Source organism: Dermacentor silvarum, chromosome 2 (assembly GCF_013339745.2).
Source record: "Dermacentor silvarum isolate Dsil-2018 chromosome 2, BIME_Dsil_1.4, whole genome shotgun sequence".
NCBI lineage: Eukaryota > Metazoa > Arthropoda > Arachnida > Ixodida > Ixodidae > Dermacentor > Dermacentor silvarum.
In genome coordinates, this window is record NC_051155.1 from 168,932,299 (window position 1) to 169,001,354 (window position 69,056).

Genomic DNA, 69,056 nt, shown 5'->3' on the forward strand with positions numbered 1-69,056 from the left:
AATGAGACCGCACGCTCATCTACTCAAACGTATGACGTTGCGCGCATGCGCTATACGAGGAAATACGTTCGAGCAGATGTGGAACGGAGCCAGCTGTGGACGAAGACGACGACGCTCGAGCCATTGCTGATAATGATAGTTTTTGTTCGCAGACAACGGACATGCCCTAGCCATATACAGCTTCGCTGTAAAAAGAGATCGATTACAATTACTTCTTTAAAGAATGTAATTTATTAAAGTGACCAGTTACTGCCTCAATAACTGATCACTTGGGGAATTTCTAAAAAAAAGTTATCAATTACTTCTCCGTTACACTCCTACTAAATATTTGTAAACATTGCAAAAGCACAATTAATAGAACAAGCTGGCCGGGCTCTTTCAATAAGTGCTCTACAGACCTTCACGTGCTGTTTATCCTTCCTAACAATTGTTTTAAATATGTTCGTCGGTTATCTTTCCCCGTTTTCTTGTCAAGACATCAGCAATGACACTGAAACCTCGCTAGATGCGCATGCTGAAGGGAAAGACGCTGTTGAAACGTACGAGTACCCTGCCAACAGAGGCAACAACAACAACAACAACAACAACAACAACAACAACAACAACAACAACAACAACAACAACAACAACAACAACAACAACAACAACAACAACAACAACAACAACAAGAATGTCATTACTCACAGCCGCGACGCTCGCATCGGGGTGCTCTATTAAGCGTAGAATTTCACAGCTACCGGGTCTCGGGGAAGGCACTTCCGGTAGGGCCAATGAAAAGATGAAAAAACTGTCCGTTGATCATTTTCTGGCTTGCAGCGGTCATCGCTATGGAGCCTTAAAATCCCTAGATTTCCTGCTCTTTTTTAAGTAGCGACAACTACTCCGTCGGCCGCCATTATCTTCCTAGATTGCATGCGACCGTCAACGGCCGCTGCTATCTACGCTGCTCGCAGCCGCGTGCAAGTGATTGCGAGGGAACAGCGTTAGGAAGAACATGGCTGCCGGAATGAGCGCCGCCCAATGAGATTCGTCGGCGGTGCTTCAAAGCTTGTCGATACTTAAAGAAAGCAAAAAATATCTAGGGACTTTATGGAGCCTAGCAGCGTCAGTTCATCAGACAGCATCCGGTGGAGCGTTATGATGAGAAAATAAATACTGAGCGCCCGGTCTGCCGTTTCGCACACGCGCATGCGCGAGGCTGCTGCGTGCAAGGCCGCAGGCGTCCTATTGTAGTTCACGCCAAATCCAAGTGCTCAAAGTAGCGTCACCTGTTACAGCTTGTCTCTTCACTGCTGGTTACGTGTAAGTGGTTAATGCAAAAAAGTTACTGCATAACCATAAGCGTTGGCGAGTGAAAAAGCAATCAATAAAATAGAAAACTACCAGAAAATGTAACTTCATGATTACAATTAATGATACAAGGATGTACCTTCTTACGTACAGTGAACCACAAAAACTTACGGACCGCGGGATCGGAGAAAAAGCTGAATATCTCCACAGGCTTACAACGCAGCCTGCTATTCGTTTTCCCAGCCTCTACTGCTACAGGCTGCCCGAAAATTCAACGTTTTCTGAGATACTGTGGTCCGTAATTACAAATTTGTGGTCAAGTGTACAAATCTGAAATTGGATCTGGATGGCGTTGCAGCCAACAAAGTAGAACTTCACGCATTATAGAACGCCTTTATTAAAGTGGCCAAACTCTTCCACCGCTCACAGCTGCAGTGTTGTAAGCGCCTTGTTAAAGATGTCCTTGAAGGTCATGTTCTCGAAGTAATCGGTGACCCAGAACGCCAGCATGTCTCGCAGCCTCCACTGAAACTCTGTCTCATTCGTGTCAACTTGCTTTCTTTTCCACTTTACGGTTGAGTTGCCGAAGGCCACCTCCTTGATCTCGGTCTGGCCCGTCGTGATACTCTCGGCTCGGAAGTTGCCGTCATCTGCAGGCAAGAAACAGCACGAAGGTGTCCTAAAGCTCGAGGCCGAATAACCTTGGTGTGCACACGGAGGAGCCTATCAAAGCGTCAATTTGCTTATTCAAGGCAAATAGACTATACGAGTATTAGTGGCTTTACGTGAAGGAACAATCATCTTCGGGTAGGCACACTGAGATAAGAAGGAAGAAGGGTACTTCTTCCTTCTTATCTCTCTTTTAACAGTGGAGCTGTTTAAGCTCTTGGTTAGGCCACGTAGGGCGAACAAAAATACTGCGCTGGCGTGGCATCCCCGTGCCGATCGCGCTCGCACTTCAACGCTACGTCGGACTATAAAGTGGCCTTTAGAAGACTGCGCGCCGACCCCGAATATCGTGGCTAAGTTTGGCTAAGAACCAGCTAAGCCAAACCAAGTTAAGGAAAAGAAGGCAAAGACAAAGCTAAAAACCAGCCAAGTCAAACCAAGTTAAGCAAAGGAAAGCAAAGTTAATGCTAAGGAAGGGCCAGCAGCTTCGCTGTTGGCCCAGTCTTGGCACCACTTAGTGTGAAGCTGCCCCTAATTTTGTTTCCCTCCCCCACGTGTAGGGTGGCCAACCGGTCTATCCTACACCTCCCCTCCTTCTTCTCATTATCTTTAAGCAACTCTAAGGAGGAGGAGGAGAGAAAGAGAAGGCAGGGATGTTAACCAGAAATGCGTCTGGTTGGCTACCCTACTCTGGGGGACGGGAAAGAGGGAATAGAAAGAGGAGATAGACATAGGAGGGGGGCGGCGGGAGGAAGGACACGGTGAGCTCGCGCACGCACGCGGAGGGCCTGAGCAATTCAAGGGTGTTCACATAGGCCAGTCGCCCTCAAGAAAGACAACAGGGCCTTCACAGATTTGTGGGCTGACGAGCGATGGGGACGGTCTTCAAGGAGCCCCTGCACGGACAACGGTCGATCTTCAAGTCGTTGCAATGCATTCGATAATGTTTGTCTTTCCGACTGAAATCGATCGCAGTGAAACAATAAATGTTCTATGTTCTCTTCGCTGCCGCAGACGTCGCACGTAGCACTTTCGGTCATTCCAATCAAAGCACAGTACGCCTTCGTGAAAGCCACTCCCAACCACAGCCGGTATAGAAGCGATGCCTCACGTCGGTGAATCCCGGGTGGAAGCAAGTCTAAGGAATAGCATAAAACCAACAGATGTGAAAATTCACAAGAATATATTCAGTTATTTCGACAGACGACAAGTGGTACAGTTCAGCTAATGAAGCTCCAGAAAATTTTAAAAGAAAATATCACGTGGAAATATAACATCAAGAAGCGGCGAGGCGACCAGCAGCCAAAAATCTGGGCAAGCGCAAGCTCGGGGCGCGTGGTTAGCACCAACACTGTGGCTTGCTTGCTGACTGCTTCGTCGTCGTCTTGTCTTCTTCATTACATTATTATTAGTATTATTTTGTAAGTGCAACAATACGCAATGCTTATTAACGCGCGCGGAATCTTATTACCTTTTGTGAAAATTGTGATTACTTAGAAATTTAGGTCAACAAAGGCACATAACGCGTAATTGGATTATAAAGCAAGATGAACGTCACAAGCCACAAACTGGAAGATTAGAGAAATCCGCATGCTACCACCCATCGTTCCCATGGTGGCTGCGCGATCCTGGCGCCAGAGGTCACTCTAGCGATTTTCGTAGGAAGCTCTGTCGTACTGCGCACAATCTTAATTTCAAATTAAATTCTCTGGTTACACGTTCCAAAACCCCAATCTGATCATGATGCACGCCGTAGCTGACACTCCAGTTAATGTATAGTTTTCACGTTCGTTAATTTTGACCACCTGGGGATCTTTAACATGCGCCAAGTGCACGGTACGCGAGGGGTTTTGCATTCCGTTCCTATAGGCCGGAACTGAACCCGCGATCTCGAGCTCAGCAGCGCAGCGCCATAGCGACATGGACTATCACGACGGTGCGCCCAAGCTTGCCACGAGTCTCCCATGCAGCATCAACAGAGCTACAAGCGTGGCGGTGGTGTGTTGTAGCTATAGACGTGTTTAGCCTGGCGATCTAGAGCGGCAATTGCTCCACCTGAGCATCTCTTTCGTTGCCACAAGGATTATTCACCATATGTCGAACAGCTGTTTCGTATAAATGTGAGAAGAATGCGCGAAGTTTCCTTGCGGGCTATAGCAGATCATTCTGGAAACACAAGGTGTTGAATACACGCATTTTAGGAGGCCCTTTCTTTTGTAAGCTCTCAAATAGAACGTATCTTTCACCACGGTAGCTTAGGCACGACCGCATAAAGTGTTTGATTACTCCTGTCTCATTGCACCGAAGTGCACAGCGGGCGGTCATCCACCGTGGTAGCTTAGACATTGGCGTGACGCTGCAGAGCGCGAGGCCGTGGGTTCAGCTCCGGCCCCAGCGGAATGCAAAAGTGTTCGTGTATCTACTTTAATTAGGTCCACGTTGAAAAGCCCTCTGTTGTCAAAATTAATCCCGAGTCCATCACTATAAAACCTGCGTCATAATCAGATTGTGAGCCCGTAAAACCCCAAAACTTAATTGATTTTTTTTTTCTTACCGGGAGGTCCGACACATTAGGTTACTGCTACTTAGACTAGCGGTATAAAGCCTGCTTACACGAAACAAGCAAATCGTGGGTCAGTGCGCGCTACACTCACTGGTCTCCTTCTGCAGTATCATCCGCATGGTTCCTCCCGCCACGGTGGCCACCATGGATCCCACCTCGATGACAGCCCGCGGATTGTCTTGCTGGGCGCCTTGCTCCAGCTTCCGGTTCTTGACCTTCACGCGCCACTGGTAGCGCAGCCAGAGGTCGGTGAAGCCGATGTCGCACGTGGCGACGTTCGCGTTGCCTAGCTCGAACGCGCAGTCGCCGAACCGCCGGAGCCCTTTGCCCAGGCCCGAGATGCCGCCCCCGTAGAACTCGGGCCAGAACCACCACGACCGGTTCCACATGTAGAAGTCTCTGGTGGGCTCCACGCATTCGTTGTTGGAGATGACGTCACAGAGTACGCCGTGCTGAAGAACTCGGTCCACTTTGTCGTTGATGAAAGGTGCCACGGGAATCACGGCCGCCACTGCGCCGTATACAGTATGCGTTTACAGGGTGTTTCCGAAAAAAACTAGCGTAGCTTGCACTGGACGCGCAATTTTTAGAGACAGCGGAGCAGATCGGCATCTCGCTAGCCCTGGCTTTTGGGCTAGGCTAAGCACTACCAAGTCATCCCCAGCATTTTCCGGAATTTATTGATCATTGATCGCTTATTGATAAGCTATTGATTGGCTATAGATTGGCTATCGCAAGGAATTGACCACGTATTTGGGCTAGGCTAAGCACTACCAAGTAATCCCCAGCATTTCCCGGAATTTATTTATTATTGATCGATTATAGATTAGCTATTGATTGACTATCGATTGGCTATCGATGACTGACTAAGCTTAAGTAGTCCCAACCTTGCTTATCTAGACTTATCCAGGCTCAGCTTCGCTAGTTCACAGGGGTATGTGCCATTGCGCTTGGACCCTTCCTGCACTACCGCCAGGATCGCCCCACATTTTTTGTGGACGACTAACGGAATAACGGCCGGCTTAAACAGCTCTGCTGTTTAAAAAATGGTGCCGAATTATAAATAAATGAGGTCGGTGACGCGAGAATGCAACCAACTCAGTGTTGTTCACGGCCCTCTTGAGCAACTTGAAGTACTTTTACTCTAAGCTTATGCCAATAACTACCAAAACTTAACTCATTTTTAATAGAAACTTTATTGGAATGGAAAAAATATTACAGAGGGGTGGTCGGAGCCTCTCAGTCCAGGGCCCCACTGGCTTCTGCCGCCTGCCTGACCTGGCTAATTAACTCATTTTTAAAGATTTCAAAGTTAAAAACAATTCCTCCAATGAAGACGTTGACGACCGTATTAAGTAATATCTAAATGATTTACATCCACGTAGATAGCTGTAATGGTTTTATTTTTTTTCCTGGCTAAACAGACATCATACGATATTTAAAAAAGTATACCACTTGGCAATATGCCTGCGAGCTGACACATTTGTGCTCTCAGACATGCTTCGAACGAATTATAGAGGCTACACGCAGACAGGACGCATGAATTGACCGTAACCAACGAAGAGGATATATCCCCAATGACACATTCTAGCTACACTCCATCAACACGCCTCTTTGCAGACAATTGCATCATATGGGACGAAATTAAATCAGTGATTGAGGAAACCTAACCGAATGGTGCAACACATGGAAGGTGAAAATAATGTTGGTGAAACTAAGCAGGTGAGATTCGTTTCACTTTTAAACATTAACCCGGAAAAATGACGGCAACATTGACACAGTAGCATCCAGTGGCGCACCGACGGGGAGTGATTCGGGGGTTGTACACCCCCCCCCCCCCCCCCCCCCCCCTGAGGCCGACTTTTGTTTCACACCTTTTCTTTCCTTACGCATTTGAGTACTGCAACTAAGATGTAAGACGCGCAATCGTCTGCACACTCGCAAAAAGCGCATTTTTTGACAATTTCCCCCGAAAAAAGTGAAATTAGCGCTGTTTAGATGGTATTAGCAAACTGTCAACCCCCCCCCCCCCCCCCCTGGCAGAGATCCTGGGTGCGCTACTGGTAGCATCGATGAAATATCTAGCTGTAAGCTTATCAAACTATCATTTGGAGATCTTATAGAATTTATTACAAAAGTTATTAAAAAGTTGACATTAGAAAGCGTTTATACTTGGCCAATGGATATACTAGACTACACGCATATATTTCGTCATTTAGGTTATAATTAGAGCATGTGCCCACTATTTCGCACCCTCATCGTGCAGTTAATATTACTTTGTTGCAGTCTGTTTAGGACAAAGCAGTCAGATTTATTCAGTTTTCATATTCGCGGCAGGAAAGCGTCTCCCAGCTGACAAGATTACTTGACCTTCCAGTTCTTGCCATGCGCAGAAATATTGCGTGGTTATAATTTTTCCACTTGCTCACCCCCAACATGTCAGCATTTTATGGCAGACATATTAGACCGGCAGCCTATATCTCATCACGCGTTGACCCCGCACACACGGTAAAGCCTACTATCGTCAACACAGACAAGTATGAAGAGTTGCAACAGTCATTGTCAATAGAAGATTGGAATGCCCTACCAGCAGGCATTGCCTAAACTAACCGAAAAGGATTTCTTTCAGACCGTCTTACTAAACCATTTAGAAAATTAATATACTTTGGAAATGTGTAAGCCTTTGATATTTACCGTATTTACGACCGAATATGTATTCGATACGCCTCCGTTAAATAGCGAACTGTGCATATGCTGCACCATTTAAATATATTTGTGTTTTCTTTGCGGCTTCGTAATCAATGTTACACTTACATGATGTTCTTATTTTACATTTTTCTTTTTCTCAACCGATCTTTCATTTTGATTAGTGTTCACTAACAGTGCATATCTTCTTTTTTTTTGTTTCTCTTACTGGTAATTTTCTTCTGTATTTCCTTGTATAGTGTTGCGCGATATTTTTGTCATTCTTCAAATTGCCCCTATGTAGTGCCCGTCGGGGCTCTTAGGCTAGTTAACTAAAATAAATAGATCAAACTAAATAAAGATGCATCAGAGACAATAATCTTGGCTTGCACTTTTGCCAAGATAGCTTGTCTGCTGAAGCGATGGAGCAAATAAAGCTACGAGATATAGCGATAAACAGCGTATGTCAACTCGTGAAACTCTGTCAGCGTTTCTTTCCTTGAGAGATTGTGTGTTGAGAGACGACGGCCGCTTTCTAGAAGCGGCGGGAATCAAAGCTGATGGGAACGTAAACTGGTCAGCGCTCTAGATGAGCAAGAAACGTTAGAGTATTGGTGAAAAATAAAAGGAGGAAAAAGATGAAGCCGGGGTCATTATAGGTATGAGGTAATAAAACAATATAGAGATAGAGGTTTTATTGAAGAATATAAATATAGAGTAGAAATAGGCAAAATTCTGTAACAGCAATAGATGTAGTAGGCCCAGATTAGTTCAAGCACATTATATATAGGAGACTAGAGGCCCCCCTCCCCCCACCCTCCTCCCCTTTTCAAAGCGGATCCCATTAGAAGTCAATCAGACGTAAATGGGGACGTAGTGATCCTCTCCGAGGCCTTGGGCTTTAAGGATAGTAGAGGAAAAATGTTGTCCGCGGTGGAGAACAGTAAAAGACGGTTGAAGCATTGATGGCATGCACTAACCACTAACCGAAAAGAGATTATTTTTTGGCCGAGTACGTTTCTTCCATGTTCGGCGGTATGTTGAGAGAGGGAGGAAGAGAAAAACAGAAAATAGCAAAGACTGGGAGGTTAACCAGACGCACGTCCGGTTCGCTACCCTGCACTGGGGGAGAGAGGATATAGGGACTGAAACGGAGAGAGAGTACATAGTTTCACACGCATTTGAAGGTGCGCACTGATTCTATAAACCGTTGTCAAGACCTGTAGACTTGAGATACCACAGTAACGCTTTCGTGGCTTTCGGTGCTATCGACACGTCCAGCCATTGGGCAAAATCTGGTTCAATAAATGTACCACTCTTCTCAGGAGATGGTGATGAAAACAGCAGAAAGGAAAAAATAAGTATCTCGGCGGCATCAGCCACCAACCCATTTCAAAGGGGATGTTCATATGACATCCATGTATCCGGATAGGCCCCTATGTCGTTGGAAAATAATATGCGAAATGTAAGCGTGATGAGGTAGAGGAATGCTGTAGGAGGTTGATAAAAATGATCTGCCAGAAGACGAAAGAGTCCTGGGCAGTTGCGACTGCAGCGGCCGGGAGCTGGACCGCCGGTGCTTAGTATAAATATAGCATGGACATCATGCCATTGGTGGTCACTGAATTACCTTACGTTAGGGACCATTACGAATCAATATCAGTATGTCACTTGATACTAAGTATATGTATACTATAGGCGCGCAATGTATATCCCACCACGGGTTATTTTACCAGGCTGCAAAATAATCCATGTATACTGCAACTCTTGTAGTCAGCGTTGAGACCACGGTCTTCGCAGCACATGGTAATTCGTATGGGCTGACCTTGTAGGAACTGACCTCGTACACTCGCCCACAAGATGAGCCCTTGGCCCAGCTCCCCGGAGCACCAGTGCCGTCAGCCGTGGCAGGCATCAAAGCAAACCTGAACAGGCGCACTAGAAGAGAGGCGCCAACTCCCCGTGTCGTCTGCTACAGTGTTCGGGCCCGCCAAGCGCCTGTGTTTTGGGTGCGAGGAATCAAACTTCGCTTTCAGCAGCATATCGCCAAAGTGGCAAGCCAGTCTTGTGTTTGTGTGGCGCGAGTGAAAGGACGGCCCGTCTGAACACCTCCAAGACCGGTGGACTGTGCCGTCGACTCCGGTAAGCAATTCAGCCGGTGCGCCCGAACGAGGCATTGTATCACACAATGGGGAGCCAAGCGTCCAGGCAACACTGCACCTGAACAGATTTGGTTTGTTGCGCGGGAGCGGTAGCTGCACTGGTGCACCGTGGAGCCGCGGACATGCGCATCACGCAATATACTTAGTACACTCGCCCACGAAATATTTCTCCATAAAAGTAAATATAAACACAAGAGGGCTCGTACCTACGTAACTTGCGGCATCTTTTGGCGTTTAGTGTTTGCGTTTGTCGATTGCACAAAAATTGTATTTTCACTACTGCAGCAGCTTAAGATCTAGTAATCTCTCGTGCATTTAGGCTGCATTTCTTGCTCCTTGTCTTCTTGTGCCGCTTACAATTCCACCTTCGTCAAAGAAATACGGGAGCAAGACATATATGTATGGCTTGGAAATGTTGGTGACAAACATATGTCGCCGGCTTCTCCACAACGTTAAATTGTTAAATTAATGCATCAAGGCTCTCGGAAGCGTCGAAGTTGCCCTGGCGATATCTCTGGCTAAGTACCTCGTGTAAGGCGAGTAACGTATACTGCAATACTACGCACCGTGTGCCCTTTCTGTATTTCTATTCGGTTGAACAGTAGTAGCATGAATCACTCACCAGTTGTGGCTCCTGTGATCACAACAAACCAATAAACATTCATCGTTCTTGACGTCACAGCAGCCTAGGATGTAGTGCATCAGGAAGTGAACAAGTACAGGTTCAGAGGGATCCCAACAACAGAGGCATTCCGCAGAAATCTTATGACAAGTGTCATAAGAAACCCATGTTCATACACTTTCTTTTTAGGCGACACGTCTTGCGAAGCTTGCAAGCACTGTACTAAAGACGCGAAATCATGAGAACAACTTGGTATCTATTGCTGACACGTGTATTTGCCATCTGCAGTTGTTATCAGGCTGACGAGCAAAGCACACATCATTTTGGAAAGGAGATCGTTAGACCTTAACAGACAGATACTTATCCAGTGCTGTAAAAAAAAAGAGCCAGGCTTCCAGAGAAACGCAGCGCGTTTGGCTGCAAAAGCGACGAAGCCAAGTACGGGTACCGTCGCGCTCCGGTCAGTCGGCTCTGCCGGAGCCGGCGCTGCAGCGTTCTGGCTTCCAATGCTGGTATATATACGAGCATTGTGCGCACACACCAGCGTTCCTGCTGAGCAGGGGTGCTATTCTAGACGTTGACAGATTCCACCATATTGTCGATTTCAGCAATTTGACAGCTCCAATTGGTTGAGAAGGCTGCTGTATACGGCCTCTCCGATTGGCTCAAAAATGCGGCCATTACAGAATTTGACAATATGGCGGAAATCGACAACGTCCAGAGTAGTATCCCAGCTGTGCTCATACAAGACGGTGGTGCATACACTGGTCTGAGCCGAACGGACAGGAAACTTAATGCTAAATTTACGCAATTTTTTTTTCGGCACTGTAAAAAGCCGACAATTTTCCTTCGTTCTCACCACGTGCGCCATCGATGTGCGAAGCCGGTTACGCCGCTGAAGGCGTTTCTCATCACGCCAACGTTGCAACGTGCTTAGCATCTGCCATGGTACAGTTCCTGCTCATGCAGAAGCAGTCGCCTTTGCAGCTGCATCACACTATCACCGCCGCGCATTAGAACACCATGCGAGTCGCTCGAGCGCCACGCTTTCTGTGCTTGGCCTTCCGGCTAAATATTCAATTTTTCAAGCGAAGCTTGTATACGCTAGGCTGCTCCAGCGATGTAACGCTAAATAAAACCAGCTATGGGAATGTCGAGGCATAACAAACAATCATGGGGATGCAGCCTCTCGCGATCGCCTCCGCGTGCGCTGGGAGACTGCTGCTCAGCTCTGCCCTTGATCAACTTTGGGCTGTCCAGCGGCCCAAGGAAGCCGCCAGGATTCAACTGGTGGCCGCCACCTAGGTGGGACCATTTGCCCGTCCCACAAACTCGTAGGGTCTTTCCATAAAGTTTTTTTGACTGGACCGACCGACCGACCGACCGACCGACCGACCGACCGACCGACCGCTCTCAGAGCTGCATAGGTGGTCGGCACGCACTCGTGCCACTGCTCCCGCGTTCGTCGTCGTCGTCTGGTTCCATGCACAGCTGGCTGCGTTTCCGCCTAATCATTCCAGCCTAGAATTTCACTTCTGTCGTCGTAATGGGGAGTCCGCGTATACGAGGGTATGAGCCATTCATTGTCTTACGTAACGGACAGATTTATATTTGAAGAAATTTCATGTAAATCCATCCAGAATGAACGCGCTCGAGAAACGGCTCGTCGTCGACGTGCCGATTCTAGCGTGAGGGCTTCCGGAGCCCAGGCGAAACGTCAGCGAAGAGCCGCGGACCCCGAGTTGAGGCGAAACGTCAACGTCTTCTAGCCCTCCAGGAACCCGACAATGGTGGTGCACGCCTCGGCAACGTCGTGCCGGTGGGACGACCAGGTTTCAACGCGAGTTTCTCAACCGGAACTTCAGAGCCAGCTGCAGTGCGTGTGACCGGTTGTGGTTCGAGCCCAACGTGGTACTCGTCAGTGCAATTCGTTCGAAGGAACACCGATGACACACACGACAAGCTTCGCTTACCCCCATTTTCTCGAAAGGGGAGGGGCTACTGATTCTTTTTAACGTTTCCGCTTTTATTACCCATCTCTCACCTTATTCTTTCGTACTAGCTTAATCTCCTTGCCCCCGGAGCGAGAATTCGCTATATAAACGCTGCCAAAGAAAGCATTTGTCCCGTCGAAGAGAAATCCCGTTGTAGAAGGCGTCGGCTGAGGCGTCCTTCGTTCGCCCACTGTTGACCGATACAGCCACTGAGCCATCAACGCATATTATTTCTACGAATGAGAGTTTTATGTGCAGTTTTCGCTAATAAGTGCGTTTGTTACTGCAAACACGCGTGCTTATTCCGGTCGGGACTTCTCACTTCTTCAATTAGTGCATTTAGAATATTTGTTTTATTGCGTTAGCAATTATATGGACACTTCAACCGAATTTCTGCCGTCGGCGTCGCCGTCGTCGTCGCCGTCGCCGTCACCGTGAGGTTCCCTATAGATAAAATCTTCGCCGCGCGCCGTATGCCCGAGCGGAAGCGTGCGGGGACGCGCGCTATCCCGGAGAGCGAACGCACTCAATCTCCCACGCGCAAACAAGGAAGCAGGAAGCCAGCGCCGGAAAGAGCGGGAGGGGGGGGGGGGGGGGGGCGTACTTTTACTCCGCCAACAACCGCGCTCGTCGCTCGTCCGCACCGTCTCTTATCTCCACACGGCTCTGACCTTTATGCGCCGTGCATTCGCCGCTCAGTTTCCGTTGAAGCGATAGACCGCACGTACCTTCGCCCGCAGCGGCGTATGCTTGCTGCCAGCGTTTTGACAGTCGTTGTCTGCAGTCACTGAATGAACAATCGTTGTCTGCAGTCACTGAATGACTGCAGACAACGATTGTTCATTCAGTTAGTAATAGTCGGGTCACATTTTCCAACGCACGCTACACATGCAATGCTGCCCGGATCGGCAGTGCAGCGCTACAGGTGTGTCCCTTCGCACGCGCTGCCCACAGGAAGCGCTTCTCATCAACACCACCGTTTCACACGCGCCTTCTCGTGGTCATCGAGTCTCTCTTCATGTCGGTCTACTTACGCCGCAGCACACCTGTTTACTTAATCAGCTCATGTTTACTACAATTCATATTGCTACCAAAGCCGCTCACCTTACTTCGTATGACATTGCTGTGTTGCTATCGCATTCATTGCTTCGCCCTTAGGGCGAAACTGTGACATTTTTTTACCCTACTAATATATATATATATATATATATATATATATATATATATATATATATATATATATATATATATATACCCTTTCATTTAATTACCTAGAAATACATTGGTCATTCTTCGCGCCACGCAGTTAATAAACCTGGTTCATTTCACTCTAATATTGTTTTCTTCGATCATTGTCCCTGCTAAATATCCACCAACAAGAAGCGTGCGTAAAATGACACGATATCAATCATAAAATTTTCTTACGTAGCTTCATGTTGCTGAGATACCAGTTACATTTAGAAGACAGTGGTAAAAACAGCAGTTCACCTGGCTAAAACTACGTTTGGCACCTGCCGTCAAGAGTCATGGGCGCACCAAAGGAACTAAAACATAAGAAAAAATTGGAGGACGCTTAAGCTTCGCCTTTAAGTGTAGAACGCGAGAGCGTTATCGGGACCCCGTTCACATCGCATCGTTCGCATACAGCAAGTAGGCTTCATTCACTGCAACACTGAACGTGGGAAAGCCAGCTTACAAAGACCAAGCGTATACACAGATCCCCTTAAAGTCGGCTTCACTTTTAAACTGAAATGCATGGCTGGAACGACGTTTTTCCAGGAGCAATATAGGTGGTCTTATATTTAAATGTGAAGGCCCTAGCAGCTTTTTTTTCTTATGTTATTCAAATTCAATTTTTTATTCCATACCTCGTGATAGCAAGCTGATCCAGCTGGCTCATCGTGTTCTTCGAACAGGCCATCCGAACTCAGTAATCCCGCCACGAGCCCTCACAACTACGTTCCTGCAGTCATTCTTCGTGCGAACTGCCCGAGACTGGAAGGGCTTTCCTATACAAACTGCACTCATCTGCGATACAGCGCGCTTTAGGGGCGCGATCTTGTACGCGTTCCAAAATGGAACGGAGGCGGTCCGTTCCATCGAGCCGCACACGATTGGTCAATTTGAACCGTGAGCCGCACACGATTAGTCAATTTGAACCATGACGATCAAATTGACCAATCGTGTGCGGCTCGATGGAACGGACCGCCTCCGTTCCATTTTGGAACGCGTACAAGATCGCACCCTAGATCTACCATCGAGTGCTGACTCATTTTATTGCGATAGCAATTATATGGACACTTCAACCGGATTTCTGCCGTCGGCGTCGCCGTCGCCGTCGTCGTCGCCGTCGTCGTCGCCGTCGCCGTGAGGTTCCGTATAGATAAAATCTTCACCGCGTGCCGTATGCCCGAGCGGAAGCGTGCGGGGACGCGCGCTATCACGGAGAGCGAACGCACTCAATCTGCCACGCACAAGCAACGAAGCGGGAAGCGAGCGCCGGAGGGAGCGGGGGGGGGGGGGGGGGGGGGCACTTCTACTGTGCCAACAACCGCGCTCGTCGCTCGACCGCACGGTCTCTTATCTCTCCCACGCGCAATCAAGGAAGCGGGCAGCCAGCGCCGGAAGGAGCGGGGGGGGGGGGGGGGGGGGGCGCACTTTTCCTCTGCCAGCAACCGCGCTCGTCGCTCGCCGCACCGTCTCTTATCTCCACACGGCTCTGACCTTTATGCACGCTCAGTTTCCGTTGAAGCGATAGACCGCACGTACCTTCGCCCGCTGCTTGCTGCCAGCGTTTTGACAGTCGTTGTCTGCAGTCATTCAGTGTGATCTATTCCTGTTTGTGCGCGCTCACACCACGCTTGTTCATTCAGTTAGTAATAGTCGGGCCACATTTTCCAACGCATGCTACACATGTAATGCTGCCCGGATCGGCAGTGCAGCGCTACAGGTGTGTCCCTTAGCACGCGCGCTGCCCACGGGAAGCGCTTCTCATCAACACCACCGTTTCACACGCGCCTTCTCGTGGTCATCGAGTCTCTCTTCATGTCGGTCTACTTACGCCGCAGCACACCTGCTTACTTAATCAGCTCATGTTTACTACAATTCATATTGCTACCAAAGCCGCTCACCTTACATCGTATGACATTGCTGTGTTGCTATCGCATTCATTGCTTCGCCTTTAGGGCGAAACTGTGACATTTTTTGTGATGTCATCATCATCATTTCCGCCTTCTCCGTGTCCGCCCCTCATGTAATGTCCTGTTGGGACCTTTGAGGTATTAATAAATATTGTTTGCTATTTCCCCGACGCGCGCAGGTCTGGTATAAATGCTGGAAAAGGGGTTTGTGTGTCAGTTTCCTCGTAGAAGAATTAGGTATGCGAGAAAAATGGGGCGGCCGCCAGCGTCCGCATAGCGAACGCGTGATCGCTAGCAGAATACGAATTTGACAAGGACAGCAAAATTGAAGACGTCCCGTTGTATAATCCATGCCTCAAATTTATATATATATAAATTGTATGTATATGTATATGTGTATATATATATATATATTGTAACCAACAGTTACGACAGCCGTTTCTACAAAAACTAATTTATTCTGGGCGAACTTGTGCCCGTCAACTAAAGGTTGTAGACTCAAAACAAAAGCGTCCCTTGTTCTTCACTCCTTCGAACGTTGTTCTCTTCTTTTTCACCTCCTGTCGCGTGCCATTCATCCGAACCTCGAGCACGAGCCACCGGTCGGTCAGCACGTGGTGTGGGTACGTGCGGCGCAGCGTTGCCTTGCGGTGCCCTGCCTGACGCTTATGTTGTGGCGGTTCTTTTGAGACACAGCTATGATGCGGCGGGCGTCTTTTCGTTCTCAGTATGCTGGCGGCATTAGTCCCCCTCCGAAGAAGCATCGTCCCGATGCGTAGAAAAGGCCTAGACAGGCCGACAGTTTTAAAAGAACAAAGCTGAGGGACGGCCGGTGGTATTCTTGGGCACATCTGCAAATTCTGTTATTCAATGCCTTTCGTAGTAAGGCTTCATTCGTACTACGTGTACGACCTCTGGACGAGTCCTGCGTCGTGTGGAGCGCACTTGACCTTCGGGAGTTACCTCGTAGTTTAAGGGACTTAGCCGGCGAAGTACTTTATAGGGGCCAAAATAACGGCGCAGTAACTTTTCCGAAAGACCGGGTGTACGTATAGGCGTCCATACCCACACTTTGTCTCCAGGGTAGTACTGCACCTCTCTTCGCCTTAGGTTGTATCGGTTTGCGTCGACGTGCTGCTGTTGGACGATGCGGTGCCTCGCCAACTGTCGTGCCTCTTCAGCCCTTTCTATGTATTGACTAACGTCAGGGTCGTCTTCGCTGCTGTTATTCACAGGTAACATCGCGTCCAGTGTCGTTGTTACGGTCCGGCCGTAAACAAGTTCAAATGGCGTAAACTGTGTCGTCTCTTGTACTGCAGTATTATACGCAAAGGTAGCGTATGGTAGAATACTGTCCCATGTTCGATGCTCTATGTCCACGTACATCGAGATCATGTCAGCGAGCGTTCTATTGAGCCGTTCAGTCAGGCCATTTGTTTGCGGATGGTATGCTGTGGTTTTCCTATGATCAGTATGCGTTAGTTTCATAACAGACTGCATCAAACGGGCCATAAAAGCTGTTCCCTTGTCTGTTATGACAACCTTAGGCGCGCCGTGTCGCAATACGATGTGTGTGACGAAAAACTGAGCCACTTCAATGGCGGTTGCTGTTGTGATAGAAGAAGTCTCGGCATACCGGGTGAGGTAATCGGTCGCTACCACAATCCATCGCTTTCCTGAGGACGAAACGGGAAATGGCCCAAGTAAATCTACTCCGATCTGTTCAAATGGTACTGCTGGTGGCTGTATTGGTTGCAGAAGGCCTGCTGGTTTGAGTGGCGGTGTTTTGCGCCTTTGACAATCTCGGCACGATTTTACATAGTGCTGCACTGAATTCATCAACTTCGGCCAGTAATATTTTTGGCGGATTCTTGCCACAGTCCTACTAACGCCCAAGTGACCAGCTGAAGGGTCATCATGGCAAGCTTCTAAGATCTCAGGTCGTAGCGATGATGGTACGAGAAGTAGAAACGTCTCGCCACTGGGCTCGAAGTTTCTTTTGTAGAGGACGTTGTTCTTGAGGACATACGAACACAATCCGCGGACAAAAACTCGTGGAACTTTTACTTGCCGACCCTCCAGGTGCTGGATGAGCAGGAGTAATTCCGGGTCAGAACGCTGATGATGAGCCATTTCCGACGTGTTCACAGCCCCAAGAAACGGGAAATCTTGCTCGTATTCAGCAGCAGTAGATTCGATCGGTGCACGTGATAAGCAATCAGCATCATTGTGCTTGAGACCGGACTTGTAAACAACCGTGATGTCATATTCCTGTAAACGCAAGCTCCACCTAGCGAGTCTTCCAGAAGGGTCCTTGAGGTTCGCCAGCCAGCACAATGAATGGTGGTCGCTGATGGCTCGGAACGGTCTGCCGTACAAGTATGGCCGGAACTTGCTGATGGCCCATATAACCGCCAGGCATTCCTTTTCTGTAGCTGAGTAATTTGTTTCAGCTTTCGATAGAGTACGGCTTGCGTACGCAATGACTTTTTCTTCTCCATTCTGCCACTGAATAAGTATGGCGCCGAGACCAACGTTACTCGCGTCGGTGTGGATGTCTGTTTCGGCATCTTCATCAAAATGGGCAAGTATGGGAGGACTCTGCAGACGTCGTCGTAGCTCAGAGAAGGCGTCTTCTTGTTCTTTCTGCCACATGAAAGGGACATCTTCTTTTGTAAGCCGCGTGAGTGGTTCGGCAATTTTAGAAAAGTTTTCTACGAAACGCCTGTAGTAGGCACACAGTCCCAGGAAACGCCTGATAGCTTTCTTATCTCTTGGCTTCGGAAACTTTTCTACTGCCGTGATCTTCTCAGGATCAGGGCGGACGCCTTGAGCACTGACAATGTGTCCGAGAAAGCGGAGTTCGCGAAAACCGAAGTGACATTTTTCGGGTTTTATGGTCAATCCCGCCGTGCGAATGGCATCCAGAACTGCCCTCAGCCGCTGCACGTGCTGCTCGAATGTAGTGGAGAAGACCACCACATCATCAAGGTAAACGAGGCAGGACTGCCATTTCAGTCCGGAAAGAACAGTGTCCATCATCCGCTGGAAAGTGGCGGGCGCAGAACACAGACCAAATGGAAGCACCTTAAACTCATATAAACCATCCGGTGTCACAAATGCCGTTTTTTCGCGATCTCGCTCGTCCACTTCTATTTGCCAGTACCCGCTTTTAAGATCCAAAGAAGAGAAGAAGTGAGCATCGCGTAGTTTGTCCAAGGTGTCGTCGATGCGTGGGAGTGGATAAACATCCCGCTTCGTGACGAGGTTGAGTTTCCTGTAGTCTACACAAAAACGTAGGGTGTTATCCTTCTTTTTGACCAGAACTACCGGAGATGCCCACGGGCTATTGGATGGCTGTATGACGTCGTCCTTGAGCATTTCCTGTACTTGACTTCTTATCGCTTCCCTTTCTTTTGGAGCCACTCGGTACGGGTGTTGGTGCACTGGTCTTACGGGTTCTTCGACTATAATGCGGTGCTTTGCAACGGGAGTGCGATGGACTTTCGATGAAGTAGAGAAGCATTCGGCGAACTCTTTGACCAAGCTCACAATCGTATGTCTTTGTGGTGATGACAGCTCTTGGTCAATATCGATAGATGCGAGCACACTGTCTAAAGTCCCAGATGCTGGTGATGCTGTATCGAGAGTCGATATATCCGTAACTTGTTCATAGCCATGAAGAGATGCTATGACTGTTCCCTTCGCCACGTGTTGTGCCTCATTGCCAAAGTTAGTCAAGAGGACAGCCGCACATCCGTTACGCAGGTGAACAAGGCCCCTTGCCACACATATTTGCTTTTCCAGTAGCAGCCCAATATTTCCGTCTACAAGTCCCTCATAGTCTCGAAATGCGTCGCTCCTTACAATGACAGTCACACTACACCTTGCCGGCACCGTCACGTGTTCATCCACAATACGCAGAGAGGCAACATGTGGCTGTTCCACATCAGAAAAGGTGACAGCATTTTCCGTAGTAAACAACACACGAGATTCTTGCAAGTCGATTATTGCGCCGTTTGCTTGCAAAAAGTCCATGCCCAGGATCAGATCACGGGAACACTCGGGTAGAACAATAAAGCTGCTGACGTACATAAAGCCACTAATTCCGATCCTTGCTGTGCACATTCCTACAGGCTCGACTAAGTGTCCCCCGGCTGTACGTATAGGAGATCCGGTCCAATGGGTCAATACCTTTTTCAATTTTCTGGCGAGTACACTACTAATGACTGAATAGTCAGCACCAGTGTCTATCAACGCAGTCACTTCGAAGTCGTCGATGATGACACGCAACTCAGAAGTTGCGTCGCCATCACTGCATTTGTTCGTCGCGGTGTCACTGCCGTCGTCTCGTCGGGTTAGCGATGGAGGGCCTTCGGTTTCCTGGGCGTCAGCGGCCTTGCCTCCACAGGTCGCTGGCTCTAGTTTTCCCGTCGAGGACTTAGTGAGCGACGCCTCGGTGACATGGAGGATGGACGCGGACTCGGCGACCGATAACGCATAGGCGCTGCCGATCGAGGCTCATGTTGCTGGGGGTACGGAATGTTTCGGCGTGTAGATAAAAATGCTTCTATCTCGTAAGGGCGCTCACCGTTTCGAGGGCAAGGCGCATTCACGGAGAAGCCACGAAGTCCCACTCGGCGATACTGGCATTCCCGATACAGGTGACCAGCCTCGCCACAGTGGTAGCAGAGGGGACGCCGGTCTGGAGTACGCCATACATCGCTTTTACGTGGTCTTCCTTCCGGCATGGGCGGCATACTGCGAGGAAGCATCTGGGGTGTCGCGGTAGTTCGGGCAGAGTCAGCGCGTCCAATGTCCTGCCGTAAAGCTTGGGCGTATGATATCCGCGGCTGACGCTCCGGTTGTGCTAGGGGCCGTACCTGAGGCTCTGGTTCACAAATTACTTGTCGTACTTCTTCACGTACGACATCAGCGAGTGATGACACCGTAGGAGGGCTTTGAACCAGCTTCAATTTCTGCAGCTCTTCCCTAACGATAGACCTCACCATTTCACGTAGGGCGTCGATGTTGCTGGGGAGGGCTCCTGTCCCAACTTCAAATAATGCGACGCTTGCGTCTCTATTGTACTGTCTTGCACGCTGCTGCAGCGTCTTCTCCATCGTCGTCGCTTCTGATCGGAATTCGGCTACAGTGCGGGGCGGATTACGTACCAGGCCTGCAAACAGCTCCTGTTTAACACCGCGCATTAGGTGCCGTAATTTCTTGTCCTCAGCCATGTTTGGGTCGGCTCGGCGGAAGAGGTGGGACATGTCTTCAATGTACATGGTCACACTTTCATTGTTCCGCTGGTTCCTCGCCTGAAGAGCGGCTTCTGCCCTCTCTCTGCGGTCCGTGCTCGGGTACGTTGCAAGCAGCTCTCGTCGGAAGTCGTTCCACGATGATAACGACGCTTCGTGGTTTTGAAACCATGTGCGTGCAGATTCCTCCAGCGCGAAGTACACATACCGGAGTTTCTTTGTTTCGTCCCAACCGTTACATCTGGCGACACGCTCAAACTTTTCGAGCCAGTCCTCGGCATCCTCGAATGTGTCTCCGTGAAAGGATTCTGGCGTCAGGGGTGAGTCAACGACGATGTGAGGAGGGATCTCTTGAGTAGCCATCGCACTGGCTCCTAGGCTGACTGCTGCCGCTGCCCTTGCTGAATCGACGAGAGGACCAAACTCGGGGGCCTCACCTCGTATGCGGCGACTTGTCCGTTGGTGGACAGGCGTTAATTCCGCTGGCTCCAAACTTCGGGGATCCGGGTTACCTTCCCTGGCGCGTGTGGGGCTTGGAATCATACCCCGCACCTCCACCAGATATGTAACCAACAGTTACGACAGCCGTTTCTACAAAAACTAATTTATTCTGGGCGAACTTGTGCCCGTCAACTAAAGGTTGTAGACTCAAAACAAAAGCGTCCCTTGTTCTTCACTCCTTCGAACGTTGTTCTCTTCTTTTTCACCTCCTGTCGCGTGCCATTCATCCGAACCTCGAGCACGAGCCACCGGTCGGTCAGCACGTGGTGTGGGTACGTGCGGCGCAGCGTTGCCTTGCGGTGCCCTGCCTGACGCTTATGTTGTGGCGGTTCTTTTGAGACACAGCTATGATGCGGCGGGCGTCTTTTCGTTCTCAGTATGCTGGCGGCAATATATATATATATGTGTATATATATATGTGTGTGTGTGTTTGGCAAAATGGTGTAAACATAAATTTTCAGTTGAAAATAAAGCACTATTTTAAAAGCTTATTATGCGCAATCGGCCTCGGACGAGGCGAACCGCCAGCCGCGAAGACCCTTTTGTGCGGAGTGCCAAAATTGGACCTACTCTTGAGCCGCTCAACCAGCTTACACTGCGACTATGCTGCGTGTGCCGCGCAGGCCCTGTGACTTCTTTATCACCCTACTCCTTCTCCATCGTGGAAGGTAGCCAACCGGAACTACCTCTGGCTAACCTCCCTGCCTTTCTACGCATCTCTCTATGACATTCAGCATACTTAGAGCATAAGTAATTTATTCGGTCAAGTTGTAGGGCTTTGCGGTCAACAAAGTCGAAGGAGAACAAAAAAATTCAACCATTTATTGGTCCAAAGACATGACCGCCTTGTCGAAAATCATGAAATCAAGTCCTTGAAATACTTGTAGAGCACGTAGTCAAGCAGCTCCCGGAGCCTACACTGAAACACCACATCGTTCGTGTCGACTTGTTCTCCTTTCCAGGTGATGGTGGAGTTCCTGAAGACCACGTCCTTGATCTCGATCACGCCCAAGTCGATCTCTTTAGCTCGGAAGTAGTTGCCTTCTGCGAGCAGAAAAGAGCAGAGAGGCGTTGGCGCAGTGTTTGAGTATTTAGAGAATGCTGCCTTCAAAGAGGTGCAAGAAAGTCGGAAGCCTGCAAATGATGGAACAGGCTCTTTTAAGAGTGCTTACTTGGGCAAGTTTGTTGAGAATATAGACACAGTGAACAAACAGCGCAGACAACAAGAATATAACGGTAGACAACACGGGCACAGACGATCTACTGATAGTTTCGTTTTTATTAGCTACTCGTATGTCATGAATGTTTACCCAGCCCCTTCAACACTGCTTTCATTTTCTTTTGTTATCACGGCCAGATGCTGAAAGTAACATCTCCATTGCCCCGACAAAGGAACATCTCACGTTTGTTAGAATAAAACCATTTTTCTTTGCCTAAACAGAAAAATAATGATATAAAATAATTTGGTATATTGGCATGTTGATGCTAGGATTTTTATTTGATGTGAGTATTAGAAACACATTTCAGGGGTGCTTCTCGTCGCCGTTGATGACGCAATGACCTAGATCAAATTAGTAGTCTCAGTTAAGTTCAGCACGCATGTTACTTCGTTTACGGGATCTCAAGCGTAATTACTAATGAGTTAATTTTGAGAAGGATTGGCCGCAATATATAAAATAATGTACGAGAGGTCACAGCGGCATGCTACGTATTGCCAGTAGCAGAAAACTGAACCGCTGATAAACTCTTTGCTTTAAGCAGTTAAATTTTGTCGATGCAGATGTTAAGATAAGAGGAAAACAGTGGCGCTTACTTGCATGATAAGGGTGGTAGTTCAGTGAGTGCAATGTAAGAAGCATGTTCACTAACTATTAATGCGAACAGCATTCTTTGCCTACTTCAGCCGTTCTGAGTCAAGTCAGTCAGTCCATCCATCCATCCTCTTATGCCTACCCCTTCGTCGTTCTATCGACATCAGTGTTCCTTCCTGATTGTAATCATACTGTCGTCACACAATCGGGATTGTGCCACCCGTCATGCCGTCATCATCAGACAGTCGCTATCATGCCTCCATTGTCAGACCGTCGTGGTCGTGTCATCATCGTCATTCCGGCTTCGTCATCCAACTCGAAGTGATGCCGTTGTCACGCCATCATCGTCATACAGATTTCTTGATAGCCATTGTCACACCTTTGTCATCACACAATCGTCGTCATCCCATTATTTGATGATGTTTCAAGGTCGCGTTGTGAGGTACAGAAAAACGGAGCGCCCCGGGAAAGGGAAACAGCAGCGCCGGAGGAGTGTTCTGAGAAAGGGTGACAAAGCGCACAAGGAGAGTTGAGGGAAAGGGCAAATCGGCGCTGGGGAGGAGGAGGGAAATTCAGCGGTGGCGCCCGTAGAACGTTCTGGAAGCGGCAGCAGCACGCTAGCAGCGCGCTCGCACGCCTTGTATGCGTCACCGCGTGGGCTCAGAGCTTCATTCCACATCGCTATGGGTGAAGACGCACCAGGCGATAGTCGCGGGCGGAGAAGACCGAGAAAGTACGCCACGGCGGAAGAGCGTAGAGCAGCTCGAAATGCCGTTCGTCGTAGCCGCCGTCGGGAGGAAGTGGCTAAGGATGAAGCTAAAGTTCAAGAGAAAGTTCAACTGCTCATCAGCAGAAAGTATACAACAGAACGTTCAACGGCATATCAACAGAAGGTCCAACTAGGCTTTCGCCTTCACATTCTTAGAAAGTTCTTAGCATCCGCCGTCATTTTTAAAGGCTCGGTCTCGCTCGGTCAAACAACCGCACCCAAAACGCCTACATTCTTTGACTGTGCCTGCTTTCACGCGCTGCTACGGGAGCAACACTCATTTCGTCAAACCCCGCAAGCGTTTCCATTTACTCGCTGCCGGTTGCCATCCGTATTGCCCGCTTGAGCAAAAATATCGCAGTTTCGCCCGAAAGGCGAAGCATCAATTGCAATAGCAAATTGGTAGAGAGCTATTCGGAGTAGGGATAGTGGTTTTATCGGCTGCATAAACTTGGACACATTCGCTTTCTAACTGAATTGCCAAGCGTGGTGTCATCGCGCACACGCAAACACGAATAGATCACACTGAATGACCGCAGACAACGACTGTCAAAAGACTGGCAGCAAGCGCAGCCGCTGCAGCGGGCGAAGAATCGTGCGGTCTATCGCTTCAACGGAAACTTAGCGGCGAATGCACAGTGCATACAAAGGTCAGAGCCATGTGGAGATAAGAGATGGTGCGGGCGACCGCCACCACAGCCAGTGCAAGCGTATTTGTTGGCAGAGTAGAAGCTGCTCCCCCCCCCCTCCCTCCCTCCCTCCCGCGCTGCCTACCGCTTTTTTGCTTTCGCGTGGGAGATTGCGTTGCCAGTTCCCCTTGCGCTCGGTTGCAAGATACGCATTTGGGGCCGTAGCACAGCGTCGCCCCGCCTTCCTCCCCCCTATACCCCCATGGCCTTTCGCGCGACAGTCGCGTTTGCTTTCCGCCGTGCGTTGGCTCTCCGTGATAACGCGCGTCCCCCGCGGGCTTTCACTTGCGCATACGGCGCCTTGCGACGATTTTATCGCCCTCGGAATCTATACGGAACCTCATGGCGACGACGGCGACGGCAGAAATCCGGTTGAAGTGTCTATCCAATTGCTATCGCAAATATAGTTACCGGTTTATGGTATTCTGCAGAAACATGGGTTGAAAAGCCGCGTCCAATGGAATTTCCTTCCTCCTTAAGTTAAAGACCCGCAGCCACGGCTGACTTCAACGAAACGCAATTTACACGCGTGCCTTGTAATTTCATCTGCGCACTGGCTCGGGAGACGCCGTCATGGCCTTCAACATAATTTCCCTGACGGCCCCCGTGCGCATTGCTGTATGACCTCGGCGCCACTACCGCTCCATCCAGTACGAAGAAGACTACACATATCGCAGCAAATTAAGGCCTCAACTTCTACACTCTCAAACTGACTCCATCATCATCACTTCTGTATCGTCATCCCATTGTCGTCATACCACCTTCGTCGATCCACCGAAGTCATTCCTTGTTCCTCATTCTATCGTAATCATGTTGTCATTCGATCGTGATTATACCGCCGTTGTCAATGCGTCGTCACACAGATGCTATCATGATCCGTTGACATACAGTCGTCGTCATGCTGTCTGCATCGTCGTCATTCGCGCTTCTTCATTCTATTGTCATACCGTCGTCACCACGTTGTCGTCCTTATACAATCGTCATAATTTAAGAATGGACATCTCATTATCGTCATGCTGTCTTCATTAAACGCCTTTATCGGTCCGTCGATATGCTTCCTTCCTCGTCATTCCATCGTCACTGCGACGGCGGCATATGTATACAGTCATCATGTCTCCATGCTCATGCATGGGCGACCTTGACAAGTGAGCGCCATATCAAAGTGGGATGATATCGGAGTACGTGGCATATAGCCGAATAAACGAAAGTCTCAATTACCGCTACATGTACTGAATAAACGGAACTTCGGGAATATGGTCTGTCACTACGTTGACCGATTGCTAATCGCACTATCATCGCCAGTCATCGACGCTTCTCCGTGCGTCATCAAAATAAAGTTTTGTCTCTCTCTCTCTCTCGCCATTCATCATGAGATGAGTTCAGACATAATTTTTCCAATGTATGTTCCGATGCTCGCTGCGCGTTATCGCGCGCCCTAAAGGACCCTAATAAAGTTTCTCATCCATCCATTCATCTTAACAAAATCATGTCAAACGCAAACTTGGATTTCTGAGCTCGGCTGTGCGTGTTTTCAGGAGGCGGTTCGTCCCTAGAATGAGCATGCATTCTCTTAGAGAGGAAAGCAACGTGCAAAAGTTGCAGAGGATCCCTAAGCATATTCTTATGAGAACTCGAAAGCACTTCTTTTGGCTAGTTTGTTGTTACGGAGGTGTGCTGCACAGTGGTGTTGCCGAGTTCTGTTATAAAGAATAACGTAATGTTACAGTCTGAATTGGGTTTATGTACATGATTTGGTGCAATCAAATTGGTGTCGACCCCACTTTACATGTCCTTTTCTATTTCGTAGTCCAGGCAGTATGCATCACAGGTGTCGGGTATATGGAAGTAGTACGACCGCCACGGCATTGTGGGTGCCGACATTTAACAGTATCCGGTGTCGTCACCGATCCTCTTGTAGTTCCGGTGACGGCGTACTTGCGTCGGTGTACATAGGCACTATCATCGCCTTGCGATTCGAGTAGTAGGTGAGAACATACATCACATCTCGCACCATGTATGTGACGTTGGTGAATGCGAGATCGATGCACGTACATCTCGACTTGGTGATGGCCTTAATGGGCATCTTCGATGTGAGACTGAACTCGGCACTCATGACGGCGAGGAACGATGGGCTAGCTGGCGCGTTCCGATTGAAGTGCCCTACCACCAAGGCTTTACGCCCACACAGCGCAGGGTGAATGTTCTTTCTGATGAAACCCGCCGCTTCCTTCTGCGACTTGCCGGGCGCCACGTACACGCACACCACCACCGCACCGGTGTCTTCGAACTCACCGTCCAACCCGAAGCAGTCCCCGCAGTCCATCGGTTTGAGCTGCTCATTGTTCCTGGCGTAAATTGCCTTCTCGTTGCACAGCACTCACAAACTTGTATTCCTTGATTTCGCGCTGGTCATCGGGCGACATCCACGTTTCCTTTGATGTCTACCTAGCCAGGAAATGCGGCCGCGACTGCATGTGGTTGGAGCCGCCGCAGCAACCCCCCCCAGCAACGGCACCGGCGTCAGTTCCGCTGGGAGAGGTCACGTGCTTTCCAGACACGGCTTTTGTGGACGCCTTTTGTGGACGGCAGCTGGGTGCGCGCTTTGACCAACCTAGCCAAGCAATGCTTTCGCGTTAATATTCTAAGCTGCTTGCAGTGCACGGCCGACGGTCTGTATGTGGCCTTTGCTTTTATCTTGGCGAGGGGGTATAATGCTGCATCAAAGTTCTTTTAGAGGGCGTTATTTCATGGTGCAGCCCATAATATACATATATATTGACGCAAGACAAAAACGGTCTTTAAATAACGCGCGCAGGTTCGTGCGCCCTCCAAGAGGACAACGGCGTATTAGTAAGAACAAAAAAGACGAAGACGTAATGGCACGTGCATTGGCCGCACGCACTCGGATATATGTGACCGTTGTCAAAAAGAAGAGGAAGTGAAGCGCCGCTCGTGACAAAGAGGCTTCTTGATCTCCTGCTTGAAACGCTGCAGCTATTTAATTTATTTACTTGCCGGGCACAAGTTCGCCCCCAATAAATAGTTATCTCAGAAGTCCTTGTATACCATTCGTTACAATATATATATATATATATATATATATATATATATATATATATATATAACGTGCTAATGTGTACCAAAAAAGAAACGGCGAACACTTAGATCTGCTTACGTGTGGGAATCCGAAATCATACCCTTTGTAGACCTCGGAAAGTCATGAACGCGCTCATGAACGCACGCACTAGGCACACCTTTAGTAAGCCTGAACCGTGGAGCGGCCATGGCGTCGGGGAAGCGTTCATGTCTAGCACTCCGGAGGCCTGGGTTCTTTTCCCACCCAGACAGAAACGTACCAGATTTTCTTTTCAGAGCCATTAATTTACTTTGTGCATAGGAAACTCCCCGAGAAATGTGACGTTAAACCGAGCAATTTTTGAAGTTTTTACTCTTTGCGGCGTCGACCATTTTTGGCACCATATTTCGGTCAAGCCGACAGATTTTTGCGCCTTGGGGCATATAATGCTTTCGCGATCAAAAAGGACAACGAGTCCATGGAAGGCTCTTTCATAACTTGTGTTGAAAAATATATTATCTGTTCTCTGCACAGAGAAGCTAACAAAAGAGGAATATGGTCTTTCATTCATTGGATGGTGGTAGCTGTCATCGTGTAACAAAAGAGTTTATCGTGGCAGTGTAAAGGCCGGCAGTGACCGTCTCCTTGAGGGATGGCGTCGCTTCAGTTGTTGAAACCTTGCGCATAAATTAATCGCAACGTCACTGCTCCAGTGTAGGCATACACGCTCCACGCATCGAGAAACGTACTATCGTCACTGACAGATGAGGTACTCTATAAGCCTTTGTGCACGAAAATGCCAAAAAATACGGGCACCTGTTACAACGCCACTAGAACTACGTGTGTAAGTTTTCCACTACTTCGGAAGCATACGCTACCTCCAGCCGGTTGAGGACTCCAGGCGCCTGATGCCAACAAGAAGGTTACGCAAGAGTTTTGTGCACCCGCGAAACGTAGCGCGATTGGAAGTGGAACACTCACCAAAATCTTTCTGCAGCGTCATCTGAATCGGTCCTCCGGCCATGGTAGCCGTCATGGATCCTGCGTCGATGACATGCAGCGGATGGCTCTGCTGGCGGTTCTTTTCTAGGCTCGGGTCCTTGACTCCCACGCGCCAGCGGTAGCGTAGCTTGAGCACCACGTGGTCCATGTCACACGTGGCGCCTGCCGCGTCGCCGATCTCGAAGGCACAGCCGCCGAACTGTCGGAGTTCCTTGCCCAGGCCTATGATGCGTCCGGCGTAGAACTCGGGCCAGAACCACCACGACGAGTTCCATATGTAGAAGTTTCTAGTGAACTCGACGCCGGCAGCGTTGGCGATGACGTCGGATAGTGCGTCGTCCTGGAGCACTCTGTCCACATTGACGTTGATGGACAGTGCAGTCGGAATGACGGTGATCGCTGCGCCGTGAAATGTACATATGCACCAACTCCGCAGATTAAAGCCTTCTGGTGCACGTGAATAGTCAATTGTCGAGGGTGCTTATAAGCATTGCAAGAGTCACAGAAACTGCCTACGCTAAACAAAATGAGAGAGAGAGAGAGAGAGAAAATAAACTTTTATTAAAGAGCAGACGACGGTGGTCGTATCCAGGGGGGCGGCGTACTCAGTCCAGGAGAAACAAATATATAGAGATATTCGATTTGTGAGTCAAACTAAGTCACCACAGAAGCTGAGGCTACTGAGTGCTACAGGAAAAGCGAAAGTAGCCACAAGCAGGTTTACACTTAACGGGTGGTCCCCCATTTTGCGCTACTAGCGAAACAAAGCTAAACCAGGTGCCGACGGGCGATCTTTAGTCATATCGAAAGTGGAACTAAGATTCTTCTAGCCACGGCGTCATCAATGCTGATCGCCAATGGTGCGATGAGGAGTCGAAAATGATTTATAGGAGCGTCTTACGCATTCGTGTGTTCGTGAGCGTCAATGACAGTTTCAGTCCTCACAAGGCGCCGAAAGGGTGGTAATTGTTTTTATGCCGACGTTTTTAGGTGTGCTAACGTGTTCGTGCGCATCCAATGAGTATTTCAACCGTTTCAACGTATACGAGCTGTGCCCGAATGAAAACCCCGGAATTCTGGCATATATCATCTGAAGCCACGCCAATTTAAACCACTTACATTGTGAGCCGCTTCTGTGTTAAAAAAGGCGACATGTAGGTATTGATGGCTGTACATTCATTCCCCGATATCGAAGGCCAAGCAAGTTGATCGGTGAGAAAACACAAGAACGTGGAAGGGCCGAGGTAAAACGACGGGTAGGCGATGTCTAGAACAATATTCACGACCAGTGAAAGAGTCAAATTAGAAAACTTTTCCTCCACAAAGTTCTTTCCGTATTATACTGATACCGGAGGTCTGTGGGAGACCCACATCTGTTGCGTTACGGCGCTTTCCGCATGCTGAGCGGCATTAGGATCTACTGCGGGCAAAAAAAAAATTGAGCGCACACTTGGATCGTGGGTATGATAACTATTAATTGTGAATGGCGGGCTCAAACAGGAAATACCATGACGTCAAACGCTGTCGAACATGTTATCCATCGGAAGGTCATAACGCGGACACGCGACACAGGTGCTATGTACCACAAGACTATCAACCACTTTTGCGGTTTTAATGCCATCTCCATCACCTAATTGGCATCACTTTGCGACGATGATGCGTCTTTTAAAAATTCGCCCAGGTTGCGCAGCTCGCAATCAGAGCTACAGCTTCGGACAGTGGGCTGGGCCATAGGGATCGCCGAAGCACAAATGTGCCCGGCCATATAGAGCGACCCGAGGGCCCATTGTCGTCCTGCTTCCTTTCTCCTGCTACATGTCCTGCTACAATACCTCAAGTCGACAGGTCTTGGCGACCATGTGCAGACTCGGTGCGAAGCTTCAAATGTGCGTGAAACTGTGCTATCTCTCTCTCCTTTCTTTTTTCATCCCTATACCCCCTTCCCCCAGCGCAGGGTAGCAAGCCGGACATGCGTCTGGTTAAACCTCTGCCTTTCCTCTTGTATTTCTCTCTCTCTCCTCCAATGGATTCTAAAGAAATGATTTGAAATCAGCCCTCAGACCTTGCGATACCTACTGCCGACTTCTGATAATGTACCTTTCGACATGTTTTTCCTCGTGGGAATGCACAGTTTGTTAAATGCGCGAATGATGGACCGCAACGCGGAACCAGTTTCACATATGCAAGGGCGAATTTCATCCAGATGACTGTGTACGTAAAATATTGTTACGTAGGAAGACGTAGACGAAAAGCTATATACAAGTATATTTACAAGCAAATGCGCCGCACTTGGCCAAAAGGTAGCAGCCCGCACTAGCTAATCGTCGTCGTCGTCTTCACACTGCTCGCCTCTTCATCATGGCAAATACTATTCCGTTACAATATGTTTATGATGGACTTGGTATTCAACCGAACTGGTGCCGCATTCTGGTGAGGTGCTTATCCTCACCACCCTTCTAAAACGGAACCAGCATTACCACTTCAAATATGAACAGTTCTGTGTGTGATTGTCATTGGGCCCGCCATTCTATGACTATGACGATTAACGGTGGCGATCGATGTTTCTTGATGTGAAAGGCGCATATGATGATGTAGCGCACCAAGCAATCCTCGATGCTTTGACCGATGTGGGCATTGGTGGCCGTGCACTGCGCTGGATTCACAGCTATTTGGAGGATAGATCCTTCTTCGTACTTACAGAAGATGGAATGACATCCCACCATGTCACCAGCAAAGTTCTGCCACAAGGCGGAGTGTTAAGACCGACGCTCTTCAACGTAGCACTGCTAGGTCTTGTTGGATCATTGCTAAGGACGGTCCATATATTCATCTACGCAGATGATGGGCGTCCGGCGTAACTCATCCGCAGATACGAGTGAGACTGCAGAAGTCGGTCACCTAAACGTTGTCTTATTTGTGTATGAAAGGCCTAGAACTATCCTCCGAAAAGTGCCAATTAGTCGCATTTCCGCGCAGTACAATGACTTCATATGTTATACGCATAAATGGAGAAGTAATTGCTTACGAAACAAAACACCGCTTCCTTGGAGCTCCGTGCGCTTGCTAGCGAGCTTACGTTAGCCCACTGGAATTCAACAGACTTTAAAAACCAGCGCATCTGTTCCCTGGATCCTGAGCTGAAGCTCCGCCTTCCACATGGCTTACCACGACGGGAGGTAACTCTCAGTTGTCGCCTATGGCTTGGAGTAGCTTTTACCAACGCGTACTCCTACCTTATCGGAATGGCTACAAGTCCAGATTGTGAAACTTGCGGGTGCAAAGAGACGATAGCACATCTTCTGTGTGATTGTCGTCGTCGTTTTAGTGCACAAAGGAAAGTCCTCAGCACCAGGCTCAACAAGATTGACAGCCATCCCCTTACGGAAGCCAGAATTCTTGGTCCCTGGTCCCAGCTGACGTCGGCACGAGCTGCTTTAAAAGCGCTAGAACGCCTTTTTAACAGAACAGGACTTAGTGACAAACTATAGAATGTGCGAGCTGATGCGTTCCCTTTTCTTTTCTTTTTCTTTAATCTTCTCTTGTTTTCTAATCTTTTCTGCCCTTACCCCATCCCCCTGTGCAGAGTAGCCGACAATGACCTGGTTAACTTAAACTGGTTAACCTCTCTGCCTTTCACCTCTTATTTTCCGTCCTTCCTTCTAGGACTATGTACAATTTGTGCATGTTTTATTGCATTACATGTTAATGTAATAAACACCATGTAAGAAAGAAAAAAAAAAGATATGACTAGCGCAGTGACTAAGATACCTGACTTTGAATCGAGAATCGCAGGCTCGAAACTCGTTGTCGCTAGATTCTTATATTGATGCGAATGCGCAGCGGACTGACCGGACACTGAGTTACTCGCAACCGATCTTTCATTAATAACTTGTTGAGTATAATTGGTACAGAACATGAAGGTTCGCAAACGTGCAAGTATAGTACACTATTATGTCGACTCGTTCTGTCACGCTGCAGGACAAATAAGTATAGCAACCGGCCAACGTTTCGATCATGTTGCAGTTCGTTTTGTTTGATACGTTGACGATCAATTTCGCAATATTCACCGCAAAAACATCGAAATTCCTGGGATACCTTAACTCGCTTTAGTCTATTATGCACAACAAGAAAATTATGGCATTGCCTGTAGGAACATTAATGATGAACATGCCGCAAACGGTCTTTACAAGCGCTCAAAGCATACCAACGTATGTTTTAGGGTACCTGAACTTTCAATTGGGGCACCAATGGTCAGCGGGGGTAACGCGTTTTGAACGCTCGACTTCCGGTGGTACAAGAGCGGCGCATCCTTTGCCGCACCGTCATTAATTGGTTCGTGGCATCTACCGGTTGATAATTTTCACGTTCTATAGGATTTCCTAAAATCAACTGTACTGCAAATAGCATGCTTCTAGTCCTTGAGCTGGATTATTCAAAGAGGTGGACATTACTTGCACGAGAAATAAAAACATACTCAACTAAATCAAAAACACTAATTAGCTTTCTCATTTAAGGCACACATTGCATTTCACGAGTGACAGCGGGTAAGTTGGCACGGCCTATTGCCTTAGAATTAATTTTCAGGATGACACCAATTTCGAGATACTCATCGCCAAAGTGTGCCACAAATTACATGTGCTTTCCAGTTACTTTTGTGCTTCAATGCATAAAAGGGCGTTTTGTTAAAAAAAGTAAGGTTGAACAAGAGTCCATTTTTACCGCTAGTTTCAACGCGCATATCTAGAAACCCATGCAATTCTCCAAATTTGTTCCAAATTTGTACCCATGCCTTGCAAGCTCACCGGCAACAATTCGTAAATTGCAATATGTACGTAAAATAATGAATTCAGAAGTTAAAAAATAAATTTCTGTCAATAGGTTGATGACGTGTTTCAATTTTTTGTGCTAGTTATGTCGGCCTCTTTGAATAGTACACCTCAAAGACTAGAATTATGCTATCTGCCACACATAACTTTTAAAACAATCTATAAAACAAGTATGATTACACCGTATATGCAGTGTACCGCCACGGCCGGACCGCATAAGGTACAGCTGGTGTACAGCGAGCACTCGCCTGACGTCATCTACGCCATATTTCCTATTCACAGCTTCCACAGCGCTACTAGTAATAAGCCGAATCGAGATAAAGCGCAGATTTTCACCATGCTGGCTATGCCGACCTCGATGACGTCAGTGCACACCCCATGGGCACAGATTGCAACGCTACGTCCTACAGCAGTTATACTACAGCTCTTAAAGATCAATTGATACATTACAAATACACAGCAAAACCAAAACTTAAAAATTGACACAAGAGAACCTTGTCGATGGTTCGCTTGCACCAAACTCGTATGCACAATGGACAAGCTTTAGCGTCCGGTTAACGTGAACACAGCCTAAGAAAACTTGCTTGGCCGTCACTGCAGATAGCGCATATGAGCGTATATATACGAAAGGTGAGCAGCGAAGGGACCAAAGGACGCATGCGCGAAAATATCGGTGCTGAGTACGCTAATGAAATGCAGCAGTGTTATTAAGCCTTCGATTGCCCCTATGAGAAAGGGCGATTAGGCTCCTGGACAGAGCCAACTGAGTGTGCGACGCGATAGTCCTACCGATGAGTTAGTTTGTCGCAGGGGTATATAAAGTGCTCGTAGTTTCGTACTGTTCCCTTCGTGGCACATGCACATGTCTTCACAGCGAAGGCTGTGACGACCGAGATAACGCTAAGACATAGGGAACAAGCAGTCGCAGGAATGGTAGTAAAGCTGTTATTCGCAATATTTGTGCGCTGCCCGAGCTATTGCGCCTTGTGTATACGAAGTAAAGTTTCTGTCAAGAGTTTTGAAGCTACCCCGTGAGTAACAAGTTGTCTCGCCGCAACGAGCTGCGGGGCTTCTGTAGCTCACGTGGCACTGTAGGAAGCGCACGAGAGTGGCAATCAAAAAGTTCCCTTTTAAACTTTTTGTACATAAGAGCCACGAAATTCTTACAGGGTACCCAGCAAAAGACCCGAAGTCAAGTTGATTCAGCCACAGTCTCAGCGGCTTAGAAACCTTGCGCGTTTGCATAACTAGAACTGCCACAAGAAATTTGTTGCTTCTACTCCCTCGTTTCATTTTGAAGTTCACGATTACAGCGTGAGGAAAAGTTGAGGATCATGGCAGGAGGGAAATTTCTTTTGGCCAGGCTTTCCGGTATGGTCCTATGCGCACATGAAGCTCTACCTCAAGGGGCATTCCAGCCCTGCGAGAAAACTAACGGCTGCAGGTGTGGCCTCTGAAGCTATTGCTCTGGGTAGCGCATTCACAGAAAAGGAGCCAAGTCACTGTGCGAGTGTGTGACATCGTCATTTGGCCATGCGTTCAAGTCGCATGCTGCAATGCGGGCACTTCAGTTACTTGGAAAGTGTTGGGGACAGTACTAGTAACTTGGAGCTTCTGGCGGTAGCTTTGCACACCGCAGCAACAAAAGCAGAAGACTCCACACACACGCAAACATTTGTTGTTCCACGTCTTCTGCACCACATTTTTTCCTTGTGCTCAAAGCACGACAGCTAAGTAGCATTTAGCCATATCATCATCGTCATCATCAGCCTATATTAATGTCCACTGCAGGACGAAGGCCTCTCCCTGCAATTGTTTTTTCATGAGGGAGGTAGGGGCCGTATACTGCACCAGGGAGGCCAATTCCTTTTCTGGTGAGGGAGTGCCTTTGTTGAAGCTTAGTGGGCCTTCCTAATTTGGTTGCACCTTTACTAGCACAGCCCCACTGGCTCTCGGCATTTTTCTTTTTGCCGATAAAATTAACCTGAAAATGTAGTGGATTGATTTAAGATTCGAACCTACTACCTTTGGATTAGAGGCCGAGTGTTCTACCTCTGCTCCACGCCACCACCCCATAGTACACGTTGTTAATACACGGGCGTTGCTCGCCTTGCGCCAACAAGGCCCGTCACATCAAGTGATTGCTCGTTGAGGACCTCTATAAGGTAGAACAGTTACTCACCAGTTGCCGCTGCGGCGACGAGTAGGGGCCAGCGAAACGCCATCGTTGTTGGTGTTAAACCTTTCGGAGAAGATATGTGTCAAGAAGTGAACATGAATGCAGTTTCAAGTATATCGGACATGCCAGATTTATTACGCGGTACCTTTTTTTTAACTCTTTCGTTATCGCGCCTATAGACATCGGTCAATATGATCAACAGTTTTTTTTTCTTGTTAAACAATTCAGTAGGAGTTCTATTAGCAAGAACATGCATCGTCTGGAATGACGACTGAACTATTGCTATTTGTCATATTTGCCAATTTTCGGCAGATTGGAGAGCCTGAAAAAATAAACCTTCGACTGGAGGTATCGTCGAAAGAAGCATCCAGTGATCCTAACACTTCTGTAAAAAGACGCAAAATTTGCGCTTTGGTCGACTCGGCAACATAAGTTTTAAATGGCAGTAGCAGTGAAGACACAGATGCTTCTCTCGGGTTGTCAATTTTCTGATCGGGCACGTAGCTGTTTTAACGACGTCGCGAACAACGGTAGACGCTCACGAGTGCGTGTTATTTTGATAATTGGTTTGGAATGATATCAAGCGTAACTTTATTTTCTCCAATGTGGGTTGCTTTTATCCATCAGCGCTTCGACAGCTTATGTACAAATTATTACGAGCAATCCTTCGCGTCATGTGGAACTTTTACTCAAACAAAAGCACGCAGTCGATGTCAGACTGACCTTCGATGGAAGCTTGACTAACAGCCTAATCTCTTACTATTTGAACACCGCCTCTGCAAGCGCCAATATTCATTACTGCACAATATTGTGCAACGCTCCACATTACTCTAAAGCACTGCACAGGAATTCAACAAAGCACTTGAAGGCTCCACTGCCAGTTTAACGTGCACTTTCTAGACCATCCTGCTTGCACAGTAAAGCTAATCGAATGCACTAATCAAGCATGAGGACACTTCTGCCTGCTCCCTGATTTGACAACCATTGCTTCGGGAGCCTAAATAATACAGGTGCCTGCTGCAATGAGTAAAAACAAGTGCTCCCTTTACAACAGGAACTTACTAGTTTTCACATTTGAGGAGATACTGCTTTCCGGCATATCATGGGCATCACTAAGGCCAGTATTGGCGCCAAACAGCTTCATAATAACTTTTTTGCGTGGTGTGACTTACAAAAGTTGGGAACTATAAGCCAGGAGCATACCTTGTATATTTCAGATTTTTTTATTACTTTCCCCACTTATACTAAAATAGGCAAATTATTACTTTCATTCATGTTCCTTGAGGTGCTTCGAAATTGCACGTAATTTTCAAAAGTTGTCTGAGCAATTATACTGCCATACATCCATTAAAGACACCAGTGATCAGGCTAGAGTTTCATGTACCGCAGCATATGTTGCAACTACTACGTCTTGAAGTGAAATAGTTCACAAAGCAGGTTCGCCAGGAAGTAAGCAAGAAAGCTGCTCATTTTGCAGGCAAAACACTTTTTGCTCGGGGCCCTACGCGATCCGCCGCCGAGCCGCTACCGGACCCGGCGGTGAAAATATCAGTTGGCATGTCTCGAGAACACGATCGGCAGCTCAGCGTTTCCTTTAATTCAATTGTAGGGTTTTACGTGCCAAAACCATGATCTAATTATGAGGCACGCCGTAGTGGGGGGCTCCGGATTAGTTTTGACCACTGGTTCTTTGACGTGCCCCCAATGCACGGGACACGGGCGTTTTTTGCATTTCGCCCCCACTGAAGTGCGGTCGCTTCGGCCGGGATTTGATCCGGCGACCTCATGCTTAGTAGCCCAACACCATAGCCGCTAAGTCACCGTGGCGGGTACAGCTCAGCGTGCTCAAGGCAAAATTTTGAAAAGCGGAATGTCATCTGACGCTGTGTACGCGAGCCAAAACAGTGGCCTGGTCCTTCGTGTAAATTCATCGATCACAATACGCAGTGGGGGATACCGCGTTAATATGCGGTGTACATGTCTGTTGCGTTTACCAAGGCAGAGTCGCATGCCTCTGGGCAGACGAGCAAATAACCCTGATACACCTATGCGGAAATTCCGCGAGAACGCACGTAAATAAACTAAAAATAAAGCTTTCCTCGAGTAAAGAATACGATGTGGAATAATGAAAGGCAGGGCAAAAAGGTGGGTTACGTTAATCACCATACCTGTAACCCTAGCCCTATGGCTAATCATAATATTGCCAAGACTGACTTCAGACCAATAGCTGAGCAACATTTTGGAAAAAGAAATCACTTACGTATGCGTGTTACGTCTTAAGTAAATCAGAGCTGAGCATCTATAGGGCTACGCGAGTGCAAGCTTGTGTCAAAGCTCGTTGGCAAATGTAATACCACTTCAGCGGTTCTCTTTCGGCCGGAGGGAATGTACGTGTGTGTTCCTGCCGTAAACAGGTAATGTATGAGGCCAACTTACGAACAGGAAAGAGCACTTTATAGGCTTTCTCATAGTTTCGACAACTCACGCAAAAGTTGTGTCGCTGCACTGAAAAATAAAGTGTTCACGTCGGCAATCTATAATCAAGACGGTGCTAGTATGAACTTCATTGGGCCTGCGAGACACCGTCGTGAGTAACCAATTAGCTGCTACGCGGGTGTAATCGAAGTCAAACCGCAATTGAGTACTCTTTGGCTTACTAAATTGTACTCGACAATTTAGTAAGCCAACGCGTTTGTGTTCGCCTGATTTTAGAGGAGAAATGGACCATTGAATGGGCTTTGCTGTGCCCGGTGCTTTTCTCGCCCGTGCGGACTGCTCCTTTTCCAGCACGGATTCTCAAGTGCATGATCGTCTGGCACCTAAATAGGGCCACGCACCGCGTAGGGTAGATAGCATGGTGTCATGAAAGGATCGGACGGCTGGACTTACCTTGTCGTCCGGAGCGCTCTGTGCTTGGTGGCAGCTAGCACGGATATAGTGGCACTGACAGTAGTTCTTTACGGAAGTGGGAGCCACAAATGTCGCACCTGCGCCGATGACGTTGATCGACGAGAGTCATAACCTAGCCAACACGCTTTTTTTCTGAAGTGATTTCGATGATACCGTCTGGCGATATGCTTCTCGGAGGATTATATTTATCTCTGTCAGCGTAAACAAGCAAAGCATGCCGTATAACATTACGCATTTGTCGGAACTGACTGGAAGCGCTTCAAGTGACGTTGCACGTTGCTAGTGGCGCATGCACCAAACGTGCTCAAATAAGATAACGCTAACAAATTATCGCGATAGAAGGTATTGCCAGCACTGCCACGTGCGTTTAAGTTTTGATCGCGCGCATTGGTACTAGCGCTTTCTTATCGCTTTTCGGTTTTCGCGCAGCGACACGCGAGTATATCTATTGACCCTTTTCGCGGAGCAGTTTAATTTAGAGAAACGAGATGGCGCTTACGGCGGCGCGCCATACGTCTCCTCAGCGACCGCGCACGAAACGAAACCATTTCCGCTTCTACCTTGCTTCTGTGCGATCAGCTGTCGGAAATGCGACTGAGTTATCGCTAACGCACTGTGCTCCATTCACTCTGGTTTCAATCATGTGGATTGAAGACGTGTGCAGTAGTTTGCTGCAAAAATAGTGACCTGCATATTAAGGAATATAATGAATATGTGGGGCCAAGTTTGCTGACCGCTGCTGCAATTGTCCGTACGTGTTTCCGGCACTTCGAGATGTACGGCTCGCCTCGAGGATACACAAATTTGCTCATCCGCCTGCGTTGTATTGCTAACCTTCAAACAAAGGACTTCGGCCCCGGTACGTCGGCAAGAGTGAGTACTGCTCGTTAAACAATAACGGGAGTAGCGCCGCCTCCTGTCATAGTAGATTTCGCGCACAGTATTTACGCACATCTACCCCAACCAGCACGGAAACTTACACCCACTCTTTCGCGAACGTGTCAAGAATAAGTGAATGGGCGCACACTTGAATATATGCGCACTATATACGCACAATAAGTGACGGTACTACATCGATAGCGCACGATTGGTCAAAGCTGAATGTTTCGTGATGGTCCACAACAGTAATTGAGTTACTCGCGATGATACGCATTTGCTACAAGGTATTTCAATGTGCAGAACAGCTACGTTTCAAGCCTTGAGCGCAGCAAGAACAAATCTATCGGAACTGAGCACACCCGCGAGCGATTAGGTAGAAAATAATCAGATAGTGGCAGCACCGAGGAACTTCGCTGTGTCAGAAACTGACAAGCCGTTGCTTCAAAATATTTGCCAAAAAAAGTACAAAGAGCAAAACACACTAATCCTGATTCAATTCATGAGCGGAATGTTTGGAAAGCTTGAAATACATTTTTAGCCGGCCCGCTTTTAGAAAAAGTTGCAGTGGCTTAGCTCGGCTATGCCAGGATATACGTAGCGTTAGCAAAGGTTCAGCTGATTATTCTTAGCTTTCCTGGTTGTCTCCTACGCTCAACCGGTAATTGCCAGGCAACTACTTCGGGATCCGATGAGTTAAGCTTCTCCGTTCTTCTGCGATGTTGAGCAGCATTTGCGCTCTCCTTCTCCATGGCTATACCACACTGGCAAACGCCAGTCAGAAGCGCAGCGGCTCCAGCGCAGTGTCAGGCGGCGACTGCACAGCGAGCGCGCGCCGGCGCCAGTGCGTCTACCACGGCTACGACGTCACTCCTCTGGAATGCGCAGACCGGCGGCGGCGGAGTGCGCGAGAGGTGCCGGCTCCGGTGGCTCCGGTGCGCAAGCCGTGTGACATCACTGATCCTTGCGCATGCGCAGCACGGCTCTTGATGTGCCGCGCGAAACGGGCTTGGCTAGGCCAGTGTAGCTAACGCTACAAAAAGCACAATATACGCTGCTTGCGCCGTTTGGACATAGGTTAATCAGCTCCGAAAGCGCTTTTGCATGTCCTCTTAAGCTGTGATCAAAGCTTCGTGTCGTTCACCCAGTCACCGTTTACGATATCTCCCAAAACAGAGGTTTTCTAAACCGCGCCGGCGTCATACACTTCCATTGTAAACAAGGAAGCAACGGAGGCAGTTGAGGCAAGGAATGGACGCGTCACCACGTGATCAAACATGGCAGAGCCCACGGGATCGCCGCGAAAAGGGTCAATACGGGGTGACCATTTTTAAGTTTTATGCAATTTTTAAAAATAGCCTGATGCAGACCCCATAATTTTAGTCCTTGAGCGGGATAGTTGAGAGAGGCGGACATTACTTGCACGAAAAATCGAATGAATAGTCAAAATTTTAACCAAAGTTTACTACTAATTACTTTCATAATGAATTACTTTACGGCACATATTGCAGTTTAAGAATTGTAGCCGGTTTGCTTGTCAGGCGTATACAGAACGAATTTCCGGAATGAAACCAATTCGGACATAAGCGCCATCAAACTCACCGTAAAAATGCAGTGTTGGTCCACTTACTTTTTTAATAAAATGTTCTTTATGTTTTAAAGCACAAAACTAACTGGAACGCACATGTATTTCGTCCCACACTTTGGGAAATATCTCGGAACCGGTGTCATCCTGAAAATTTATTTCAAGTGGATGCATCTTCTAAACTTACCGACTACAATTCATAAATTGCAATATGTGCCGTCAAGCAATTAATTAAGATGTTTATCAGTCAATTTTTGGCAATTAGTTGAGTATGTGCTTCGATTTTTCATGCTATAGTCGGGTACAACTTTAGAAGGCAGCGGTATTTGCCTCGTCAAAGGCGGATGCATACGAGCCTCCACCAATGGGCGCGCACTAAAGACTTGCGTCATGAGCCGGACGGCCGGTGTCCCCGCCGACGTAGAACATGGCTGCCCACGCTTCAAGCCGGGGAGAGTCGCGTCAGCGGGACTAGTTTTTAGTCGCGGAGGAAATCGGCTGCTGTGCTTCGGTCATCTGGGCGGGGCCTCTCCTGTCTTCTTAAGTTGTACTCGACTATAGTTAATGTCCACCTCTTCGAACACTCTAGCTCGTTGACAAAAAATATGCAATCTGCCGCAGGCGATTTAAAAAAAATCCCGTAAGACTTAAAAATGATCACCCTGTAACCCTGCGTGGTTGCTTAGTGGCTATGGTGTTGGGCTTTTAAGCATGAGGTCGCGGGATTGAATCCCGGCCATGGCTGTCGCATTTCGATGGGGGCGAAATGCGAAAACACCGGTGTACTTAGGTTTAGGTGCACGTTAAAGAACCCTCAGGTGGTCGAAATTATTCCAGACTCCCCCACTACGTCGTGCCTCATAATCAGACCGTGGTTCTGACACCTAAAACCCCTTACTTTTTCTTTTTGATCACCCTGTATTTAAACATAATGCCTGTGTCCTCAATGCTCTTGCCCTTTCTCAAAAATCTGGACACGTCATATCTCGCTCTTTCTTTCCTCCCCTTTTTCCTATCTTCCATTTCTATCTCCTCCTTTCTAAAGAGTAGGCAGGCGTTGTGCCCCTTCCGGTGGCAGTTGCCCGCCTGCTCCTCGCTTTCCATTTCCTGTCAAATGTATATATTTTCAAATCAATAATAATAATAATAATAATAATAATAATAATAATAATAATAATAATAATAATAATAATAATATTAATAATAATAATAATAATAATAATAATAATAATAATAATTCTCCGAGTCGATTGTAGCACTTTCTAGAAAGCACTTGGTCGCTCGCTGCGTCGAAAATGTTCGCCGACGGATGCATAAATAACGAACCGGTGAGTACGGTGGCATTGTATCGATGGACCCCAATTGCGCAAGCTCTCATCACAGCCGCCGAGTTATTGTTCGCTTAGCTTTCGGGCAAAAGTTCACCCAATGAGCTGTTACAGCTTATCGTTCGATTTTGCCTCGCTGTGTTCTTGCCTGCGCGCCGCCACGATTATGTGGCAATAATGTGGGATGCGAGTGCTGGCATTGTCACATATCTCCATAACAATATATTTCCTGCGTACTCATTTCGTCGCTAGTACTAAATGGTAACGAGACGAAAATGTAACGCTATAGTACTTTTTTTGTTATCCTAGCTTTCTTTCAACCTTTACTCCGGAATCATTTTGTCTCCTCTTGCTGTTCTCGATAGCAATGTATATATAAGCGGTTCAATGCGTTCATGACTTTGCAATAGTAATGGTGGTATACTGTGACGTCTCGGCTGCGACTTGCAGGACTCTTGTTAAAAGGAAAGGAGAAAGAACATTGAGGTTGGCGCTTGATCCGGAGGTGCACATCAGCATCGCAGTTGGTCGCTGAGGTTTCTAGACTTCAGGAATTGCACCAATTCGCACATATTATCGCATATGAGACCTGATGCATACGAGAACATTCCACTGGCATATCGATTAAGTTTTCACTTGTGTCCTAACTTATTTATTTAATTTCAAAGGTATGGCGCTAATTCTTATCTTGCTGGCAGTGGAACTATATCGACCGTATTGCGAATCATATGGTGAGTGGAACAGTTTTCAGCATTATAATCGTTTAAGCATTGTATAATTAATTCAGCAAACATTTTCTAGGCCACAGCGTGCCTGAACATATTACTGTCGGGCCGTGTGGAACGCAGTTTGAAAAACGTTTGGTACACTGAAGTTGTGGACGACGTGAAAAGAAAACGCCTTTGTCACTCCTCAGAACTTTGTAGCGCTAAGGATTAACTGCAAGTCACGCTTAACGGCACTCAGTCCGCTTCTCGTCGCAATGCCTGTCTTTGTCCCTCTATATTTGCTGCCCTGATATACGCCCAAAAAGTACTTCATTGGCCTGAAACATTTTATCCGAAGCTGGCACATGAAGGAAAGTGGTAGGTATGTCGTCTCCCGGGGGCGTACGTATGAGCGTTCAAGTTCTACCTATGCTGCAACTGCGCAAGCACCGCTGAAGAATGGCTACACAAGTATTTAAAACATCATCAGGGAATAAAAGAGCACGACAGGCTATAGCAAGCCAACAAGTAAGAAAAGCTAGGACTTCACATGCTAAATGCCACAGTGTGGACCGGTACTCCTTCGCACTGTGAGCCGTTCAAGAAACAAAGCTGTCTTAGTGGGCCAGGCAAAATACACTATAGCACTAGATCACACTTTTAGTCACTGTAACTCAATACAAATCTCACATCTTGAACATGGGATCGAAAGCTTTATTTTTTTTCACAAATAATTTATTGAGCTCTGTAGTTGCCTAATCTTTTCTTCTGATTGCTTCCGGGCATCTGACGCTTGTGTAATGACGCTTTGTCGAATCGTGGTCTTCAGAGGCTTCCATTCTTCATAGTGCGTCAGTCCCGGTGCTTTTCTAGTGGAGGCATATTGGACGTTCTGCGTTCGTTTTTGTTCCTGAAACGATATATCACAGCAGATAAATGATAACTATTTGTCACTCGATATCTTGTCAATACCACGCGAATCACTTGGAAAACCGGGAAAATGTGTCTTTAATGATTAACTAGAGAAGTTAGCCTGTCTGTCGGCCAGCATAGGCTTTGACCTATAGGGGAATGCATCATTCGCACGCCTATAATTTGACCAACAACTACTTATTTTGCAACGAAGGAATCAATGCCACTAAGATTTAGCTGCAAATCGGATAGTTTGTTCAGTCTGCTGTACTACATTCCTGGAAAAAAAGATGCAATCCCAATAAGGGCAAGAATACACAACTACACCAGTACGAGTCCTCGCTTTCATTCTTGTTAAACCCTTTGTGCCAAGATAACGCCATAGTGAACCAGAAGGCATGTACTCATATACCGCCAACGAGCATCAGCGGAAACTGTTGAGTTATAGGCGCACGAATCCGCTCTTTCATTGGCTACGATTACTTGAAATGCAATCATCTCGTTCACTAGTTCACAGGCTGGTCATCCCTCAATGCAGACAATAATGTCTCCACTGGAATGAATTCAGCCCATAAAAACGTATTCAACGTGGCAGAGTACTGTGAAATTGACACTGACGAGAGCATTTGAGGTGCCGCAATTTGCCTAACATATCTGCCCCAGATCCACCGCATCTAGATTCATCCTTCATCTTAGACGGTTATCTTGAACAAGGATGCGGATCCAAACACTAAACGTTTATGGTATGACAGTCACAATCAGTAAATAATTTATTTTTTAAGAAATATGCGTAGATTTGTGTATAAATCAATCAGCTTTGAATTATTTGGCAAATCAGCCATCTGTTGCTTAATCGCCAATGAGCGTGAACCACGACGTGTGGGAAACGAAATGCGGTACGTGCACTTACGTGATGATTTCGAGGTGGCCGCTGCCATGTCAAGAATGGGAAGAGACGAGAAAAAGCAAGGTTGGAATAGCCATGATGACTAGAGGCCCAAGTTAGCGCAGAATTCGCTCAGCTGCTGGCTGTCACCCAAGACGTAGGCGTCCATGGCGTCTGTTGGCGAGTGCTGGTCGCTCGTGCGTGGAAAAGAGTGGTGAAGTGAGGATAGCTGGGATTGTGGAGAAAAGCGCGTCCCACGACAACTTATATGTGGAGGCCTGTACTGCGGGAACGCGAACGCGTTGACATTCAAGAGATAACAATGACGCCACTTCAGAGCATCAGTGCAGCTGCACTGCATATGAAATGTCGGCGTTGCACGAGAGCGCTTGTTCCCTACTTTCAAGTGCACTTGAGAACATGATCAAAGCTTATATTCTCAAGAGCCGTATGCGTGCCTTCGACGAATCTTATTCAGCATGAGGAAAGCATATTTGCGATTTAATCTGTCTCTTTCTGCCTATACAGCTGTCCGATGCTCCCGATGTCTGGTCGTACGATTTCAAGGAGCACGTCTCAAGTATTTGCGTGCACAGATAGTGTATGACTTGTCGCGGTTGTAAGGGAACATGGTATCTCGTTTTTCTCCTTCATAAAAAAAAAAAAAAAAAAAAAAGCATGTAGTGGCTCACATTTCAAATGCCTGACCGATTGAAAATGCTAAAACGAGCCGAACTCCTTTTGGGCCTAGCTAGAGTGTGCAATTCATTAAAGAATAGGAATGGCGCTATTTATACGTCACACACTGAGATGGCTGAGGGGCTATAACGTCCTGCTTCTGATCACGCGGTTTTGCGATGGAGGTGAAATGCAAAAGCACTCTTTGCCGTACTCTTTCGGGAACATTTTTTTTTCTGGGTTTTGCGTGCCAATACCACGATTTGATTATGAGGCACGCCCTAGTGAAGGACTCCGGATTAATTTTTTACCACCAGGGGATCTTTGCCGTGCCCCCAACGCATGGGACACGGGCATTTAAGATTTCGCCCCCATCGAAATGCGGCCGCTGCAGCCGGGATTTGATCCCGCGATCGCGGGCTTATCAGCGCGATATCATAGCCGCTAAGCTACCGCGGCGGGTGTGTGGGGAACATTAATGAACAGAAGCGCTTAAAAATCATTCGAAGTTTTCCAATGCGGCGTCCCTCATAGCCCTATACGCAACTTCGGGCCCTGACCTTGAAAATAACCAACTTAAATAGTCAACAGTTTTAAGTTGCACATGCTTTCATGCTTTCACTCCTCGCCTGCAGAAGCAAGTCATATGTGCCGTGGCACATGATGAGGATTAAGGCTTCCCAGTGGCTGATCGCCCCATATTTGAATTGTGAAACATACTGATGGCAGTAGCTATGCGTATACTAAGCTAAAGAAACTTACATTGTTTGAGAGGTAGTCGTATGAGTGTACGCATGCCACGTAGAATACACGCAGTAAATTGCAGCGCTGTTGCTGTCAGACTTTACCATAACGTGCATGATACTCAACTAGAGCGCTCTTGCCTAACCGATAAGGACATGCAGTATCAAGGAAACAGCTCTGTCTCTTAGAAAATTGGCTAGAAAAATATTTGTATGATGTTATAGTTGAAAATTGCTTGGCACTGTCTGCATACGGAACTAAAAAGCTCCCACGGTTTGTTTGAATGAAGTCGCACGATGGCTACACTCGAAGACAAGTTTGAACGCTTTTGGGCTTACCTTGTCCCCAAATAATGATCTAATCAAAGGTAATCAGTAATCGAACAATTATAATCAGTCTTGCGTGCCTTTTCTTCCTCTAACGCTGCACACCCGGTACTTCCAGGTCACGAACGGCATACGCGTTATCAGCGTGACATAGCATTCTCGACAGGAAAGTAGCGAGCGCAGAGTTTTCAAAAAAGAAAGCGCAAGCAAGACAGTTACAGTTTGAAGACAAGATACGCCCCAAAGGGTTTAACTTTTTAACGCGTAAGAATTCTTTGGCGAGTACACCAGAAAAATCTGTACCTTATATCTTGAAAATAAATGCCCAATTGCTCAAGTTAACACATGTAATCGTTATAATAGTGTTATAGTAGATGATTGGTATGGTTAGAAAAAAATGCTTCAGACCGGGATTCGAACCATGGACCGCAGCATGGCAGGCAAAGATCTGTGTGAGCCACATTACATTCATTGGAATGAAAGTTGTTTTGGCCTCAGTTTACATCACACTCGGTTCACGTCGAAGGGACATTAAGAGGTTTCTCTCTATTTCCTTCGTTTCCTACAGTACTGCGCAAGCACTCGCTGGCGAGTACCCCAGCTAAATATGACCGTCTTGTGACGCGTTATATCTACAAAATAAATGCATAATAGGTCAGGTTAACAGATGTAATAATTATAATTATAATAGTGTAATGGTAGATGATTGGTAGCGTTAGGAAGTTAAGTTAATCAAGTAAATTAAGTTAGAGTTAAGCAATTATACAAACGCCAGTGTTCTTTCAGACTTAGTTTCACGCATTCTGATTCGTAAATTCAGCACACGGTAAGCCCAAGTTACAAGGCAACGAACTGTTGACAAATATATACGTGTGACGAACGTTTCGCCATTCTTATCCAGGTAAATGTTTTGCGCAAGTTCATTTTTATGCTTTCTTAAGAGCTGAGACAGGTCCTATGGAACTTATACTGTATGCGCTGTCTGAGAGGCAGCTGCGCTAATTTTGTATCGAGAGTCTTTCTGCGCCAAGATAAGGCGGGCTACACCTTCCAAGTGCACCTGTACTCCGAGACGTATCGCTGCTCGCATGAATAGACTTATTTCGCAAAGTCAGGGACGCTGGAGTACAGGCCAGAATCCCGAGAAATCTTAAGAGAACAAGCGGTCTGCAAAGACGTGCTTATGCATCTTATCTTCCTCCGCTCTTCACTATCTGTAAGAACACGCACGTGATACTGTCGTCAGCTCTGCTGTATTCCTTTTCGACTCCTTCAGCATTCCTGCAGTCAGTCACGTGATCCCGTTCACTGTGGTGAAAAAAAAAAAACTGCATGCATCTTAGCTTAATTTGTTTCTTTCACGAGGAAAGAAAATGATAGGTACTAGTACCGCCGCCGTGGCTCCGTGGTTATGGCGTTGTGCTACTCAGCACGAGGTCGCTGGCTCGAGTCCCTGCCGCAGCAGCCGCAATCCTACGGGGGTTGAATGCAGCAAACGCTCGTTCTTTGTGCTTTTGGTGCCCGTTAAGGAACCCCCGGTAGTAAAGAATTAATCCGGCGTCCCTCACAACCGACCCGGCTGCTTCGAGCCAGTGGAACCTGAATCTTCCGATTGGATTTCACGAGAGACGTCTAATGCGTTGATCTGTCGGTATTGACGAAACTCGGCCGGTGTAAATGGTGTCTGAGTTTTAAACTGCGGTGCCTCATATCTACTCTACGAGTGACACCTTCACAGGGGCCACACACATAAACATGGCGGTGCGAGGTTCTACTAAACGGCGTCGCATGCCACCCTATGCTACGCCATGCCACGCTATACGGTAATACAGTCTGCCGTACTATGCCATATCTCATCACTTCTGTTATATACTTGTTCAAATTAAGGTATAGCGCAAAAGGGAACGCAGGACGACAGCGGTGATGATGACACAGCGCTGCCCTTTGCTCTGTTGCGCTATACCTCAAGTTTGCAGTACGACTTAGCTCACCAGTCTGTTCTCTATACTTGTTCGTTGGCGTCTTTATTTTCCTTTTCCTTTTTCTTTCTCTTTCTTAACCTTTCGTAATGAATTAACTGCAACTTTTGTCGCGAAGGAATGTTGCAGTAACTTCAAACAAAGAACAAGAGAAACCCTCTTCTGACAGCTGCGACCCCTCGCATCCTCTATGCTAATGTGTGACCCCTCTCCCCTGCATTCCACTAGCTGCGTCTTTCCATCTTATATTTCTCATGCCCCTCCCTTGTGGACCTCACTGAAAACTCCTTTCTCTGCCTTGGCATGCTGCTTTATTTTCTTTTGCCGCTACGCTGCGACAGACCAGACCTGAACACACAATGCTCAGAAATACGATACGGTTTCTATATCACGACCGCTGTTACGCAGCTTCCTTGAAGCAACCCCGGTTTAATGATACGCTATAGCTATAGCCACCCGATATGATTCTTCCTGCCTGGTTTAACGTCATACTGCGTGACCACTCTTGTTTCTCGCCTTCAATCTGGCCTTTGCAGCAGTCAGTCGCCTGAGCGGATGGTCATTTTCCTTGTGTCATATTTAGCACAGCGGTGTTTTGAAGGCGCAGGCTTTATTTTACGCACAGCCAAGCTGGTAGGGCAATTAGCAGCACTGGAAAACGTTATAAGCGTGTTTTCACGGCGCTTTGGGAGAAATAGATAATTCACATAGTTTATATTTAATGGGTAATATGGGGCATGGTAGGAATGATGTGAAGAGAAATTGAAGTGTGTGCTTTAATTATATATTTAATAAAGATTGTTAACGCCTGGTTTATTGCTTGTTTAGAGGCGCTATGAGAAACACTTAAAAATTTTTCCCACTGCCATTGAAGAGCCTATAAGTTGGAAGCAATTCTATATATCTTGAACATGGGGACAAAGTTATGGATGATGTGCAAGTATATTTAGAAGCGTGTAGGATAATTACGGCCTTTGTAGGAAATTATTTATTCAGACATTCCAGAGCTTCACAAGCGCATTTTACGAACCACGCAGGAAGTATGTCTTACGTTCTGAAAGAGCTCAACGTGACACTAAGTTGATAATTCAAAGGAATACGAGGAATTTTATGCGTGGCGCGTGGGCAAAGATTCAAGAGCGTCAATTGTTTACAGCCTTAGAGAAAAATTATTTAATTAAGTTCACGAAAACGTTGCACGGCCGTTATCAACGATGTTTCTCAATGCCCTATGAGAACTGCATGTGAAAACGAGTTCAACTTCGATTGACATAGGAACCGTATTAGGATTGATGTGCGGAGAATGTTCAACAATTCTGTAAATAAAATCAGTTTTGAAGTAATTAGTGAACCGTCATATTCTGCCGTACTTTATGCGTTCCACGAGCCCCGTAGTAAGTTTCCCTGATGTCCTTGGGGAACTAGACAAAACGTATGGTTTGTATTTGGCGAATATATGGAGCAAGTTTTGACCTAATTGGAGGCAAAGTTCAAAGTGCGTTGGTCAATTGCAGCATTTGCAGTAAATTGCGTACGCAAGTGCTCCAGGCGTTGTAGATACGTTTTACGAACGGCGCAGAATTTTGCCCGCTGTTCTGAAAAAAATTTGAAAAAGCTGTAGCTGCCAACAATGCGAAATTTCGTAAAAATGTGCAAATCAAATATTCAATGCTCAAGTAAAGTTAAATGTGTGTGGCTGGATTATAGTCTTTAAAAATATATTCATAGAGGACTCAAAAGCGTTATACGACCGTTATCAGCTATGTTTCCCAAAATCCCAAGAAAAGTTTATACATCATACCGAATTCCTACCAAAAACAACACTTGCATGTCTGAAACGACCCTGCTCCACGTCACACAGGCTTCACAATCATTTCAGCTATGCCCGCTATTACGGATCAACATGTGCATTCGATTACTGTGCACTTCCACGTTCTCTCAGGTTGTGCAGTTCTCTCACAGACGGAATCGCGTGCCAGTCGAACTATGACATACTCCGCGAGGCCCTAGCCAGTTATCTTGCTGATAAAGCCTAAATATATCCTGTCCGTTGTTTAACATGGCGTTATTGCATTACTCAGCAATTTTTTTCTCTCGTTCATTGCATATGTCCTGTTTCATTGTTGTTGATTTTTCTTCTCTGTTTTAAATATTTTATTTCCTCTTCAAAGATGCAACCTTAAAATTGTATAATATTCTAGTTTTCTTTCTTTTTTTCTGTTTTGAGTACGCGTGTAGAAAGAAGGTAATTAGTGCTAATATTAACATGTATAATTATAAAGATTGAATCTTTGCCAATGTTTCGTGCACTTATGAATTATTTTATAATTTGGTTTTTGCTGCTGTCGCTTCTTTTCGATGTATGCCTGACAGTCAATGTATATTAGACACGCAATTTACGTACTGCCCTCCCCCCCCCCCCCCCTTATTTAATGCCTCGCCTGAGGCTTATAAGATGTTCTTTAAATCGATTAGGTAATATTTGGTGAAAATTGGGGGCATGTTATTTTTCATATTCGGCAAAACTTCAATGTTCTTGCCTGAATTTTGAGTCTTCCAAATAATTACTGAACCTTCATTTTCTTTTTATTTTCATGCGTTATACGAGGCGACAGCGTTCCCTTGGATGAACTAAACCAGTCGGCTTGTTTATGGTTTGTATATATAACAGGCGGGTTTTGGGTGATGTGTCAGAAAGGTCAAATTGTGTGGGCTAAGTACAATCTTTCCAGGTAATTATGTATGCGAGCACACCAGACCATTTAAGGGCGATAATTACGAGCAGCGCACAGTTTACCAGCTTTGCCGTGATAACTATAACAGCCACCGAGATTTTTTTTTAAAGGCGAGAGTTTTGCGGCTGATGCGCATTCAAAGTTTAAAATGTGTGGGCGAAGTACGGCTTTTGGTAAAAGTTCATTAATCAAATGATCCAAAGCGTTGTATACGAGCAACGTTTTCCAGTGTGTGATTTATTTACAGGCAGCTTAAATTTTTAATGCAACTGCTTGTGAGAGACAGCTTCTCTGAATATAGGTTGGTGCTGCCTGCAAGGACACACAAGTCTCTGTCGTGTTTCTTTTTTTTTTTAGATTTACCCATTTCTCGCTCGTCCTTCTTGCTTTTCACAATGTACGATGTCCTCGCCACTATCTTCTAGTGGCACCACCACTGGGTAGCACAGGCTTTGTATACAAGATTACAAGTGAACCATCCAAAGTAATTCGAATATGGGAGTTTTGTGCCTATTGCGGGCATACGTGGCTGGGAAGGGCTTGTGGATCCGCCATTTTAACGTAACTCACCACTAATGCTTGGCAGGCAGAACGCCAAAGCCACTGAGCCACAGTTCAGGGGTGATTATCACCTTTCTGGCAATCTTTTTCTCTCTTCTTCCACTATAACGCAAGTAAAAATGAAGATACGCGCGTTTGCTGTATGCGTTTGCTGTATGCAGTTCAACCGAGCGCATGCGTGAAGTTTTGGTGAGGAACGTGCTCACATGCTTAACGCTCGTTAAGACGGTGAGCAAGTAAACATATTCAACGTGGGACTTTTTTTTGTGTTTCAAAAAATCATTTTATTTGTCCACAGATGGCGAGTTTTTTTTTCCCCCGCTAAACTGGTGGTCTGTCGTTTCACAAATAATGAAGCAGTATGAAATTCTTCACCGATGCTAGTTTTTCATCTTCAGACTTCCTAAAGGATGGCTTGACGGGAGACGTTGAGTCGTTGTGGTCTATTAACCGAGAGCATGTTGCAGATACAGATTTTGTCTTTTTTCTGTGAAAATAGGCAATGAAAAGGAAGGAAAATTGCATTATTTCTCTACTCACAGGCCATTCATGTCGGCCAGACAGGCTGCAGCCAGTAGAATACCGGTGGCTCTTATTGCAATGTTAGCACGTGGTAATATGAAACGCGGACGTAACACACAAAAATATAATAAAATATTTGATCCTCTCTGCAACATCTATATCTTTGTGTACGTAACTAATAACGCTTTCGTTTCCCTCAAGGTGCACTGTGCTGTATTATCACCAAAAGAAACTAAAGGCACTACTAAAGGCTGCTACTAGCCAGGCGTCCAAAATCCCAGTCTGCGCGAAAAGATCGGACCATATATTCCCCCGATGAACACATTTCGCCGAACTCGTTGCCACGAACGGGCTGGACCGAGGACGAGAAATGCATTTTTGCATTACGCTGAGATGGAACCGACCGACTCTCTAAGGATCAAGGGCGAAATTTAGATGGGGATATTAAGGGAACGGATTTGGTGTGGGTTCATACACTCAGACAATAAGTCATGAGTGTTTGAAGGAGAAATATGGCAATGGGTAAGCTTGGTTCTTCAGGGGTAGTAAAAAAGCGTGCCAGAACTGGTGTTCAAACGAAAAAAAATAAGCGTTGCTTGTAGCTTTTACATCTAGTTTTTCATTTCACTCTGTCTATGTATTGACTAATCTGTCCATACAGTGCTTAGAAAATCCAGAGAATAGTGTAAACGAGTTGCATAATTTAGGTACAAGCATGTTTCTTTCCTGTACAGCGTTAAAAATGCAGTTTATGCTTAAGAAAGAGAGAAATGGAAGAGAGAGGAGTGGGGGTGTTTACCAGAAAAACTTTTGGTTGGCTGCCCTACTTTCGGGGAATGAAAAATGGGGACAGAAAGATGAGAAAGAGAGAAAAACGAAGGATGCGGTGTACGCTTGAATTCCGCCCGGTACTAACGTCTATTAGTAGGCTTTGTCCACACTCTTGTTTCGTCTTGTTACGTGCGTGATTAGAATGAAAAGAACAGATCCTATTGCCACCTGTTATAAGCCGTAACCAAAAATATGAATATACCCCCAATAGAAAGAAGTGATGTGACAACCACTATCCCGATAAGTATACCCTCTTTCCGTTTGCTCACGCTGCCTGTGACCCGTCCATTAACCCCCTTCTCTAAAATTCCCATCCCGATCTCTTGCGGGCAAAAACACGACTAATACATGTCAGGTGCGTGCCTCTTATTGAATGAAACTGGCAACCGCCTCCGCCAATTATCTCATTGTACAACTTCCAACACCGAGCGTCAACTCCTCATAAAATGTTATCCGAACGCGCTTGGGCCAACAATTTTAGAAGTTCTTATGCGCCAGTACAACACATAGCAATACCCGATTTGCCGAGCTCACTCATTGTATGCCTTGCACTGTCATACGAAAATAGCAGATTACGATTACGCGCCACCGCAAGAATGCGTTTGATAAACGAAAAGTTGTGAAAAGCTTTCTTTTTTTTTTTTTGCTCACATTTAAAACTCGGTACCGGCCACCGTACCACTGCGCAAGAGATTATCCACATTCTTTATCCGAAGTGTGCTCTTATTCAAGCACACAAAATATTCAGCAAAAAAAAATATAGTGATGACAACCTCTTCGAGTTATGTACTCACGTCCAGAGCCGGAAGTGACGGAGAGCCAATTAGATGTCATCGGCAGGGTGAAAAAATGAGCGGGAGAGCAGGCCCGAGGGCCATAGTGGCCTTACTAGAAGACTAGAAGGACGTCGCCGTAGTCGGTGCGGAGCAACATGCCGAGGTCCCTGTCCATGGCTTTGTGTAGAGGGGCTGCTTAAGCGGCGGCACGCTGAGTGTATTGCTGAAGGAGGGGAGTGCGATCTCTGATCGAGTGTGGGATCGCGAGCCCCGTTATATATCGGAGATTCTTCAGCCGCAGAGGCGCCACGTGATCCGATAACGCTGGGACGGAGGCGCCCGATGCGAGGAGAGCGTGGAACTCCACTGAGTGGTACTTGACAGTCACGTGGTTAGCTTTCGGTTACTCGCGCCGCGAAACCCGAGCGCCGCTATTTTGTACATGTTATACATCGTATATACGTGATACGCGCGCAAGTGGGCTACGTTGTCTCACTTATCTCTGTATCAACACTGGTCGTCTAAGAACGCGCTCATGCAAACCGTGTCAGTAGAGCCTGAACACCGGGTTCTGGAGGTGTTTAGTTCCTGGTGCTCCTCGGCTGCTACGTTCGTTTATTTATATCGTTTCGCAGAGAAGTTCGCTCTACGTCACGAAAAGCACCGTGTTTGAGGCCGCACGCGCGCTTGTGGCGGTTAGTACTGAGTATGCAGCATTAGCAAACCAGTGCATCTTTTGTAGTGCTATACTGCTACGCTCTAGGGAAATGTAGGTAGCAAGTGCTTCATTTGCAAACTGTTCGTGTCTGATACTAGCCTTATCGTAACCGTTTACTAGCGCGAGGTATATTAAAATTCTATATGGATACTAAACTACACACACATTGGTCCGAAGCTGGGAAAGGGAGTTATGTAGGCAATATTTCTGACTTGTTCAACCACGTGACGTAGTGTGATTCAGCCTTGCAGGCTGCCATGGCAAGAACTTTATTTTGGTCCAGAGAAACTAGGGCCCGAGGGCAAAAGCCCCCAGCCTAAGTCGGTGGCTCGGCCCACGTAGGCACCGGTAGGCCAAAGGCTTTCCCGATGTCGTGAGCTCTCCGGACGGCCAGGAGTTGATCTTGGAGGATTTCGCTGGATATGCGTCGACTCCAGTCCTCCTCACTGTTGAGGTCCGAAGCCCTTTGGTTGGGGCACAGCCAGAACGTATGATCAAATAGACACTGAGTGTGTCCACAACTTTTACATTCCACGGGAAACTCCTGGTCAATTTTGTTAAGCACAAAGGGTGTAGGATACGATTTAGTTTGAAGAATTCTTAATGTGACTGCCTGAGCTCGGTTCAGCTTCTGATGGGGGGAAGAAAAAAACCTCCTGCCGTCCCGTCCCTATAGTGTGAGGTGATTTCTGGCTGTCGCAGGGATTTGAATTAAAAAGACTCTCAATCAAGAGTAAAGGAAACGTGGCATAGAAAAAGCAGTTTAAAAAGAGTTTGTACGATCAGTTCACAAACTCTGGCGTTATCAAAACGAGTACGCTGCGGCAGAGAAGCAGGCGGCACCAACAACTTCAGTGAATTTAATAATAATGAAAAAGAAAGCTGGTGGAAACGCTGCCGAGATACCTCTCTAGGGTAATTGCGTTTGTCTACTTAAATTAGGAGTGTAACCGCAACGGCGTCTCTCATGACCTATAGGTATGTTTTGGTGTAGGTGTAGCTTTAGTGAGTAAAATTACATCAGTGAAACCTGCAAGCAAAAGTGTTTTTTATCCGCCGGTTATCACAGTGTCCGGTTCAAGGGATCCACACCATGTCACGAACATTTGTGGAGTTAGCATTCTAGCATACTAAATTCTACATACAACCACAAGGTCGCTACACTATGAACGATAACGCTATCGACAAGTGTGAGCAAGAAATAAAAGCTAGTGCTGAGTAAATCTAAAAAATAAAAAATACCAACCTCGGCTTTAGTAGACCTTGTTCCTTATTACGTTTCTTGTGAAAACATCTTGATCTGTTCGAAGAGTCAGTTTCGGTTAGCTCTATCAGCTCCCCTCTGAATTATTTAGCGGCGAGGATGATAGGAAAAAAAGCCTACGGAGCAGAGGGGTAAGACTTGCCCGACACCCCTCCCCCCCATCTAGAGAACATAGTTTGTCTTGAATCGAAATGACTAAGCATAAACCAGGAACATTGGCGTGAACTCAAATGTTCACACCCAGCATATTTATTTATTTATTTATTTATTTATTTATTTATTTATTTATTTATTTATTTATTTATTTATTTATTTATTTATTTATTTATTTATTTATTTATTTATTTATTTATTTACAGCAAAAGCAGTAATGTTGCAAGCATAAAACCTTCTCTGCATGCTGACCTAGCAGAGCAAGCTGGCAGTGAATACACAGTCTGACAATAATGTTTCCTGTCTTCTGCTGCTGTACTGTTATTAAACTTAAAATTATTGTGAAAAAGAGCTTGATGTAGGTGCAGGTGCAGTGAAACTGCTTTCTTAATCCATGATGCAGACTATAGGCTCATGAACGCAAGTGTACTTTGTCTTTCTACATTTCGTTTCAGTAAGCCCAGATAATCGGGAATCCGAAACTGGCACTGAATATCAAAATCGTTTGCTGTATTCTGACTTTTAACAGGCGAGTAAATAAACTTGGTACGTCAAATCTTCTATTGCGCACGAGTTAATGTGCGCAGCCAGGAACCGTTGCAATTGGTGCATTGCGGATGGTTATTTTCTTCACCACTGCCGTTTCACGAAATTATAAAAATGTCGCAGTTTGGCCCGAAAGGCGAAGCATCAATTGCGATAGCAAATTAGTAGAGAGCTATTTGGAGCAGGGGTAGTAGTTTTATCGGCTGCATAAGCTTGGACACATTCGCTTACTAACTGAATTAACAAGCGTGGTGTCAGCGCGCACAAGCAAGCATGGATAAATCACACTGAATCAACGCAGACAACGACTGCCAGAACGCTGGCAGCAAGCGCAGCCGCCGCAGCGAGCGAAGGTGCGTGCGGTCTATCGCTTCAACGGAAACTGAGCGGCGAATGCACAGCGCATGCAAAGGTCAGAGCCGTGTGGAGATAAGAGACGGTGCGGGCTACCGCCACAGCCGGGCAAAGTTGTTGGCAGAGTAAAAGCTGCCCCCCCCCCCTCCCTCCCGCGCTGCCTTCCCGCTTTCGCGTGGGAGATTGAGTGGCCAGTTCCCCTTGCGCCCGGTTGCAACATACGCATTTGGTGCCGCAGCACAGCGTCGCCCCGCCTCCCTCCCTCCCATACCCCCACGGCCTTTCGCGCGACGGTCGCGTTTACTTTCAACCGTGCGTTCGCTCTCCGTGATAGCGCACGCCCCCCGCGCGCTTTCACTCGCGCATACGGCGTGCCGTGACGATTTTATCGCCCTTGAACTTCATACAGAACCTCACGGCGACGGCGACGCCGATGGCAGAAATCCGGTAGAAGTGCCCACGTAATTTCTATCGCAATAAAACGCGCTACTTACTGTCTACGGGCCACGTTCCACAGTGCCCTATCTCACTGCGTGTTTATTCACGACGCTTGTTAATTGATTCGAAACTGAAGGAAGCCTTAGTTCGACATTTACCTGCACACTCAGTGATCATTGCCGTTGTGAGCAGTCAATCAAATGCCATTTTTAATTGGCGAAGAACCTGGGAAAAATAAAGGAATTAAGACGAGCAGCCCCAGAGAGACGTCACGGGACATTGTAATTGCCCGCGTCGCATTTCTAATTCTGCCTCTGTAGAGCAAACTTCTAAATGGCATTGGCAATAGAGACGACTACTGTAGGGCTGTTTCTAGCGTCGTATTGCCGTAGCTTCCACCTGCCGACTTTACGGCTGATACCATCTATATCTCGTCTTTCGTCTTACTGCATGAGCGCGAATGGCTGAGCCGCACTATCGAGACAGGAATGTGTGTCTCGCACTCTTTGTTTTCTCTGCGCGCTGCATTTATATTTTTATTGCGATAGCAATTATATGGACACTCAAAAGCAGATTTCTGCCGTCGGCGTCGCCGTCGCCGTAGCCGTCGCCGTCGCCGTCGCCGTGAGGTTCCGTATGACGTCATTTGGAGAAGAAATCGTCGCCGCACGCCGAACGCTGTATGTGCGAGTGAAAGGGCGCGAGGGGCGCGTCTTTCACGGGGAGTGAACGCACGGCGGAGAACAAACGCGCGTTCCGCGCCGTGCTCGCTTAAGGGCTGCAGAAGTAGGCGTCTCTTTTCTCCTTTACAATCACCATATATGTAGAGCAAACGCACCTTCTTCCGACGCGCGAGAAGCCGTGGGGGAGGGGGAGGGAAGGGAGGCGACGTTTAGCTGCGGCACCAAGTGCCTATTTATATCACAGGCTCCGGCAACAGTCACCAACGCCGCACGCATTTTGAGCGAACGCGGGCAAAACGCCGATGGCGTCGACAACAGTTCTGCGTGCTGCCGATGCTGCTGCATGTCCAAGTTTATACAGCTGATAAAGCTAATATCATTACTCCGTATAGCTCTCTACAAGTTTGCTATCGCAATTGATGCTTCGCCTTTCAGGTGAAACTGCGACCACTTTTTTTAACTTAAATAATGGAATGGGAAACTAGCCATATAGAGCTTCGCTGTGAAACGATCTTCGAATATTTAATACCTCCAATGTATAAAAAAATTAAAGCATAAGGTATCGTGCCGTTTGTTAGGCAACTGAAAGATTTGTATGACGTATGAGGTATGATTGGATCGTTAACGACTTGATTTCTGGTCCGCTGAGAACTACGTAAATGAAAAACCGAGACAAGATAATAGTATCTGGTGCACCATAAAAACATCTGTCGCAGTTTCACCCGAAAGGCGAAGCACCAATTACGATAGTAAATTAGTAGAGAGCTATACGGAGTAAGGATAGTAGTTTTATCAGCTGTATAAACTTGGACATGCAGCAGCATTAGCAACGCGCAGAAGTGTTGTCGACGCCGTCGGCGTTTTGCCCGCGTTCGCACCGAACGCGCGCGGCGTTTTTCTATAAATACGTATTTGGTGCCGCAGCTAAACGTCGCCTCCCCTCCCCCCACAGCCTTTCGCGCGACGGAAAAACTTGCGTTTGCTCTCTATATATGGAAAGGAGGAAAGAGACGCTTAATTCTGCAGCCCTTCAGGGAGCAGAAGATAGCGCCAACCTTTCCCTTTCCCTCAAGAACCACTTATCATCACGGCGCAGAACGCGCGTTTGCTCTCCGACGTGCGTTCGCTCCCCGTGAAAGCGCGCGTCCCTCGCGCCCTTTCACTCGCACATACAGCGTCCGGAGCACGGCGACGATTTCATCGCCGTTGACGTCATACGGAACCTCACGGCGACGGCGACGGCGATGGCAGAAATCTGCTTTGGAGTGTCCATATAATTGCTATCGCAATAAAACTGAACGTACAGAAAAAAAGGAAGAAAAAACGAAACTTCACGCCACCAGGTGCAAGAAGTAGAGTGTATTGCTTGTTGAAGAAGCTAAGTGCAATTCTAAGCACCGCATCCCGTTTTAAATGAATCGAAGCATGGTTTGATTAATTGGATTCCTGCAGCAAAACCATTCAGAAGAATCTCTACGTGCACCAGATTTTCTCCCTGTAGACTGTAACAAATGCTGTCTTTTGAAATATTCGAACAGAACGAATGTTCGACAACTGGGAGTAGTGAATTCTCGAATCGAGTACGAATCTTGTAGCAAAGACAATTCGATTCGTACTCGAAATTTCTAATATTCGCACGCACCTGCATGATGATGATGATGAATAAACGTTTATTGAGCAGATGGTTGTTGTCGTCCTATAGTGGGAGGCTTCCCTTAGTCCAGGAAGCCTTGGCGCCTAGCAGTCCTCTTCGCCCGGTCCACCTACAATAATGCATTTTTCCTATATCGCCTGATTCCTGGCCTTAGGGAGTATGTGCCACAATTTTTAGACCATCATAATTATGAGCATTATGAGCAAAAATACCTTTGCACTTCCACACCAAATCTGTCGCGGTGTCTCACTGGCTATGGCGTTCTCCTGCGGAACACAAGGTCGCGGGCTATACCAGGATTTCTGGGGGAGGGGGGGGGGGGGGGAGGTTCTATACTGAACAGATATCCTTTTATTTTTGAGGAACAAACCCGGGTTGATGTCCAAGTATGTGTTTAACATGCCTTGGGAGTGGTAATTCGTGGTTCTATGTTGGCACTATGTTGCACAATGTGTTAAGGGTGGCGCCTCCCTTACCTCCGTGCATTATCCGTACGCAGGAGCCGTCGGGACGCTGCGACCAGAGGCGCAGTATCTTCGACGACATCTCGACGATAGCGTCTCAAAACGCTAGCTGTAACAAGGGAAGAATGCCAGAACGCTCCTCTTACCTGTCTTACGGCGGTACTGTTCTTCGAGTTTGGCCCCTGAAAGCGGTTACATATAAAAAATCGTGGTTAGTTCCGAAAAAGAGCCATACACTTTAAAAGAAAGAGCGCATCAGCAAGGAAGCTTTCAAGGATAATTTTGGTAATTAACAGAATTGCTAGTTACCTTAATTATTACTAACTTTAGGTCACATCTAAATGCGAAATTGAAGCCGAGTGGTATAGTGAAGTCATGTCTGCTACAGAAATCCTAGGACCGGCACAACTTTCGAGAAATGCGACCTTAAGATGAGCTACGAAATACGTTGGCGTGCCTATATTAACTGGCTTCCCAAAAGTGTGCCTTTAACAGTTGAATGCGGTCTTAACTGCAACGTCTAGGCTTTTCCAGGAGATTTTGGAGATTGATGTCTAGAAAGTGGTGCTATTCTTAGAATTTCTGCCAAGCAGATCTGACGTCATTATTCCTCGGCTTAAAGTTCGCAGTTAAGCATGCGTCCTAAAGTTAGTACTTAAAAAGAAAATTCCGACGGAACTACCCTCACGATGACTGTCCACGTTAATGCGATTAGCATTCAAGCAATGTAGCGACGCACCGTATTGCCGACGCCGACACACCTCATGTACGAGCCCTGTGCTGCAAACGGGCGCTTCCCTTTGAGCACGTCGTGCCATGTAGCGACGCACACGCGAAGCCCCCGTGTCCTCCCAGATTGCACCGGTAGCTCGCGGTGATCCTAACGCTGAGAATTAGGAGGCGAGTGAATATTCGGAGTTTCGAATGCGAATCGAACATTACGCATAAAATATTCATATTCGTATTCGAAAAGTAACTCTTCCGTATTTTCCAGCGTTAGAAACCAACTAAATATTTCGCAATCACTGACTGTTAAATCTTGGTTACCGTTTTTCTTCTGCTATAAAAATTATCGCAAATTATCAGAAGTGCAACAACGACAAGAGTTTTGCGAAGCAGTCCAGAAACGAAATTGATAATGCAAGCTTTGTTTTCGGTTTCGCGATGGAAGCCCTACGGGACAACCGGTGTTTTTCTTTTTTTTTTTTTTTTTTGCTTGTAGTTTGTCATTTAGTGCTTTTGGCAGTCTAGTCGTGTAACAGTTTGATCTATCGCGCTACAACCTGGAATGTTTTCCTTGCAACCTGCTCTTTTACATGTGTCTATAGCGCATAAGTTCTTCATCAGCTTCTTGTTTTCCCTCAGTTTCGGATTTTCATTTTCGGCATTCACTTATTTAGTGTTTTTGGAAAGCTAGTCGTACAGGAGTCATTCATTCTTGGAAAGCTTGATTGTAACCAGGCCCTAAAGATGCTGAGAGGCTATTCATGCAGTATTTCTTAATGGCAATGAGTGATCTTCTGTTTAAAGTTGATCCTTTGTCTCCGATAATTCGCCTTTTTTTCTTTGCACTAATGAGTACAGCCGTAGTACCTAATTATGCCGAGATAAAATTCCCGATGTCGGTATATGCGACCGCATTTGACTATTCGATATTCGATTCGATATCGCATACTTACTATTTAATTCGTATTCGAAAAGAATTGACATTCGCCCAACTATATTGAGAATTAATCCCTCGCTGTCCGCATGCATTCGTAGCGCCAAACAACGTGTTGCCCGTTTGATGTATGTTCTACTAGTGTTGCACTGTTCTCGGGTTCGTCTCCAAGCACTGCACCGTGATTTCGCTATATTTATTGGAGTTCATGTTGTGAGCAGCCCATGCGACGGGCAACCTCTTTGTTCCCCTCGAACGTGGAGACCTTGGTTTGAGTCACCTTTTCATCAGACAGCTTGTTTAACGATCATCTTTTTTTTTTTTCGTAATGCTACGCATGCGTCCATTTGTGAAGTGTTGCAGCTACGTGTAGTCGATTATTTTCCAAACATAGTTGCATCATCGACCTTGAATTAAGTACCGGAGAGACCTTGGGGTTTCCTCAGAGAAATTGTGAAACATTTTTTTTTTGTATTTTTTTTCCTAGACGTATGTTTCGGCATGGAGTATATCGTGAGTGCGTCCCCTAAGGCATTTTCTGCTGCCCTAATAGGCTAGGCTACTTCAAGTTCGCTTATATAGTTCCCCTTATTTGGAATATGTGATAACCAAATGTGCTTAAACGTCTACTCTGAATCTGCGTTCCTTATGGAGTAAAAAAAAAAACTTCTACTTTAAATTGCATTCAACAACCCTTCCTGTTAAAGTGGGGTTGGAGGAAAGAGGTTCTTTTCTACCATGGTCAACGATATGACGTCTGTGTCCGAAAGCTGAAACTGTTGACCATTGTTTCGTAAATCGCAGTGACGCAGGGTTCTTTTGGGACATGCTGCGAATGACACTTAGAAGACATGTAGGCATCACACCATATTCATATGTTTTCGACCGTTTGAGAACCTTGGTGAACCTCCATATGACATGTTCATCTTGTTGGGACTACACAGTCTTTGGCGAAGTCGGATGTGTGACAGACACGCTGAAACTCCTAGGTCTACGAAGTCATATTTCCCTGAAGCTGCAGTGTGTGTACGTAGTGTGTATGCGACGCAAGACCAGCCGATAGATTGCATATTTTATTAGATGCATGTGTTTGTCTGCCAGAATATTATAATCCGGTTCGTTTAGAGCTTTGTAGAACTCTACGACGTCTTATTTTCACGCATTAAAGAAAAAGAAGTACATTCAAGGCGCAGCTCTAAGGCATCGTGCTGCTGTGTGAGGAAACCGTGTGACGCGGGTTCGATTCCGCACCGCACAGGATAAATTAAAAAATTTGTTGTTTTGTGTTATACGTTGAAGAGCGACGTAAAGAGGCTAAAGTTCTTGAAGTAGGCTAAGAATGCTAATTGTATTAAAGGTAACTTAGTCCAGTTTAGGTAAGTAGCAAAATTATCGTTGCATACTTTTTTTTTGCTGCTATTGTCCGACTAGCCACGTAGCTTATATCTGCAAGAACGACAGGGCCGTAGATACGAAAAATTTTACCGTTGAAGTTACCTTTCCAGAGGTCTCCCGCAGAATTCCATTTCGCGGAAACAATCTCATCGTCCGACAAGACTCAACACAGGACACTACACGTATAATGAGCCGTCTACACTATGGCGTGAGATGGAGAAGGAAATACAGACAGGGAGATTAACCAGTGCATAGACCGGCTGGCTACAGGTGGATTGTTTGACAGGCGTAGGCTCATAATTAATTAATTACATTATTAATTGAATTATGGAATTTTACGTCCTGAAACCACGATATGGAACGAAATGAGAAGCAAAAGAAGACGAAGGAAAGGCCTTTGCGCTGGCTAACTTCCCTGGCTAGAGATGGAGAAGCAAAGACAGAAAATGAGGTTAGCCGGTAATAGACCGGCTGTCTACAGGTGGTGGTTCGACAGGCGTAACGTCAGGAAATGATTAAATAATTATTCATTATTACTTAATAGTAATTATTTTTATTATCTGGTTTTACGTGGCATAAGCACGATATGACTATGAGACACGCCGTAGCGAGGAACTCCGGAATAATTTTTGACCAGCCGGGATTTTCAATGTACACCCTATGCACGGTACACGGGGTGTCCTCAGGAAGTAGGCGTAGCAATCTTTCTGTGGCTACGCCTTGGGCACGAGCCATGCAGCTGAGGCAGCAAGCGAAACAATTCTTGGCCAATCACCCAGTGTGGGTACGAGCCGTAGTATGAAGCTCATCCTCATCGTCATCGTAAAGCCTAGATGTTAGTGGCACATGCCGAATTAGAAGCAAAGGAAGAAGAAATGGCCGAATGGGTGAACGGAGTGCACGAATGGCCCACAGCCCAGGCGACTACTCCACCGCCGAGTCCAGCGCCGAGCGGTGGACTGCCGCTCCGCGTTTGCCGCTTCTGTCGAGGCACCAACGACCAGTTGTGCATGGTGGAGCCATGTCGCTGCAAAGGTCAGCATGGTCGATTATCTCCTGGCTTCACTGCTATATACTAACTTGCAACTCTTTACCGCTGCGACAAATGCACTGTGTGTGATCCTACCTAAGATACTGTTAGTTAGGGCAGGCTCACTGGACGAGTGGCAGGGATTGGCAGCTCTACTTTAATATCTGTACTTTGGTCTCCTCGAAGTACCTGTATATCTTTTCCGTTTCAGCTCTTAATAGCTCTTGCAGCGAAAAACTGTCCCGTCCTTTCCTCTCGTCTCGTCTCTTCGTCCACCACCTTGGTATGCAGTACACGCGTCGCACATGCACGTGACAGCTAATCTACGCTTGTGGAGCAGGAGCCATTGGTCGATTTTCAAATCGTCGCCACAGGTTTACGGGTAGAAGTGTTGCGGTTAAACGTTGTAACAACAGAGTAGGTACTGTGTTGGCCGAGAATAATGATGAGAGCTTGAAATAGCGTGTAGTAAGATATTAAAGCCTGTAACTATATTCATCGAAGTTGCAACCTTGGAAGAGCAGACCTTTGTGGTTTGCCCCGAGTTGAACTTTGTTCTTGAAGTATGCCTAGTAAGAGTTTGCATAGATCTTTCTTCAATCACTGCGCAGGCGACTTGAGCTACGCCCACGCCAACTGCATTGCAATCCAGGTCTTCCAGAACGATTTGCATTTCTGCCCATTTTGCCATTACGACTTCATCATCCACTGGGAGCAACAAAAGGTGAGCGTGCGCAGCATCTGTACACGTTCGTGTTGTTTGTAATATCCTACATTAACTCTCGTGGCAATCTGCAGAAAAGGGACCTGTCATGTCTAGGGATCTCTGAAACTTCTCGCTTCGAATGCAGGACTGATTTATGTAAATATTAATTGAAATTTTGATTGGCTGTAACCGGCCCCTTCGGTTTTGTTTGTGCGCGTGTTTTCTACCTTATCCTCGCAAGGAGAGCAAGTTGGCTCTTAAAATTGCATCATCGATGTGCGATCCGCATCATCTACCACCAGGCAAAGCCCTGAGGAGTCTAGCGCGCTGACGGAGTCTTGTCGTCGCGAACTATTAGGAGACGCTGATTTCTGTGCCGCTAAGCACGAGGACACTGGTACTATTTCCGGCCACGTGAGCCGCATTCTGACGCAGACGCCGTGCAATGTATCTCAGGTATTTAAATTTAGGCGCATGGTAAAGAACCGCATGTGGTCGAAGAGTGTCCAGAAACCTTTACTACTGCGTGTCTTATCGCCTGTGAGTCACTTTTGTGAACCCCGCGATGTATTTGTATACCCTGCCTTAGTTTTTGTCACTTGACTTAGCATGGTGTATAACGTCGCGGAAGCAGCAAACCCTGAACGGTTATCGTTTTTCGTGCGCTGATGTCTTGTGGCGGTTTGCACGCCCGCCGTGCAGTCGTTCCGCGAGTGGCTCCTGAGCGAGGAGACGTCGGCCCACCAGCGGCAGCTGCTGTTCAGCCTGGTGTTCGCTATCTCGATGGCTGTGGTGCTGGTTCTGTCTTGGCTGCAGGCTGCGCGCGCCCTGGACCGCTTGCCGCGCCTGATCGCCTTCGTGCTCGCCATCTTCCTCATGGTGCACACGGCGTCCTGGATTGGATACGCGTTCTACAACTTCTGGTCAGTCTCCTATTTCAGACCGCTGGCTGGAATAGGAAATATGTTTAGAACCTAGATTTAGAACCGGGTTGCAAACAAGTTCTTTCCAGAATGGATGGCTGCTGTGTGACTAGCTTTCCAAAAACACAAATACAGGGTTGTGGAAAAATAGATCTGAAGTTGTGGAACGAGAAAAGAAAAATTGGTGGAAAGACCTGTGTACGGTATATATATATGGGAAAGGGCCCGTTGCAAGGCAAACATCGCTGGTTGTAGCGTAAAAGATAACACTGCTACATGAATTGACTTAAACACTAAATGACAACTATAAGCTAATATTTGGGTAGTTTCGCAAGTGCACATGTACTTCACCCGCTTCTTTCGTTCTGATATTCGAAAATGATGAATCGTTCATCTTAGAATACGAATACTTAATGAGTAATATTCGATTCCTATTCGAAACTTCAAATATTCGTCCACCCCGTGACTGTAGATGATCGCTTTCATCTTTTGTGTAGACATCCACAACCTTTTTTTTTTTCCTTCGTATCAACTCTTCCACTTTGAGGAGTAGGTTACGTTCGTCTTTGTGTAGTTTGTATGGCCCCTCCCTCACAAGTGCCGTATTCATTTCGCAGGCTATATCTCCAGGCTTACCTCAAGTGGAAGTCTCTTCCTCTCACGACGGCTGACACCCCAGCCCGTTGATGGTCTTCGGCGCTTCACCTATCCTCGCACTGCGGCGCATAGTTTCTGCAGTCGACCATGAAAGAGTTTCGCTAAACTTTTATTTTAATTTTACGACAGTCAGTGCAATTAAGGTATTTTTCAAGATTACTTCTAGAATTAATGTCTGTGGCATTAGCATAAATATCATGTAAAACTTATCTTGTGTTCGTCGTTCATGCTGTGTCTTCAGTGCTCACGTCACCAGTCTAAATAATCTCCGCAAACGCATGCAAAATTTTCGCCATTAAGTGTCTTCGCTCGCGTCGGCACCGTTTCAGAAATCCGCCTGGCTGATATGCACTACTGAGTTCCTGCAACGCGACCACGCTCAAGCACCGACAATGTAGGTGTCGTTAGCTCACCTTAACCCTGCTAATTAATTTTATTGTTCGAGGTTTGACTTCCCCAACTCCCAAAAAAAATTGACTTCGTCCAATTCGAAAATTGAGTTGACCCACGTTCAAAACCGACCTGGCCCACTCCCACAATTGACTTGGCCCATCCTCAAAATTTACATTGCCCAATTCGAGCACCTGACCAAGTCATCACGTCATGTGACATATTCACGTGACCAATTAAGAACCTTAAGTTGCAAGGTCACATGACCAAGTGATGACGTCATGTGACAATGTCACGTGATATGGACGCCGATATAGTCAACACGCCCAATACTTTCGCATTCAGTGCAAATAAGGAGACTCTTTTTTCTGTCTAATTGCTCGCGATTGTGCTCAGTTGCAATAGATTTGTTCTGGCTGCTCACAAGGCTTGGAACGTAGATCTCTACTTTGTAATAGCTTGTATCAAAGAGGTACGCGTATAATCGCATGTCACTCGTTACTCTGTGAATCACCACGAAACGTTCAGCTTCGAACATTCGTTTATTATTGGTGTAGTCGCTGTCAACCATGCTTCGGCGCATTGATTCAAGTGTGCGTCTATTCACTTATTCTTGATACGTAGGCAAAAGAGGGGGGAAAAGAGGTTTGCGTCTAAGTTGGGGTGGATGTGTGTGTGGGCGAGAAACTTTGTCAGGAAGCGGCGCTACTCCCTTTGTCACTATGTAACAAGCGGTACTCTTGCCTGTGCTACGGGGTTGAAGTTCCTTCTTTGCAGGTTAGCGATACAGCGCTGTCGGACGAGTGAATCTTTTTATCCTCGAAGAAAGGCGTGCATCGCGAAGATCCGACTACACAGGCAGTCCTGATATAAGTAGCCGTGGTCCGCGGACTTGGTCGCACAGATTCATTCTATTCTTTGATAATATGCCAGTCACTTTTTGTAGCTTACAACTGCAGACGTCTGCCCTCTTCTTTCCACATTTTGCAGTGCTATGAATGGTGTACAGTGCGTTAGCAAAACCCACTTGTATTTCCGACAGCTGATCGCGTACAGTAGCAGGGCAGAAGCATTATAATGGTTTCGTATTCGCGCGCTTTCTTTGAGGCAACGTACGGCGCGCCGCCGTAACCGCCATCTCGCTCTTCTCAAGCAAACTGCTGCGCGAAGAGGGTCTGAATCAGTGTTGCGGAGTTACCACTCCGGAATTGGAATGACTCCGGAGCCATTCCACATTTTCGCGACACCGGAAAGGAATGGAATGGCGACAACGCATGGAGGAATGGAATGGGAATGGAATTAAGCGTATTTTCCCGGAATGGAATGAGAATGGAATTACGTCTTTTTACGAAAATGGAGCGCTTTTTTGTCTATGCGCTGTTTTTTTTTTTTCAAAATGTGCCGAATAACCAATCAGACCACGTTCAAACATTAGTAGGTGAGAGCCTAGAATTTAACCATAAAGCAGTATTTTTAAAATGGCTTGACTGATTACAAGCATGGCACATTTATAAGCAACGCGCCTACTACAATTCTGTCCTTATAGACCTACACCACGGTGCTACGTCACGAAAATGCGGTGGCGCTGTCGGAATTTTGTTTCGCATGGTAAGCACTCCGCTGCCGGGCCGCCACCCATGTTGTGCTTAGCACAGTAGCCGCTGGGTTTCGCGCGTGGTTCTGTGGTTCTATGTGTGAGGACTTTATTCCATGATCTTACAACGAAGGAAATGCAGTATGTCGACGTGCTGACTTGCGTCGAACTACGCAAGAGGCTTAAGTTTTCACAGGTTTCCTGTTGATGAAAACCGTGCAAGCAATAGGCCGCCGCGGTAAAAAGCTATAGTTGGATTATGATACCAGATCATCCATTATGTGCAAAAAATTTCGTAACCGTTAAGCTTCTCTTTTATTTTGAGTGGCGTGCATGAGCCAACCTATGATCTTAGGATTGTTATTAGGGCATCATTACAATTTCTTGCCGCACTGTGGGAAAGCTAGATTAGGATTAGCCTTGAATGTAGGTCTAGCGAGCAGATGCCCCACAAAGTACGTCAGATTCAAATTTATTTTCATCTAACAATTGCGCCACTTGCAGTGTAGATATCCTATCACACGTTCACATACGCAGGCAGCACAGTCATAGCTGCGTTAATTGCAGTGTGGATGTCATAAACGCGCCTAAACGTGTCAATTAAATATCGAGCGCGAAATAAGTGTACAGGGTTAGTGCAGAGTTGGAGTGATCGGACGGCCGCGGCCTGCAGCTCAGACTGCGCGGTCCTACACAGCCGGCGTCACCGTCGGGACGGTACCTCGCCGGTCCCATCACCGAGGCGATCGGTTCTGTCGCCGTTCACGGCGACGTAAAAATCGGCTACAGCTTGTTTTAGAGGCGGAGCATCTTATAGCGGCGGCCTGTCCCG

General features: G+C 46.9%; 2 protein-coding genes across 6 annotated transcripts; one reads left to right on the plus strand and one right to left on the minus strand.

Moving 5' to 3' along the window:
* Window positions 1–1,700: 1,700 nt before the first annotated feature.
* LOC119441168 (uncharacterized) lies at window positions 1,701–44,839 on the minus strand. Of its 5 annotated transcripts, none has more exons than XM_049661879.1 (4): window positions 44,468–44,737; window positions 35,243–35,302; window positions 4,614–5,033; window positions 1,701–1,940 (listed from the first exon to the last, which is right to left on the minus strand). In XM_049661879.1, the coding sequence occupies exons 1-4, from the start codon at window positions 44,493–44,495 to the stop codon at window positions 1,714–1,716; spliced, it is 735 nt and encodes a 244-aa protein (XP_049517836.1). In that variant the 5' UTR covers window positions 44,496–44,737; the 3' UTR covers window positions 1,701–1,713. The 5 variants fall into 5 exon arrangements, 4 of the variants coding, with proteins under 4 accessions (XP_049517836.1, XP_049517838.1, XP_049517837.1 ...); XM_049661881.1 differs by lacking the exon at window positions 44,468–44,737 and adding an exon at window positions 38,129–38,316; XM_049661880.1 differs by lacking the exons at window positions 1,701–1,940; window positions 4,614–5,033 and adding exons at window positions 21,699–21,931; window positions 28,214–28,633 and having other exon boundaries at window positions 44,468–44,733.
* A 19,032-nt stretch (window positions 44,840–63,871) lies between these two features.
* On the plus strand, window positions 63,872–66,361 carry LOC119440547 (E3 ubiquitin-protein ligase MARCHF8-like). Its single transcript, XM_037705446.2, has 4 exons — window positions 63,872–63,959; window positions 64,566–64,678; window positions 65,363–65,583; window positions 66,201–66,361. Exons 1-4 carry the CDS (start codon window positions 63,935–63,937, stop codon window positions 66,268–66,270), a joined length of 429 nt encoding a protein of 142 aa, XP_037561374.2. The 5' UTR covers window positions 63,872–63,934; the 3' UTR covers window positions 66,271–66,361.
* Window positions 66,362–69,056: the final 2,695 nt, after the last annotated feature.

What these genes read in the sequence shown, in the direction of transcription:
- LOC119440547 (XM_037705446.2), top strand. Translation starts at nt 63,935, where the DNA reads ATGGTGGAGCCATGTCGCTGCAAAG. An exon ending in TCCACTGGGAGCAACAAAAG is followed by an intron (nt 64,679 to 65,362) that starts GTGAGCGTGCGC and finishes CCCGCCGTGCAG; the next exon opens with TCGTTCCGCGAGTGGCTCCT. An exon ending in TACGCGTTCTACAACTTCTG is followed by an intron (nt 65,584 to 66,200) that starts GTCAGTCTCCTA and finishes TTCATTTCGCAG; the next exon opens with GCTATATCTCCAGGCTTACC.
- LOC119441168 (XM_049661879.1), bottom strand. Translation starts at nt 44,495, where the DNA reads ATGGCAGCGGCCACCTCGAAATCATCAC. An exon ending in GGCCACCTCGAAATCATCAC is followed by an intron (nt 35,303 to 44,467) that starts GTAAGTGCACGT and finishes CTTCTCCGAAAG; the next exon opens with GTTTAACACCAACAACGATG. An exon ending in GATACTGCAGAAGGAGACCA is followed by an intron (nt 1,941 to 4,613) that starts GTGAGTGTAGCG and finishes TCTTGCCTGCAG; the next exon opens with ATGACGGCAACTTCCGAGCC.